This window comes from Bombyx mandarina, chromosome 13 (assembly GCF_030267445.1).
Source record: "Bombyx mandarina strain Sakado chromosome 13, ASM3026744v2".
NCBI classification, from domain to species: Eukaryota; Metazoa; Arthropoda; class Insecta; order Lepidoptera; family Bombycidae; genus Bombyx; species Bombyx mandarina.
In genome coordinates, this window is record NC_143220.1 from 15,430,829 (window position 1) to 15,502,917 (window position 72,089).

Genomic DNA, 72,089 nt, shown 5'->3' on the forward strand with positions numbered 1-72,089 from the left:
AGGGTGGGGCAGCCATTTTAGAGAGAGAGAGAGAGAAAGAGAGAGAAAAGAGAAAGAGATATACTTTATTGCAAACCAAAACACAATTAACATTAGAAAAAACAGTCAACAAGAAGGTACATTTTACTGTAAAACTAAAACTATACAACTCATATCTATATGGTGGCAGCATATACATACTTTGACTGGGAACCACTTAACATCAGATGAGCCAGGGTCAGGAGCTCGACCAACCATATAAAGCAAAAAAAATTGGTCATGGTACAAGTATAATGATATGCTGACCTCACTTGGTTTGGTACCACAGCAAACGCAGTCTCAATAACTCCTTACATTGTGGTTCAATCAAGACAAAACAATAATTTAATGTCACATGCGATCTTGACGGAGAAAAAAACATTAAAAACTTCCAAACTTGTGTTTTTGGAAATTAAAAAATAAATAAAAAAAAAAGCATAAATATAGTTACGATGGGTAAATAAATTAATGATGACGCAGCTCTGATAATACTTAATGGCGTGGCAAGCAATATGATAGCTGTTAAGGTTTTTTTAATGTAATTTTCTTTTAAAGTGTATAGCCGAACAACAATTTAGTCATTGAAGTCGCTTACTGATAGTAGGGCGACTTGTGAGCCCGCACTGGTAGGTACCACCACCCAGCCTGCCTCTACTGTGAAGCAGTATGAGATTCGGTTCAAAGAGTGGGGCATAGTGTGAAACTGAGAGTTACAACTCACTTCCCAAGGTGGGTGGCAGCATTTGGGTTGTTGGTGTCTATGAGCTCTAGGAACCACTTAACAGTACGTGGGCCGTGAACTCATATACCATCTAAGCAATAAAAAAGCAAAAAACAGTCGATTACACAGAAATATTACATATTTTAATTCCATCCACAATTTATCAAAATACCACCCCGTGTCATTTAGTCTTCATGAAAAAAAAAGGAAATAAAGTACAATTATGACAAAGTGGCAAGTGGTAAGAAACATTATCAGATGATTCTTCGAAATACCAGTTCGATTATATTTAGAAAAAATCAAATCACGCATCTAACGATTTAAAATATTAAACCCAACACTTTTGAAACCCAACAAATCCAACCACTACTATTTATGTCGTAAGCAAATAATTCCATTGAATTATTTGAAATAAAGGGGCTATTACGATGTCAAGAGGACGAATGGGTTGACAGGTTTTAGTGGACATGGCAAGGGGAAACTAGGGTGAATTGCTTCCATACGACGAAAAATAAAAACGATATAAATAAATAAAATACTTATTTGTTCTTTTAAGAACTTCTGACCGTAAAATGTAATGAAATAATTACCTAAGATTAGTTTATCGGAAAGCGAGAGAAAAAACCTATCTATGTTGCAAGTCAGCTTCGAATAAGTTTGTCTATCTTTTTTTTGCTTCTCCGAAGTCAAACTGCACAATTATTTTTAATAAAAATATATTTAAAGCTAACATAAATGACACATAACGCTAACAATATCATACGACTTCTCGTGCGGGAGATCACAGATTCGGTATTGATCTGATGCCATGTTTTACTGGCAATAGGGCGTATCTTCAATCTTCATGGATACCATCATCATGCCTATAGCTGCAGTGAAGCTGTGGCATTGACGTTGTGATGTCTATGAGTTCCATGAACCAGCTAACACTAAGTGAACCCTGAGCTATAGTTCGCACGGAAGCGCTAGTATATATTATATATGTAACCTCTTTAAGATTTATGACATAAATCTTAAAAGAGGTTATAATATGTTATACAGGTGACATAAATGGTATTTTGAATATTAGATTTATTATTATGTTTTTGTTACCTCAACCGGCATGTGTCTATGTAACCTAATCTTTAAACGTTGATATTCACATCAATTAGAGAAAAAAACATTAGAAATATTAAAACATTTTTGAATATTGAAATATAAAAAACATAAAAACTAGTGAAGCTATAGCCTTAAATGTTGTTTCTCTTTATAGAACAACTCAGTTTGTGCAATAGTTTTACTGGGCTAAACTTTATTTTAATGTGAATAATACATACACACATATATACGTATATATGTATATATTATGTATTATTACAGTACAACAATCTTGAGTAATTTTCTAAGTAAAATTTCCAAGTACATTGCGGTATGTTTTTGCCTAAGCTACTGCACGCAGGGACAGGTGTCGCGCCGTGTGCCACAACAAATAGCTATTTACCAGAGAGTGCGGTGTCGCTCCAGCCGCCGGAAGGTGTTCTCAATTTGTCGCTCCGAATGAGATTGTCGCCGCTTTCAGTATTAGGTAAGTGGCTTTTACATTTCACTTTACGGGAGCCGACTTTGATTTATCTTAGAATGACTCAAAAATATTATATCTGGTAGTTTTTTTTTATGGTCACTGTAGACAGATTTGACGTCTCACCTTACGGTGAGTGGTTACCGTCGCAATGCTTGCGTGCATTTATGTCACTGACTACTCTCCGCAAACGCCTTTAGAAGAAGGACATGTAGCGCATCACAGCGCTCGGGAAACACCGCGGAAAGGACTAGTAGAGCCGTAAACATTTGAAATTTTATGAAAATATATTTTGAACTTTAAAACACATTTTTTATTTTATTGTTTGTGATATCAATCGATCAATGTATGCTATTTTAAAATAAATGTTGTTGTTCGCAACTTGTATACATGCAAGCTTATCTTGAAAATGTCGTAAGCGAAATTCAGGCATTTGTCAAATATCTTGGGTTTTGTGATGGCTACCGCGACAATCCTATTCTTTAACAAATTTATGAAGAATTTCATTATTTAATCCCAATGTACAGATTAGCGGTAGAAAAAATAGTAAGACGTAGGTTAAAAATACGCAGCTTAAAGAATATTTAAGGGTAAGTGTGTATATATTGCCTTCAGCTGTATTATACAGTCGCAGTATTTAGGGCCTAAAACTATAATACGGGTGGCTTGACAACCCTATCAGGAATAACCAGTATAATATTTTATGCATAATCAGTTACACTTCATAATGAAGTGACCAGAATTTTCAGTACTCATATACATTCTTAGCATATAACTGTTCTTATAGAAATACGAATAAAATTGTATATCCTAATGCGCTTAAGTGAAATTAAAATAAAACCACTACTAAGTTTCACCGTTCCATAGATATACTAGCATAACATATTTTAGACGTGGCAGAGCGTATTATGAGCCAGTACGGTTAGTTAACACCACCCTGCACATTTCTATCGCGAAGTAGTAATCCACTCTGTTTTTTTTGGAGGTAATCGCCGGACTTCAGCCCTCCACTGGGGATGACTTGCGGGGCATGTCGTAGTCGTACTAAAAACGTCCTGTTGCTTGCAACCCACGTCCGAACCTGACATGAGACAGAACTCATGAGAAGACAAAGGGGGGAAAATGAAGCGCTTAGTGCGGACCACATCTCTCCCATCACCCTCCCCCTCGGGACGCCGGACCGGCGGTCGTCACCGCCACGACCACCAGCCCTCTCGGTCGGCACGATTTTAAGGGTCGTGGGGTCGTCGGGCCTCGGGCCTTTTTTTTTTTAAGTGTGCAAATATTGTTATAATATCGAAGAGTAAAAGGCTATTTAGTTTAAGTGACATTTTTGCAATATTACAAGAGAGCCATTAAAGTCATATTAAAGTTTATTGGAAAAAATATCATAACAAAAAAACTTATTCAGCTATTTGAATAGGGTAAAATTAATTGAGGTTCAATTAAAAACATAACACTGTTGATACTAATCTATATATATAAGAATGAATTCCTGTTCGTTAGTCTCGCTAAAACTCGAGAACGGCTGGACCGATTTGGCTAATTTTGTTCTTAAATTATTTGTGGAAGACCAGAGAAGGTTTAAAAGGTAGATAAATATGAAAATGCTCGAAATTAAATAAAATTAACAATTTTGTTTTTCCTTTGATGTGTCCCCCTTTCGGACGGATTCCTTTTGTTCATTTTAAGTTTATTTTATACAAAAGCTTAGGTATTTTATTTATCGATTGAGGCACTACAAAGTCTGCCGGGTCAGCTAGTACCAAATAAAACGGACCTTTAATTACAAACATAAATGTCACGTATTAAGCGAAATATCGCTAAAACCAAATAGCCTTTCACCCCTCGTTATGTAACTGTAACTTAAACTTGGTATCTCAAAAAACGTAAGCTCGATCAACCATAATAATATATGTAATATAACACGTATGTGTTTTTGTAAAGTGTGTTCAAATTTGTATTGTGTCAACATCGGTGTTAAATAAACGCTAAAATATATTGAAAATTCGTTTGTTTATTTCTATCATTAAATATTCACGTTATTCGTCTCACAGCACAAATATTCAAACTGTTTTCATTGCTTGATAAAAGAAATACATTATTGGATTTTTAGTAATGATTTTGTATGATATTGACAGTATTGAAGTCAACTGAAAGACAATATTCGATCTCAAGCTGGTTGACAAACAAGAACGAATCTTAGTTAGTATCATCTCTTTACTTCTACTTAAAAAATAAACTCCATTGCAAAAGTAGCCATCGATGAATAGAAGAAATCCGAAAACACCTGAATCGCTCTAACGACGCTTTCAAAGCTGATATATAGCATACAGGTTCCGAATAACAGTATTGACATCGTCTGTCTACCGAATAATGGTTCCGTGAATATTCTTCCCTTTATCGTTTCCTAAAACTAAAATTCGTGAACTCGACACGAATGTGAACCTCCTCGGGAACGTCGGTTATAAATATTAAATGCTATTCGTTGTATGTTGCGTTGTACCAAGCGCATTTCGTAATTAGGTTAAGGTTTTTAGGATAAGTAAACATAGGAAAAGTTTTCTCGGATATTCACGAAACGATCCCAAATGAATTTATTGTAATTCGAACACCACAAGATCTGTGTTTTCAATTGGTTAATAATATAAATGTATTTTTATAGCAGCATAGCGCTATTATTAAGATAGATACAACCTGCTGAGTTTCTGGCCGGATCTTCTCGGTGAATCGCAATTCCGTTCCGGTGGTAGATTTAGCAAAACACAGCTCTTGCTAAGACAAAAATGTTGGCAAATCTCTCAGACTTAGCCCGGTGAGCCAGTTATGGTGAAACGAGAATAGCACCTCAAGGCTATTGGCAACTAGGTAACGAAAAAAGAACATAAAACGCCCGTAGTCATATAAATGTCATATAACGCTCGACCATACATAAAAAAGTCATCTTTCAAGATCAAGGAATTAGTATCATATGCAATATAAAACCAAATCCACAAATAATTTCGCATAGTTACTGACGCTAGGATGGGTTGTGTGAGCCTCAAGGTGTACTCAATACCGGTCAGCCTATTTCTGCCGCAAAAAAAACAAGGTACCTCACTTTGTAGAGTAGATTTTAGCAATTATTTAAAAGTATTCAGTTCATCGAGACGTCTACCAGAGTATATTACTTAGACTTCTGGAGTTGAATCCTTAGTTCACTTGATATTATCTAGCTACCTGAGTCCATAGATATCACAATGAATGCCATCTTCCAACTCTCTAGAGTTTTATATAGCAGCTATCACACCCTTCATCTTAGAACGTATGACTGCTTTATGACAAGATGATTGTATGTAATGATGCGGGCTTATACTATGCCCCACTACTTTATCGTGTTGTTGTGCTTATTGAGTCTGGTAACCAAATGAATGAATTAACATTAAATAGGCTATCGTATTTCTATCTACGTAAATAAACAAAGCAAGTGATTGTATAAATTTGCTTTTTTTTTTACTGCTTATAATGCTGATCAAAAAATAATTCAATTCCTCATTTTTATCATTCAACATTTAACTTTTCAGCTATACAATGCCAAAAAATCTAGTGATGTAGATGATGGAAGGTTCCAGCTATTCGTTAGCAACTATAAAGATTCAGACATCAATGAAAATTATAGAAAAAAAATTTTAAATTTTGAGGCAAGCTCAATACCACCGCGTAACTATATTTCTATATACTATATTTACCATACCACTATATTTCTTCTATTTGGAGAAATGCTTACAAAAAGCAACCCACAACTTTAGAACCATTGAAGTATGGTTGGATTGAGCAGGACAACATATATGCCTTCAAAGGGTTCAAAGGTGACCAACTTCCATATTTGGTGAGTGACTTAATCACCAATGTTCCTGGTAAGTTGATAACAATTCTTTCTCGAACATGTTCAGATGAATTTACCTTCATTTTACGCCCGTCATGACTTACGCGAGTGTGGTGTTCGCTCACGCGGCCCGCACACACATAGACACCCTCCAATCGTCGGAGCTCCGTGGTTCGTGAGGAACGTTGACCTACACGACGACTTAGGCCTCGAATCTATCCAGAAATACATGAAGTCAGCGTCGGAACGGTACTTCGATAAGGCTATGCGTCATGATAATCGCCTTATCGTTGCCGCCGCTGACTACTCCCCGAATCCTGATCACGCAGGAGCCAGTCACCGTCGACGCCCTAGACACGTCCTGACAGATCCATCAGATCCAATAACCTTTGCATTAGACGCCTTCAGCTCTAACACTAGGAGCAGGCTTAGGGACCTCGGTAACCGTACTCGTCGAACTCGACAAAGAGTTCGTCGTGCAACCTAACCCATGAATCAGCTCGCTGAGTTTCTCGCCGGATCTTCTCAGCGGGTCGCGATTCCGATCCGGTAGTAGATTCATTCGCGAAGCAGCTGCTCTTGAGCTGTTAGGTCTCCTTCGGAGGCGCTCGGGTAACTTAGCAAATCCCACCCCTCCTGGCTGAGCCTTTGCTCGCCCACCTGTCCTGGTGAAACTGGAAAGGCCTCCGGGCCACCAGTAATCCTTCAATCATAAAAAAAAAAAACCTTCATTTTACAATGTATGTTTTATTTTGCAGTATTCGATTCAATGGATGATGAAGACGAGTCACCTAACGATAAAGATGACTCCGATGATGATGCATGATATATTTTTTTAACTGATTTAACACTTTTAAATTTTGTCTTGACGAAATAAAAATGAGGAATTGAATTATTTTTTGATCAGCATTATACCGTATTATTTATAATTATTCCATCAAAAATTCAGTTCTTTATTGTCTAACTAATGAAGTTTAGTATATAGAATATAAAAAAATATTAATTTCGGTAAATACATTGCTAAATTGCTAATTGTAAATCGCAAGTAAATTATATTCCTCTAAAACAGTGAACGGAAAACATAATATATATCTGGCCGGGTAGTAGCTAAGATTTTATTATATGTTGATGTGTGTACGCAATGTAGAGGTCTGCCGTGATCAATATAAGTTTTTAAGACTATAATAAACAACATATTATTATATCAATGGCAGATCTGGTCAATTACTTTCAAAATTTTATTTTTTTAGCGTTTTCAAAGTGGTCTGCCACAAAGTAAAATGCGCGATAATGGTCTGCCATTCTTATTTTCCGATAATAATAATCATATATTTTCAAAATTTCAAAACGGCAGACGTGGTCAAATGGATTTAAAATCCGTCAAAATCGGTACCTGTCCTATCTGAGCGCTCGGCGCGTCGACCACTTTGAGCTTAGTGAGTCCCCACCTCATGCATGGTAGGTATAGGGGTCTCAATGTACGAAAATTCAGGTCTGGTCAAATACATACAGGTAGAGCCCACGGGCTCTTGGGCTATTATACAAACAACTGTGAAGTGTACCAGAATAAGTTCGCACGTTACCGAATCACCGTGGGTTGTTGCGAAACCGTTTAACGGCCATCTGGTGTAGTGGTAAGTGACATGGTCACTACACAAGGGGGTCGCGGGTTCAAATCCCGCCAAGGGAAGATATTTGTATGATAAATATAAATGTCTTTTTCAGGGTTATGGATGTATATTAAATATATGTATGTGTATAATAAAAATCTTACATTTATATCCGTACCTGGTACCTGTAACACAAGTTCTTTACGAACTTATCACGGGACCAGTTATCGTGGCGTGATTGTTAGTATATATTTATTTATCTATACTAATATTATAAAGAGGAAAGATTTGTTTGTTTGTTTGTTTCGAATAGGCTCCGAAACTACTGGACCGATTTGAAAAATTATTTTTCCATTAGAAGCCGACATTGTCCCTGATGAACATAGGCTACTTTTTTTTTTTTTTTTTTATTTTTTTTTTTTGGATTCATGTGTGTTTTAATGTTTCCGAAGCGAAGCGAGGGCGGGTCGCTATCTATATCTATACTAATATTATAAAGAGGAAAGATTTGTTTGTTTGTTTGTTTCGAATAGGCTCCGAAACTACTGGACCGATTTGAAAAAATCTTTTTCCATTAGAAGCCGACATTGTCCCTGATGAACATAGGCTACTTTTTTTTTATTTTATTTTTTTGGTTTCATGTGTGTTTTAATGTTTCCGAAGCGAAGCGAGGGCGGGTCGCTAGTTTATTTATAAAAAAAAAACCTCAAGTTTTATTTTCTTTATACATCGAATAGAAATTAAAATTAATATTTTATTAATAAGGAACTTCGTTCCTATCTGTGTCCCACAACACCACACATCTTTTATTTCCTACCTAAGCTGAGAGCCCTGAGAGGCTATTTCAGCGTAACCTTAACTAGTAGGTGAGTTCGCGGGGCTCAAACCTGACGACGTTGCTAGCACGAACCCTGGCAAGAGCCGTGCTTCGCAGAATCTGCCACCAGATCGGAAACGCGACCCACTGAGAAGATCCGGCGAGAAACTCAGTGGGCTGTGTCTGAGGGTTAATTTACTCGTCGAGCCCTTCGTCGCAAGCAACGGGTTCGACGAGAACGATGACCGGTGCTAGAGGTACCTAAAAGCACCGTTAGTGGATCGGAAGGATCCGAAATGACGTGTATGGGGCGACGTCGACTGCTTTGCATTCTGTCCGCAGGATCGGGAATGTAGTTACCGGCGGCCACGATGAGAGGGTTCTCGTGCCGTGCCGCTTTATCGAAGTGGGGGGCGAACTCACAAGAGATCCTACCACCAGTAATTACGCAAATTGTAATTTTGCGGGTTTGATTTTTATTACACGATGTTATTCCTTCACCGTGGAAGTCAATCGTGAACATTTGTTGAGTACGTATTTTATTTAAAAAATTGATAACCGCCTGGGATTCGAACACCGGTGCATTGCTCAACACGAATACACCAGACATCTTATCCTTTAGGCCACGACGACTACATAAATAAACAAAGCAAGTGATTGTATAAATTTGCTTTTTGTTATTCTATTTTTTATCTCATTACATCCGTTAAGTTGGTCCCTTACCATTATTAATATTGACCAGAAAAAACCGGTTTTCGTTAAGTTTCGCCAATAGAGTATTTCCAAATGATTCACTCATATAAAAGCAAACGGCTAGAGCACTTCTTAAATTTGAAATGCTCATACAAGATATATAAAACGATGTATCGGTAAATATTCAATAATATAAGTATATAATATGTACCTGTTTGTGCTGATATTCGGTGGACTTTGTCATGAAGAAGCAGAATGTCTATATCCAATCTATTTTAAGTACTCGGAGTTGGTTGTTATCGTACTAAAATTTTGTTGTCATTTCGCCTTGTTAGTCTTGGTCGGCCTATGACCTTTACCGAGGTTATCGCGTTGTTTTGATGTACACGTTTTAAAGTAATGTGTATTCAAATTTAGGATTATTAAATTTTGTTGGTATATTAAATGAGATGTTCGAACTAAAATCACTACTATTTTTCATGTAAAATACATTAAACAAAATGGAATATAGGAAAATATCTTTATTAGGTATTGATGATTAAATTTGATAATTAATGCCATTAATATATGACGAGCCATTGACTCCATAACGACTTGTCTCTATCGATCATGTTTGATAATACAAAAGACAAAATGCTGTGTAAAACTATCCCTAAGCTACGTCACGTTTATTTAAAAAGCCTTGTAAGTTAACTGTTTCGTTAATCAACAAAGATTTAATTGTGTAATTGAGAGGCATAAAATTAACCGGGACTTTTAAAAATAAAATTAACTATAAATTTATAGTTAATTTTATTTTTAGTCGATCAATTTTATTTTAATTTTAGTTTTAGTTAAAATAAACAAAAAAGTATTTTCTTGCATTAAACTAAACAAATAAACGAACACATAAATTATTATTTATGCCTTTTATTTTTAAATAACGTAAAATCTAAATCGATTTTAGTGGTAACAGTGGTGTACTCAAGATGGCAAACTTCCTTTTCACTAGAATACCTTGGTATCGAAACGAGAACAACACAGTCAAAAGAATCCTCTAGATCTTTTGAACAGTTTGAACAATAAAGGACGAGTGACTCCACTAACAAAAACAATAATAAAATCTTCAAAAACAGTAATGCTTTAAGAAACGACTTTAATGATGATACGAATAACTATTTACACCCGGCTCCACCTGATTATAATCAACAAAATCAAGATTACTACGAACAGTTAAGACAACCACAACATTCATCTGAAAATGCATATCACCGACCTCATCCTCCACCGCCGCCCCCTCCGCCGCATCATCCCCGTAATCACTATGAAGACAATTAGACCCCCACCTCCACTGACAATTCACATTATTATGATTACAGTTACCATCATCCGCCACCACCTCCATCTCCTCAAGGATATTACGACAATCACAACCATTGTAAAGTGTTAGTCTTATTTAAAAACATGTTAGAAAGGAGTCCTCGGCGTTAGGCAGAAGGTTCCTTGTGCTCCTATCTTATCATCTGCATTCGACGGCAATACAAAAGAGATGATATGTTTTATTTTAAAAACATTACCCCTATAGGTAGTACGGCGAGTCGAAAACGAGCATGTACCACCATAATGCGTAGCTCTGTCGCCAAGAAGTCATGCGTTCCGGCTGAAAATATGGGACAACCATTATGAAATGCAATTCAGGCTTCGATATCATATCTCAGATTAGGTGGTGGAAATCATATTGTGATAACTAAAGTCTCCAATTAGCCCCTTAACACTAGGTGAAGAAAGAAATAAAACAATAAAATCGGTATAGTTTGCACGATTTTTTTTAGGTAATACGTATGTATGACATTTATTAGTGGGATAGACAGCTTAAACATAGACCACTTACTTAAATTATTGATATAGTTCATATCTTCAATGATCATCAATTAGCCTTTAAAACGCCACCTCATCGGCATGGGCCCCACCCAGGCTCCACACAACGACAGGTTCCAGTTTCGTTGTAAATTTTTATAACTCTCCGATATTCAAGCAAAAAATGTAATAAATCAAATAATTAGGAAACAGCTATAAACACAAAATCAATCAAGGACAGTCGAATAGTTTTTACGTGAAACTCACATCAATAAACAAAACAACAAATAGACGTTTAAATTCCGTATTCGTACCCAAAGGGACATTTCACCGCGTTCGCAAATTTTTTTGTATTTTTTTTCGATACAAATTACATGAACACTTTTATTCTATTCCATTTTATAAAAATATACATAAATACAAAAGAAAAATTGACAAATAGTGTACTTGGTCTTAAACTTACTAACTCTTAATTTATTACTTAATTGAATTTGTTTCCAAAATAAATAGACAAAACATTTATTGAAATACATTTAATTTTGTTTTAATCATTAAATTGAAATTTTACATAAGACAACACCGGAACGAAATAAAACGAAATTATAAGACAAAAAATTTAACTGCTTGGGTCTCAAAAGGTAGGTTTACATCTGCCATCAGCAGTTCTCTTAAAGCCTGTAGCACAGCCTCCTACAAAATTTTCTCTTCCTTCCTTTTCTGTTGTTGTTTTGCCTGCTGATGTTGGAGTAGGCACGATAGTGGGCTGGGTAACAAATTCCACTACGCCACGTTGCACTGAACCAGACGATACACTTTCAGTTGGATAAACTGGTCGATTCACGGCATTATTGTAGTTATATTGGTCGTTATCATCGTCTCGGAAAATCAATCTATCCGATAAATCGTCTTCAACTTGGCTAATTCCTCGTCGGAGATCATTGAAGAAACCATTTACTCCAGCATTGACCGGACCAGCGTCATTAAATATTAAAACGGCACAACACAAAATAAAAACCGAACACTTCATGGTTGAAATTTACAAGTTGCCGTTCACTTAACTCGTCAAAATATTTCCTTTTACTGATACTTTAGTGGTCTCGACACGTAGATAACTTCAAGACCTTTATAGTTTATCAGAAGTTTTAAATTGTGTTTCATTCCAAGAAATGATAAAGCGTCGATTACGTCAAGTTAGTTATGCTTAATGTTTTTGCATATTAATCGAAGAGGAAAACGGTACATTTGATAATGCGCGTTTTATGTTTTGATTGTAACCTGAAAAATAAATTATTTTAAAAATAAGCGAGACTAATCTTTACATTACACAATGTTCACATTAATAGTGGTTAGAATATTAACTCAATTAGTATTTTTTTTTTCTGTATGAAACAAAATCATTGTGCTTTTAAATGATTATTATAACTTTCGTATACAATATTTAATTGTTGTTGTACGAGAGACAAGGTTTAATGAAACATTTAGAAATGAAAGTATTTAAATTATTATCATACATACTTCTAGAATCGTTGTCTACAATTTCCTAATGCATCTCGTCTTTGTCCCAGGGGACACTCTAGCTCCGGAACCCTTATAACTTGTCCGGTTTGTACTTTTTCGGTAGTGGTCGAAGTTGCAAACCAAAGTTTTTCGCGGAAATTAAACACTACATTGCCTTGAGAACTAACACTCGCCAACGTTATAGTCAATAAAATCACAAATTTCGCGTCCATTTTAATGTAATGTGCTGAGCAGACTACGCCACGCCTGTGTTTATGCCTATGTTGCACATATCACCATGGTTGTCTGCAAACACCACTTTTATCCAAATAAGTGCCTTGTTCTTGGCATCCCGCTGTGTTCGGAGGTACTTCAATCATGCTAGTGTCATCCGAAGGACCGTCTTTATCCTTTTCAGTAGTGGTATTTGCTATTGTTTCGCTTTCGGTGCTATTATACAAAGAAGGTTGGGCGAAAGAGTTTTTAAAATCTCGAACGGGATTGCCGAATATTAGAAGAATATCCTGGATTGAAATAGGCGCTCCAGAAACACAAATAAATAAGCTTAAGACCACACTGAGCACAACTACGCGTCGGAACACAGATATCATTTTAATATTGAACAGACGTTCTCAAACTCAGAAACGATTTGTTTATCACTGACTGATTGGCGCACACTCATCGGAAATATCAAATATTTAACAGTTATATGTTTAAGAGTATAATATTTAAACGATACTGGCAACAGAACTATGGACCTTGATATCCCAAAAAATATAGATTAGAATTATTAGAATCGTATGACGCAGTGTTACATAAGCTTTGCGTGAACTTGTTAAATTGATCATTGCCGAATGACATTGTAAAATGGGTATTGAGAAGTATGCTTATTGAGTGATAGCACAGATGTTAATGGATTGAATAGTCCACATTCATGCAAGTATCGCCCGTCAAGTGGTCAATTGTATCAATTGCCTCATACTATTGCTATTCTTCAACAATAAAAAACCGGGTTTGGTACAAGCTAAATTTAGTACTAACATTTTGTGACTTAAAACAAGAACAAGGAAGAAAGAAAATTACACATTTTAACTTTTTTTACAATTGCAAAGTTTTTTACATTTAAATCAAGGACAAATGGTAGAATTGGAGTCTAACGTCAGAGAGTACATTTAGATTTTACAAAATCACTATCAATCCTGTAACAGAAATACTTACCAATACCTACTAATATTACTAACTTAGTGGTAAATGATTAGGAGTAACCGCATTTTGAAGTGTATATGGCAAAAAGATTAAGGCGATATTCCGAAGTTCAAGCCCCGTACCAATGGGTAGGCATACAAATCTAGGTATTCTCTATCCTTTAATTGTTACTATGTTTATCGATATTACAATCCATTATCCAATCCCTTCAGCTTTCATATGCCCCATACAATATGTAAACGCATGGCTAATTAAGAATAAGTAAAATACAAAAATGCTTAGGAAATTCCAACGGACTCTAAGATATTACGAAATACTTTACTGGTGGTAGGACCTCTACTGGTGATAGAACCTTTACTGGTGGTAGGACCTCTTGTGAGTCCGCACGGGTAGGTACTACCACCCCGCCTATTTCTGCCGTGAAGCAGTACTGCGTTTTGATTTGAAGGGTGAGGCTGCTATTGTAACTATACTAAGATCTTGGAACTTATATCTCAAGATGAGTGGCGCATTTACGTTGTAGATGTCTATGGGCTCCAGAAACCACTTAACACCAGGTGGGCTGTGAGCTCGTCCACCCATCTAAGCAATATAAAAAATATAAAAAAAGAAATCTTTATGAATGAAGGTTGTTGGATTGTCGGGTCGCTATCAGCTTCGCGCCTGATTTGGAATTGTGGCACATTTGAGCAAAGTCAAAGCATGATCTTTGCTAAGGCGCTTACAGGCTTTTGAGATAAACACAGCTTACAAAGCGAAATTATGAATAAATTGGTTCAGCATTATTACTTAGTTTGAAAATATTAAATTATGAAAATACAGAAAAACATGCCTAATGAATTCCTAAACAGCATGATAGGAGGATATGCTCCACCGATCGCACAAAATATGGTATAAGAACAACATTATGAAGATTATTTCAAAACATAGAGTTGTTTAATTCTGCACAAAAACATCTCAATTGGTCGTTATTATTCTGGGCTTTTTTAAAAAAAAATTTACTTCATTATATAACCAACAATGCAACACATAAAAATAATAAAATAAAGTTAAAAATAACGCTATTCAATTTCAATTTAAGCTTTTATTTCAATTATATAAAATAGACGCAAACTCATTTAAGCATAACAATACAATTTATTGCAATTTCAACGAGTAATACTTACTTAAATCAAAGTAAATCTTAAGCCTTCGATTTCATTAGGTATAAAAAATTTATGACAGTAATTTATTATACTTTATAAAAAGCAAGTGCAAATACACATTAGCGTTTTAATTTCAAACAAATTTTAATATGCTTTGATGTTGACCATAAAGAATGGCATAAATACAGATACATTATTTTGCGGGCGGCGTTGGAATTTTGTGATTAAATTTGCCATGAAAATATTTTAATTACATACATCCAACGGTAATTTAGGACTTTTCATAGTGCATAAAAATTACACATACCTTACATGTATCTATACATTAAAAGGGTGGAGTAGCTAGTGAATTGATAATTACTAAAACCTTCACCAAAAGTCCACCTTATAAGGAGTCGAAACTTTCCTTTAACATAAATGTGAAATTGATTGTTATTTTGCACATGCCTATCCAAATCTAGTTATTTGTTGAATTATTGATAGTATATTTATATTAAGTTTAAAATAAGGAACAGTACATAGTGTTGCTAAATTTTCTTTAGTTACACGGCTTGGTTTTATGTTTTTTCTCTTTCTTTTCCTGAAAATAATAAATTTCCAAATTATTGTACATTGCATACAACAGCTTTGTCTCGGGGTCTGTATTTTACTTTGTATTTTACTCTTTTTTGTAATATACAAATTTTGAGTAAGTCCATGAGTCACGACTCGATTTGAGGACAAAAAAACAACATAGAATCAATTAAAAAACTCTCTCCTCAGAAACTAAATATTTAAAACAAGAGCAAAGTTATTCGAACAGTCCGTCATTATTGCACATTAGAACCGCACTCGAAGTTCTCTCTAAGAAACTCAACGCAAAACGATCATTTTTCAAACAAATTGAAGTGTTATACTGCTAGATCCGTGTAGACCAATTTTTATTATAAGTAATAAAAATTGGTCTACACGGATCTAGCAGTATAACACTATAACACTCCACTCCAATTTAACAGTATAACACTCCAATTTTTGAGTAAATTTAAATATCCCATTCAAGGCCTTTTTTGCGAAGTAAGTAATGTAAGTGTTTCAACTTAATAATCAAGTTTCGCTGATCGAACTTCCGCGCGTTATGAAGAAAACTACAATCACTTTCAATTTATCAAATTGCAAAAAGGGAAGTAAAGGTATCATAGATATTTGTATCTCTTACAGAACCACAATCTGAGCCGCCGTCATTAGAATCATCATGGTGTGAGCTTTTCTGTAATAAAAAAAACTATTTGAAAAGCCAATTCCATAATTTTCAATTTCCGGAAATGAGAAAGAATTTGAACAAACACAATCGGTAATGAAAAAAATTACTAAAAAACATGTATAATCTGTAAGTTAATATAATCTGTATAATCTGTAAAGTATAATCTGTCAGTTTCTAAAACGATTGTTATGATTTTCAAAAAAGATGAGCAAACTGAGCAATATTGTTCTATTGCAGTGATGTCCAAAGGGACCACTTTTTATGTGCCTATATGTAGATACTACAATCACTTTCATTTTATCAAATTACTATCAAATTGCAAAAAGAGAAGTGAAGGTATCATAGATATTTGTATCACTTACAGAACCACCATCTGAGCAACCATCATTAGAATCATCATGGTGTGAGCTTTTCTGTAATAAAAAAAACTATTTGAAAAGCCAATTCCATAATTTTCAATTTCCGGAAATGAGAAAGAATTTGAACAAACACAATCGGTAATGAAAAAAATTACTAAAAAACATGTATAATCTGTAAGTTAATATAATCTGTATAATCTGTAAAGTATAATCTGTCAGTTTCTAAAACGATTGTTATGATTTTCAAAAAAGATGAGCAAACTGAGCAATATTGTTCTATTGCAGTGATGTCCAAAGGGACCACTTTTTATGTGCCTATATGTAGATACTACAATCACTTTCATTTTATCAAATTACTATCAAATTGCAAAAAGAGAAGTGAAGGTATCATAGATATTTGTATCACTTACAGAACCACCATCTGAGCAACCATCATTAGAATCATCATGGTGTGAGCTTTTCTGTAATAAAAAAAACTATTTGAAAAGCCAATTCCATAATTTTCAATTTCCGGAAATGAGAAAGAATTTGAACAAAAACAATGGAGTAATGAAAAAAATTACTAAAAAACATGTATAATCTGTAAGTTAATATAATCTGTAAAGTATAATCTGTCAGTTTCTAAAACTATTTTGGGAGGCTTAAGCGACGAAAGGCAGATCTTCCACCGAGCGGGTATATTGCTCGGTAGACCGACGGTCCGAATGTTGTTGTTCGGAACTTGTATATATGCACTTTTTCTTAAAAAAGCATGTATAATCTGTAAGTTAATATAATCTGTATAATCTGTAAAGTATAATCTGTAAGTTTCTAAAACTATTGTTATGATTTTCAAAAAAGATGAGCAAACTGAGCAATATTGTTGTGTTGCAGTGATGTCCAAAGGGACCACTTTTTATGTGCCTATATGTAGATACTACAATCACTTTCAATTTATCAAATTACTATCAAATTGCAAAAGAGAAGTAAAGGTATCATAGATATTTGTATCACTTACAGAACCACCATCTGAGCCGCCATCATTAGAATCATCATGGTGTGAGCTTTTCTGTAATAAAAAAAACTATTTGAAAAGCCAATTCCATAATTTTCAATTTCCGGAAATGAGAAGGAATTTGAACAAAAACAATGGATTAATGAAAAAAATTACTAGAAAAGCATGTATAATCTGTATAATCTGTAAGTTTCTAAAACTATTGTTATGATTTTCAAAAAAGATGAGCAAACTGAGCAATATTGTTTTGTTGCACTGATGTCCATAAGGGACCACTTTTTATGTGCCTATATGTAGATACTACAATCACTTTCAATTTATCAAATTACTATCAAATTGCAAAAGAGAAGTAAAGGTATCATAGATATTTGTATCACTTACAGAACCACCATCTGAGCCGCCATCATTAGAATCATCATGGTGTGAGCTTTTCTGTAATAAAAAAAAACTATTTGAAAAGCCAATTCCATAATTTTCAATTTCCGGAAATGAGAAAGAATTTGAACAAAAACAGTGGATTAATGAAAAAAATTACTAAAAAACATGTATAATCTGTAAGTTAATATAATCTGTATAATCTGTAAAGTATAATCTGTCAGTTTCTAAAACGATTGTTATGATTTTCAAAAAAGATGAGCAAACTGAGCAATATTGTTCCGTTGCAGTGATGTCCAAAGGGACCACTTTTTATGTGCCTATATGTAGATACTACAATCACTTTCATTTTATCAAATTACTATCAAATTGCAAAAAGAGAAGTAAAGGTATCATAGATATTTGTATCACTTACAGAACCACCATCTGAGCCACCATCATTAGAATCATCATGGTGTGAGCTTTTCTGTAATAAAAAAAACTATTTGAAAAGCCAATTCCATAATTTTCAATTTCCGGAAATGAGAAAGAATTTGAACAAAAACAATGGATTAATGAAAAAAATTACTAAAAAACATGTATAATCTGTAAGTTAATATAATCTGTATAATCTTTAAAGTATAATCTGTCAGTTTCTAAAACGATTGTTATGATTTTCAAAAAAGACGAGCAAACTGAGCAATATTGTTCTGTTGCAGTGATGTCCAAAGGGACCACTTTTTATGTGTCTATATGTAGATACTACAATCACTTTCAATTTATCAAATTCATATCAAATTGCAAAATGAGAACTAAAGGTATCATAGATATTTGTATCACTTACAGAACCACCATCTGAGCCGCCATCATTAGAATCATCATGGTGTGAGCTTTTCTGTAATAAAAAAAAACTATTTGAAAAGCCAATTCCATAATTTTCAATTTCCGGAAATGAGAAGGAATTTGAACAAAAACAATGGATTAATGAAAAAAATTACTAGAAAAGCATGTATAATCTGTGAAGTATAATCTGTAAGTTTCTAAAACTATTGTTATGATTTTCAAAAAAGATGAGCAAACTGAGCAATATTGTTTTGTTGCAGTGATGTCCATAAGGGACCACTTTTTATGTGCCTATATGTAGATACTACAATCACTTTCAATTTATCAAATTACTATCAAATTGCAAAAGAGAAGTAAAGGTATCATAGATATTTGTATCACTTACAGAACCACCATCTGAGCCGCCATCATTAGAATCATCATGGTGTGAGCTTTTCTGTAATAAAAAAACTATTTGAAAAGCCAATTCCATAATTTTCAATTTCCGGAAATGAGAAAGAATTTGAACAAAAACAATGGATTAATGAAAAAAATTACTAGAAAAGCATGTATAATCTGTATAATCTGTAAAGTATAATCTGTCAGTTTCTAAAACGATTGTTATGATTTTCAAAAAAGACGAGCAAACTGAGCAATATTGTTCTGTTGCAGTGATGTCCAAAGGGACCACTTTTTATGTGTCTATATGTAGATACTACAATCACTTTTAATTTATCAAATTCATATCAAATTGCAAAATGAGAAGTAAAGGTATCATAGATATTTGTATCACTTACAGAACCACCATCTGAGCCGCCATCATTAGAATCATCATGGTGTGAGCTTTTCTGTAATAAAAAAAAACTATTTGAAAAGCCAATTCCATAATTTTCAATTTCCGGAAATGAGAAGGAATTTGAACAAAAACAATGGATTAATGAAAAAAATTACTAGAAAAGCATGTATAATCTGTGAAGTATAATCTGTAAGTTTCTAAAACTATTGTTATGATTTTCAAAAAAGATGAGCAAACTGAGCAATATTGTTTTGTTGCAGTGATGTCCATAAGGGACCACTTTTTATGTGCCTATATGTAGATACTACAATCACTTTCAATTTATCAAATTACTATCAAATTGCAAAAGAGAAGTAAAGGTATCATAGATATTTGTATCACTTACAGAACCACCATCTGAGCCGCCATCATTAGAATCATCATGGTGTGAGCTTTTCTGTAATAAAAAAAAAACTATTTGAAAAGCCAATTCCATAATTTTCAATTTCCGGAAATGAGAAGGAATTTGAACAAAAACAATGGATTAATGAAAAAAATTACTAGAAAAGCATGTATAATCTGTATAATCTGTAAAGTATAATCTGTAAGTTTCTAAAACTATTGTTATGATTTTCAAAAAAGACGAGCAAACTGAGCAATATTGTTTTGTTGCAGTGATGTCCATAAGGGACCACTTTTTATGTGCCTATATGTAGATACTACAATCACTTTCAATTTATCAAATTACTATCAAATTGCAAAAGAGAAGTAAAGGTATCATAGATATTTGTATCACTTACAGAACCACCATCTGAGCCGCCATCATTAGAATCATCATGGTGTGAGCTTTTCTGTAATAAAAAAAACTATTTGAAAAGCCAATTCCATAATTTTCAATTTCCGGAAATGAGAAGGAATTTGAACAAAAACAATGGATTAATGAAAAAAATTACTAGAAAAGCATGTATAATCTGTATAATCTGTGAAGTATAATCTGTAAGTTTCTAAAACTATTGTTATGATTTTCAAAAAAGATGAGCAAACTGAGCAATATTGTTTTGTTGCACTGATGTCCATAAGGGACCACTTTTTATGTGCCTATATGTAGATACTACAATCACTTTCAATTTATCAAATTACTATCAAATTGCAAAAGAGAAGTAAAGGTATCATAGATATTTGTATCACTTACAGAACCACCATCTGAGCCGCCATCATTAGAATCATCATGGTGTGAGCTTTTCTGTAATAAAAAAAACTATTTGAAAAGCCAATTCCATAATTTTCAATTTCCGGAAATGAGAAGGAATTTGAACAAAAACAATGGATTAATGAAAAAAATTACTAGAAAAGCATGTATAATCTGTATAATCTGTAAGTTTCTAAAACTATTGTTATGATTTTCAAAAAAGATGAGCAAACTGAGCAATATTGTTTTGTTGCAGTGATGTCCATAAGGGACCACTTTTTATGTGCCTATATGTAGATACTACAATCACTTTCAATTTATCAAATTACTATCAAATTGCAAAAGAGAAGTAAAGGTATCATAGATATTTGTATCACTTACAGAACCACCATCTGAGCCGCCATCATTAGAGTCATCATGTTGTGAGCTTTTCTGTAATAAAATAAAACTATTTGAAAAGCCAATTCCATAATTTTTAATTTCCGGAAACGAGAAATAATTTGAACAAAAACAATGGATTAATAAAAAAAATACTAAAAAAGCATGTATAATCTGTAAGTTAATATAATCTGTATAATCTGTAAAGTATAATCTGTCAATTTCTAAAACTATTTTGGGAGGCTTAAGCGACGAAAAGAAGATCTTCCATCGAGCGGGTATATTGCTCGGTAGACCGACGGTCCGAATGTTGTTGTTCGGAACTTGTATATATGCGCTTTTTCTTAAAAAAGCATGTATAATCTGTAAGTTAATATAATCTGTATAATCTGTAAGTTTCTAAAACTATTGTTATGATTTTCAAAAAAGATGAGCAAACTGAGCAATATTGTTCTGTTGCAGTGATGTCCAAAGGGACCACTTTTTATGTGCCTATATGTAGATACTACAATCACTTTCAATTTATCAAATTACTATCAAATTGCAAAAGAGAAGTAAAGGTATCATAGATATTTGTATCACTTACAGAACCACCATCTGAGCCGCCATCATTAGAATCATCATGGTGTGAGCTTTTCTGTAATAAAGAAAACTATTTGAAAAGCCAATTCAATAATTTTCAATTTCCGGAAACGAGAAAGAATTTGAACAAAAACAATGGATTAATGAAAAAAATTACTAGAAAAGCATGTGCAATCTGTATAATCTGTAAAGTATAATCTGTAAGTTTCTCAAACTATTGTTATGATTTTCAAAATAGATGAGCAAACTGAGCAATATTGTTTTGTTGCAGTGATGTCCATAAGGGACCACTTTTTATGTGCCTATATGTAGATACTACAATCACTTTCAATTTATCAAATTACTATCAAATTGCAAAAGAGAAGTAAAGGTATCATAGATATTTGTATCACTTACAGAACCACCATCTGAGCCGCCATCATTAGAGTCATCATGTTGTGAGCTTTTCTGTAATAAAAAAAAACTATTTGAAAAGCCAATTCCATAATTTTCAATTTCCGGAAACAAGAAAGAATTTGAACAAAAACAATGGATTAATGAAAAAAATTACTAGAAAAGCATGTATAATCTGTATAATCTGCAAAGTATAATCTGTAAGTTTCTAAAACTATTGTTATGATTTTCAAAAAAGATGAGCAAAGTTAGCAATATTGTTCTGTTGCAGTGATGTCCTTATGGGACCACTTTTTATGTGCCTATATGTAGATACTACAATCACTTTCAATTTATCAAATTACTATCAAATTGCAAAAGAGAAGTAAAGGTATCATAGATATTTGTATCACTTACAGAACCACCATCTGAGCCGCCATCATTAGAATCATCATGGTGTGAGCTTTTCTGTAATAAAAAAACTATTTGAAAAGCCAATTCCATAATTTTCAATTACCGGAAATGAGAAAGAATTTGAACAAAAACTATGGATTAATGAAAAAAATTACTAAAAAACATGTATAATCTGTAAGTTAATATAATCTGTATAATCTTTAAAGTATAATCTGTCAGTTTCTAAAACGATTGTTATGATTTTCAAAAAAGACGAGCAAACTGAGCAATATTGTTCTGTTGCAGTGATGTCCAAAGGGACCACTTTTTATGTGTCTATATGTAGATACTACAATCACTTTTAATTTATCAAATTCATATCAAATTGCAAAATGAGAAGTAAAGGTATCATAGATATTTGTATCACTTACAGAACCACCATCTGAGCCGCCATCATTAGAGTCATCATGTTGTGAGCTTTTCTGTAATAAAGAAAACTATTTGAAAAGCCAATTCAATAATTTTCAATTTCCGGAAACGAGAAAGAATTTGAACAAAAACTATGGATTAATGAAAAAAATTACTAGAAAAGCATGTGCAATCTGTATAATCTGTAAGTTTCTAAAACTATTGTTATGATTTTCAAAAACGATGAGCAAACTGAGCAATATTGTTTTGTTGCAGTGATGTCCATAAGGGACCACTTTTTATGTGCCTATATGTAGATACTACAATCACTTTCAATTTATCAAATTACTATCAAATTGCAAAAGAGAAGTAAAGGTATCATAGATATTTGTATCACTTACAGAACCACCATCTGAGCCGCCATCATTCGAGTCATCATGTTGTGAGCTTTTCTGTAATAAAATAAAACTATTTGAAAAGCCAATTCCATAATTTTTAATTTCCGGAAACGAGAAATAATTTGAACAAAAACAATGGATTAATAAAAAAAATACTAAAAAAGCATGTATAATCTGTAAGTTAATATAATCTGTATAATCTGTAAAGTATAATCTGTCAGTTTCTAAAACTATTTTGGGAGGTTTAAGCGACGAAAAGAAGATCTTCCATCGAGCGGGTATATTGCTCGGTAGACCGACGGTCCGAATGTTGTTGTTCGGAACTTGTATATATGCGCTTTTTCTTAAAAAAGCATGTATAATCTGTAAGTTAATATAATCTGTATAATCTGTAAGTTTCTAAAACTATTGTTATGATTTTCAAAAAAGATGAGCAAACTGAGCAATATTGTTCTGTTGCAGTGATGTCCAAAGGGACCACTTTTTATGTGCCTATATGTAGATACTACAATCACTTTCAATTTATCAAATTCATATCAAATTGCAAAATGAGAAGTAAAGGTATCATAGATATTTGTATCACTTACAGAACCACCATCTGAGCCGCCATCATTAGAATCATCATGGTGTGAGCTTTTCTGTAATAAAAAAAACTATTTGAAAAGCCAATTCCATAATTTTCAATTACCGGAAATGAGAAAGAATTTGAACAAAAACTATGGATTAATGAAAAAAATTACTAAAAAACATGTATAATCTGTAAGTTAATATAATCTGTATAATCTGTAAAGTATAATCTGTCAGTTTCTAAAACGATTGTTATGATTTTCAAAAAAGATGAGCAAACTGAGCAATATTGTTCCGTTGCAGTGATGTCCAAAGGGACCACTTTTTATGTGTCTATATGTAGATACTACAAGCACTTTCAATTTATCAAATTACTATCAAATTGCAAAAAGAGAAGTAAAGGTATCATAGATATTTGTATCACTTACAGAACCACCATCTGAGCCGCCATCATTAGAGTCATCATGTTGTGAGCTTTTCTGTAATAAAGAAAACTATTTGAAAAGCCAATTCAATAATTTTCAATTTCCGGAAACGAGAAAGAATTTGAACAAAAACAATGGATTAATGAAAAAAATTACTAGAAAAGCATGTGCAATCTGTATAATCTGTAAAGTATAATCTGTAAGTTTCTCAAACTATTGTTATGATTTTCAAAATAGATGAGCAAACTGAGCAATATTGTTTTGTTGCAGTGATGTCCATAAGGGACCACTTTTTATGTGCCTATATGTAGATACTACAATCACTTTCAATTTATCAAATTACTATCAAATTGCAAAAGAGAAGTAAAGGTATCATAGATATTTGTATCACTTACAGAACCACCATCTGAGCCGCCATCATTAGAGTCATCATGTTGTGAGCTTTTCTGTAATAAAAAAAAACTATTTGAAAAGCCAATTCCATAATTTTCAATTTCCGGAAACAAGAAAGAATTTGAACAAAAACAATGGATTAATGAAAAAAATTACTAGAAAAGCATGTATAATCTGTATAATCTGCAAAGTATAATCTGTAAGTTTCTAAAACTATTGTTATGATTTTCAAAAAAGATGAGCAAAGTTAGCAATATTGTTCTGTTGCAGTGATGTCCTTATGGGACCACTTTTTATGTGCCTATATGTAGATACTACAATCACTTTCAATTTATCAAATTACTATCAAATTGCAAAAAGAGAAGTAAAGATATCATAGATATTTGTATCACTTACAGAACCACCATCTGAGCCGCCATGATTAGAGTCATCATGTTGTGAGCATTTCTGTAATAAAGAAAACTATTTGAAAAGCCAATTCCATAATTTTCAATTTCCGGAAACGAGAAAGAATTTGAACAAAAACAATGGATTAATGAAACAAATTACTAAAAAACCATGTATAATCTGTCAGTTAATATAGTCTGTATAATCTGTAAAGTATAATCTGTAAGTTTTTAAAACTATTGTTATGATTTTCAAAAAAGATGAGCAAACTGAGCAATATTGTTCTGCGATAAAATTCCTTTACTCTGCCCTGCATTTGTCTTGAACCTGGGTTCACAAACATTCTTATCTAGTACCTCACTAACTCAGCTCACCAATTACCCTAGAACTGCACACGTAAAACATTAATAATTATATAATGCAACTAGGCCTATATTAATGATTATTTTTTCTACATAATCATTTGGCACAAAATAGAACCAGTTAGAATTACATTAAAATATTTTTTGGTCATTTTTCGATAAATCTTGAAACCAATCTAAGTAGATGTGCTTATATTAATATGCCAATGTAATAATAATTAAATAATATTTCGATCGCAAATTACTTTTTTGGCTGTACCCATTTTATTTATCAGCGCGCTATAAAATTATTGCTAAAACATTTATTGGAATTTAATTGTAAGAAGTTGCATTGTAAGAAGATTTCTAGTTGCAGTGATGTCCATAAGCGACCACTTATATGCATAGGCATTATGGTCTACATATAGATGTAGACCATAATTCCACTCAGCCGTACACGTAACACTTCAACAGTCATTACCAATCCATTACAACACCAATCACCATGTGTTTCCGTAAGTTATAAACTCTGAGACATTGCAAAAACACCTGTGCCATGACCGCCAATGTAATTAATTATTGATTCAAGATATTACAAAAAAAATATGATTTTCAAAAACGCTTACCGGATCAGAATCGCATGGGACTTGGGATTTTATTCTGTAAAATAAAAGAGTCACATTATAAAAATGTTAATTTTTTTTTATTGCTTAAATGGGTGGACGAGCTCACAGCCCACCTGGTGTTAAGTGGTTACTGGAGCCCATGGACATTTACAACGTAAATGCGCCACCCACCTTGAGATATAAGTTCTAAGATCTTAGTATAGTTACAACGGCTGCCCCACCCTTCAAACCGAAACGCATTACTGCTTCACGGCAGAAATAGGCAGGCCGGTGGTACCTAGCCGCGCGGACTCACAAGAGGTCGGTACTGTTATAACGCATTTTTATATTATGCAATTTCAGTTCCTCGTATAACACGGGTATTCCCCCATATAACATGGGGACTCCACAAGTTACGAGGGCTGCACTAAAAGTATCGGGAATGGAATATTTCCACTATTCCTGTCATATTAAAATCTTTTTAATTGAAAACTCCTTGGTTTTAACAATCGAATACCATTTATTTATTTAAAAAAAGATTCTCGGTCTTGTCACGAGGTTTTGTCAAACTTGTTTAGTCGTTGGGAAAATGGAATTGACTCGAGAAAATTCAAGAGCGATGATTTATTATGATTTTCGAAGTGGTTTAACACAAAAACAGTGTGTTCACCGGATGATTTCTGCATTTGGTGATGAAGTCTCATCCAAAACCACAATTTATCGCTGGTTTACTGAGTTTCAACGTGGACGTGCCAAGCTCAGTGATGGTCCCCGTCAAGGTCGTCCAAAAACTGCAGTCACCCAAGAAAACGTTGATGCTGTGCGTAAGCTGATTGAGGAAGATCGACATGTGACATACCGCGAAATTCAGGCAACTTTAGAAATTGGCATGAGTCAAACACAAATAATCTTGCATGAACAATTAGGTGTAAAAAAGTTGTTTTCCCTATGGATACCGCATTCGTTCTGTGAAGAGCAAAAAGCGGCTCGCGTTACTTGGTGCGTCAGAACTCTCGAAAGAGTCCACGCAGGATCCTCAAATGCTGTATTCAACATTGTATCAGGTGAAGAATCCTGGTTATATGCGTACGAACCCGAAACAAGAAACCAGTCACGAGTTTGGGTGTTCGAAAATGAGTTAAACCCAACAAAAATTGTTCGTTCACGGAGTGTTGCAAAAAAATGGTGGCCACGTTTGTCTCCAAAACCGGCCATGTTACGACTATTCCTCTTGAGGGACAAAGAACGGTTAATGCAGAATGGTATGCTAGCATTTGTTTGCCACAGGTCGTTTCTGAACTCCGTAAAGAGAACTGCAACCGCCGCATCATCCTACATCACGACAATGCGAGTTCTCACACCGCGCACAGAACAAAAGAGTTTTTAGAGCAAGAAAACATAGAATTATTAGACCGCCGTACAGCCCCGACCTAAGCCCTAATGATTTCTATACTTTCTCTAAAATAAAGAATAAATTGCGTGGACAGAGATTTTCATCACCTGAAGAAGGTGTGGACGCCTACAAAACGGCCATTTAGGAGACCCCAACTTCCGAATGGAATGGTTGCTTCAATGATTGGTTCCATCGTATGGAAAAATGTGTCAAATTTCGCGGAGAATACTTCGAAAAGCAATAAATACATTTTTAAATAGTAATGTTGTGTCACTTCGTTAATTCCCGAAATTTTCAGTGCCGCCTATGTATATTTCTGTACTGTGAAATGTATAACAATTTGTACACTTCATAATCAATTTCGCGTGCCTTTGCACATTGTGTCAATTATGTTGTTTCTCAAAATTACATTAATTTATTAAATTTGTGTTCCTAGTTTTTTAATTGTAAAAACATTGGTTAGTTATATTGTTTTATATCTGTAATATATATCATATTTATACATAACGCGTTATTTGGGGTCATACAAGCGCGTTATGCGAGAATGTTTCTACAACGCGTTTCCTATGACACTGAACTAAACTACCGTGTTATAGGGTGGATTACAGTATTAGTGGTAGGATGCGTTAATAGTCCAGTTTCATGCATGTGAAATCGCCGCTAATCTGTAGTAAAAGCTGCTAGAATGTCTAGGTTGAAAATTAGGGTAAAATACTCACTGTTCTAAGCATGGGCTGCTTTCTATTACGACGACCACTGCAGCGAGTATAAAGCAGATCGCAAGAACTTTATTCATTTTGTTCCAAGTTTTTCTAGAAAAAAAATGCACCTACATCAATAGTTTATACATTTATTGCAATATCTTTAAACATTTGGTATTTTAATGTACACGTTACTGTCTCGTGTATTGGATCAATTATCGCAATTGTTCTTCGACAAATGCATTCGGTAAATGCAATCTACAAATGTACAGAAACCAAATAATTACATACAATGCTAACCTAATTTGGGACACTGATAGTTAAAAAACAAGTTGACGTACTAGAGCCGGCATATCAAAGAATCGAATAGATAAATATTATAAAGTAGTAAATATCAGTCAAGATAATATTAATTGGTCTCAAACGGAGACGTAAAATGTCAACACTGTAAAGAACAAAAACAGAAAAAGCGAAAATCTACATTTTCAGCAAAGGCTAGATTGTTTTGAGATAATTATGTCTCTTACGACTAAACAGTAATAAATACTAATATTGACACTTAGGTGGAGGTGTTAAAGGGCTAAAGAAGTACATACTAATAAAAAATAAAACATTCGGGCTCAATTTTATAGTACACTGGATCACTCAAACTACTCTTAGATTTTTTTATTTTTTATTTCCCTTGTATTCTCTGGTATTAAAGACTACATCCATTAAATAAACATGTCTGATGACCCAGCTATTGTTTGAAGGTAGCGATTATCCCCTATATTTTGTTTAAGACAAAGTATAAATGTCTGTGGTAAGTTCACAATCTATGTATCGCATACTTTATGATTGCGATGCATACAATTAAACTGGACACGTCACTTATTCGCTATCCGAATAAAAATACCTGTCTATAAGGTCCTATTCTCAACACTGTCACGAAGCTCATAAGACTGGTAGGTACTTAGAAATGAAGAGTACATACTAAGATTCGACGATTAAGACACTAAGGATTCTACGTCATGTACTTACTGACTCGCTTAAAGAATTAATACGGAAACTAAAAACTCCAATAAACAGTACAACTTTATATTCTCGATTAGGTGTATACAAGTATACCGATGGCGATGTTTATATTGTACTGTTTAGGTAATCACAATAATAGCATGCGGGCCGTAAGCATGTTTGCCCACAAATATACCACACATATTCAATATTAAATAGCACTGAAGAATGGAAAAAATACATTAGGAATAACTTACCAAGCTGCTTGACAAAGTTTTTTAAGTCTTGGGTTTTCAAGGCTTATTGTTATATAATGAACACACTGAAGCTCCGTTAACATATATATACTATTTTATAGCTATGCTAATTAAAATAATTTCACGCATGATCAAAAATAAACCTGATAACTGCCGTGAAAAATGAACATTAATTTCTTAATTATTATTAAATATTTATATCTGTAGAATTATATAATAAAATAAATACAGCTGTGACGAGTTAGGAAAATAAACAAATTATTTACGTGAAAGGGCACTTGTAGATTAAAAGAGTTTTATTTTGATGCTGATTGCTCAGTAACTTGAGTTTATGAGCGTCGGTAGCCTGTAGCTGAAGGTTAGCTGGTAATGTTCTACAATCAGATATTTTTTATTAATAATGAGATACACCTCTTGTGAGTCCGCACGGGTAGGTACTACCGCCCTGCCTATTTTTGCCGTGAAGCAGTAATGCATTTCGGTTTCAAGGGAGGGGCAGCCGTTGTAACTATATTACGAACTAGCTGTGCCCGCGACTCCGTCCGCGTGGAATAGCGACTTTGGGCAGCAGTTTTAAGACATATTTTTTGGTTTATAAGCACCGTCATTTGGGTGTTTAGAAAAATCTAATTTAAAGTAATGCTTCTCTATACACGACATACACGTATAGCCATCGGGGATCAAAGCATACAGGTTGCTAGGATTGCTAGCATGTGACAGAGCTACATAACCGTGTGACCGAGTTGTCTGTGTGAAAAGCAGTTAACACTTATATCTACACCCACAACTTTTAGCGTCTGACCTTGGGCTTTATTTATTATTATCACGAAGCATAGGCTCACTGGAAACGCGATCGGTAGTGAGTTGTGCTTCCCGTTCTTCTAGTGTCTCTCGAGACCGGGCAAGCTTTTGCTGTCCGAACCCTCTGAGAGCTCAGACGGATTTCCCTAGCAGTAAAGGTCTCAGACTCAAGCGATACTGCATGAGCCTCGCAATCGGCAGAGAGACGTGCTTCTCGTTCTTCACGTGTCTCTTGAGACCAGGTAATTGCTGTCCGAGCCCTCTGAAAGCTCAGACGGATTTCCCTATTAGTAAAGGTCTCAGATTCAAGCGATAGTGCATGCGCCTCCCAGTCGGGAGTGAGACGTGTTTCTCGTTCTTCAAGTGTCTCCTAAAACCGGGCATTTGCTGTCCAAACCCTCTGAGTAGCTCAGGCGGGATTCCCTATCAGTGAAAGTCTCAGACTCACGCGATAGCGTATAAGATTCACGATTGGACAAACTTGCGTCACGCTGTTCCCTGTTCACCCTAATTCGAGTGGTCTTTTTTTGAGAACAATGTGAACTCAATCGAGATTCTCGCTGAGCCGAAGTTTCTCTAACACGAAACCTCGCCTGACGTTCCTGAGATGTAGTGAGTATTGCCTCATGACCTGCATCAGATTCCTGTGATCGAACTAATTTCATCCTTTTAGAATTCCTGCTGCACTGGGAGAGGTTGATCTTTTTCGAGGCATTCTTACAATAAGTAGTACCTACTAACACAACGTTGTTTGATAAACACGTACTTATCATAAAACTAAATTACAAATACTTACAGATTATTACACAGTTTAACTTTATTACAGTTTATTAATTATTAATAACTATTATGTCGTGTCAACCTAATCTTTTAACTATAGAAAACAAACGTGCCTATGGGTTAATTTACTCATCGAGCCCTTCGTCGCTATTGATGTATTGATGATGATGATGATGATGATGATATTGATTGATGATTGATTGATGGTATTGATGATGTATTGATGATATAACTATTATAAGACCTTTCAACCTAATATTTTAACTATAGAAAAAAAGTGCCTATGGGTTACTTTACTCGTCGAGTCCTCGGCTCGGCAAGGAGGCAGCGGCGCGGCATCGGCGCGCTTTGTATACCCGCGCGGCTGTACAATCTACAAACGCCCAGCGACGTGATTTTTAAATTGGCATAACTTTTTTATTTATAAACCGATTGACATGAAACAAACACTAAATGTTAAGTAAAGCTTGCCACAATAAATTAGTGAAAACCACATTTAAATCGGCAGAGCTGTTTCTGAGATTAGCGTGCACAAACGCACAGACAAACAGACAAAAATTCTAAAAAATCATTTTTTTTGTTCTATTGCGTTCATAAAGCCACCCCGGGGGTATAAACTATAACAGTTTTCCTGAGATGTCTTCCATGTATAGACAGCGACCAGTTACGATTTTATTATATGTATTGATGAAGAAACTGTCAGGAATAACACAAGTAACCGTCAGAGTTAAAGATTCGATTATGGGCTGCGAGTGGCTATAGCGGTTTGAACCGACTGCAATAGAATGATTGTGGCGCCTATTGCTCGGTAGACTCACGGCCTACCCAGTATTAAATGATAACGGGGCACCATAATTGCTTTGTATTATACGATGTTATTCCTTCATCGTAAAAGTTGTTCTTGAACGTCGTGAGTAAAGTATGTAAATATGTACATATTATGTTGTATTCTTTAACAAACTTCAATGAAATGACCACCACGGTATTAACCGACACCCCATTATTTTTGTGCAGACAAATATTTTTTTATGTTACAAAATATACGTTTTTTTTATTTCTTAGGACGGACGAGCTCACGGCCCACCTGATTTACAATGTAAATTCCGCCACCTACCTTGAGATATGAGTTCTAAGGTCTCAGTTTTTACAGTACAACGGCTGCCCCACCCGATGCATTACAGCTTCACGGCAGAAATAGTTAAGGTGGTGGTACCTACCCATGCGGACTCACAAGAGGTCCTACCACCAGTAACTACGCAAATTATAATTTTGCGGATTTGGTTCTAATTTCACGATGTTATTTTTTCACTGTGGAAGTCAATCGTGAACATTGGTTACGTACGTATTTCATGAGAAAAATTGGTACTTGCCTGCGGGATTCGAAAACTGGTGCATCGCAAGATACGAATGCACCGGACGTCTTATCATTTAGGCCACGACGACTTTTGACAGAGCCAATATATTTTAAATTAAAAAGAATAATTAAATTATAATATTTTTATTTCATTTTCTAAGCAAGCAAGGTAGGTATTGATGTAAATTTATTAAAAGCTGAAATTTTAAATTGAAATATGAAATTTCAAATAGTTATTATTAATAAAACATGTGCTCTATTTTTGATGATAAATTGTAATATTATATATCCAAATTACTAACCACAATTTAGTACTGCAAATTTTTACTTTTTGTATTCAATGTAATGGATGCTACAACTATTCTAATACCTTTGTGTAAACTATAAAATTTACTTGAATTAAAACATTATTTTAAAAAGCACCGGAACAAATAACAAAACTCGCTTCTAACTAATTTTAGTTTTGGAATATAGGTCTACATCTCCCGTCAACTGTTCTTTTAAAGCCTGTAGCACATCCCCCCTTAAAATTATCTCTTCCGTCCTTTTCTGTTGTTGTTTTTCCTGCCGATGCTGGAGTTATCTGGGTAGCTAGTTTCACTCCGCCACGTTGCACTGAATCAGAAGAGACATTGTAATTATTTTGCTCGTCATCGTCGTCTCGGAATATCAATCTATCCGATACATCTTGACCCGTCGCTTGTGCACTCTTGCTCTTGAATTCACTTGCTCCAGCTGAATTCAATAATAAAACAACACAGCACACAATAAAAACATAACACTTCATGGTTGAAATTTACAAACTCCCACGTCCACTTAACTCCTCTCAATGTTTCCTTTTACTGATTCATTCGTAGTCTCAACACAAAAATAACTTCAAAACATTTAAAGTTTTTCAGAAGTATTAAATCATGTTCCATTCCAGGAAATAATCAAACGTCAACTACGTCAAGTTAGTTATGCTTGATGTACAATAATCGATGAGGAAAACAGTATATAAATATACATATAATAATACTCGTTTTGTGTTTTGATTGAAATTAAAAATATTATAGTTATTAAATAATATATATTAAATAATATTATAGTAATTAAAATATTATAGTTTCTAAATTAAAGCTGACATATTTTCTTTCGGTTTTTGCGAATCGCAGACATAATTGAAACTTATTTTACTCTTTAATCTCGCCTTGTTTACTGACATTTTATTATATTGCTACGCCGGTAAGAGTAACGCCATCTATCGCCGAATAGCTGAAACCAATATCAAAGGATCTAGTAATATCTAGAACGCTCGAGAAGTACAACGCCATCTATTGTCAGATAACGGAAAGTCGAAAATACTCGACTTGTGAGGAATGTTCTCGACAATTCTAGGGATAACGTATCGACTATAAAAGCGTTTTGGAGATGGCAAGCAGCCAGTTCGTAATCGGAACTACTCGAAGCGAAACAGCGACCGGATCACCTGAAGCTAAGCAGAGGAAGTGAATTGAGAATTTTAAAGTGTATGTAAAGTGTTTTATGTGTTATAAGTGCTAATACCGTTTTAAGTTGCACTTTGGTGGAACATTTATTTATCCCGAACCACAGCGCATAACAATATTATTTCTAATCATCCATTATTACCACGAAAACCTAAAGTATTCGAAACATCGAAAATAATAAGGTAAAATAAGCGTCATCACGGTCTAAACGAAGTCATGGTAGCCTAAAAGAAATGACGCTCGATGTACTCGCATCGATTAATACGAATAAGCCAATGTTCAAATCCCTCAGACAGACACGAATCGTTCTACGCGCGTAACTCATATTCACGAACGACTTCGATTCAGTGTAATAAAAAAACAAGTGAAAATTAAAATTATCGTAATTACGATACAATTGAAACACAGATCTCAAGTCTGAAGGTGGCTTCGTAACAAGGTGACACTCTACAAAACTTGCATACATACGTTCTGTCATAACCTATGCAAGTGTAGTGCTCGCTCACGCGGCCCGTACACACATTATCTCTCTCCAGATCATCCAATCCTGTTTCTGCAAGATAGACATCGGAGCCCCGTGGTATGTGAGGAATGTTCATGTTTACGATAACTTTAACCTAAAACCGATACGTAGGTATCTTAAAGAAGCGTCAGAACGCTACTTTGAAAAAGCGGCGCCACACGACAGCACTTTTAGCGTGGCTACTGTTAACTACTTATCCGACCCAAGCGACGGGGCAAAGTAAAGCCGCCGTCGCCCAAAACATGTCATATCGGACCCCCGGATTCACTCTCGGTGCTTTTACGCCCTTCAAGCACCGGTCACCGTCCTCGTCGAACTCCTCGAAATGATGAAAAGTTCGACGAGTGAACTAGCCCATACAGACAAGCCACTGAATTTCTCCCCGGATCTTCTCAGTAGATCGCAATTCCGATCCAGTACTGCTCTTACTAGGGCTAGTGTAAGCAATTCTCTCAGGTTGAGCCCGTGAGCTCACCTAGCCCCTTGGGCTACCAACGATTAGGTAGGGAAAAAAGTAGATGGCGATATTCATGTCTATGGGTTGCAGTAACCACTAAAATCCGTTTTCCTAATCTATGGTCATAAGTTAACGGAATCTACTTAAGTTATAAAATTAAATGCCAGATTGGATCCGACAAAATATGTAGTGTAAGTTTTACTGGTGGTGGGACCTCTTGAGAGTCCACACGGGTAGGTACCGTCACTGCTGCCGCGAAGCAGTAATGCGTTTCGGTATAAAGGGTGGGGTAGCCGTTGTAACTATACTGAGACCTTAGAACTTATATATCAAGGTGGGTGGCGCATTTACGTTGTAGATGTCTATGGGCTCCAGTAACCACTTCACACCAGGTGGGCTGTGAGCTCGTCTACCTATCTAAACTGTGGCGGGTAGCCATCATACAACGCAAGATATTTGACAGATGCCTGAATCTCACTTACGACATTTTCAAGATAAGCTCGCATATATACAAGTTCCGAACAACAACATTCAGACTGTCGGTCTACCGAGCAAATATCACCCGCTCGGTGGAACATCTTCCCTTTGTCGTATATCTCTACAAAACAATAAATAAATAAAAAACCCGAGATCTTACATAGAGACATAAGCCGCAAATACGATGCAACGTTACTACGGCTGTAGTTCAACGAACAGTTAACTAACTACTAAAAAATCTTTTTATTTCATTTTTTCAACGAAATTACAAGGCAAGCCGTCGGTACTCATGAACCATAAAAGCTGTTTATACTATATAGTTCAGCTCATCGTGGAGCCTCGTTAGCGGACCCGCAATACAAACTCGCTTCAGTGACTGCATCCAGATTTGTTTGGTCAGATACCCATTATTTACGTAAGATACAATGTTTTAATATGAGGCTAGTTGTTCGGGTAATAGAAAACATAGCGTGTCCTTTTGTCGGAAGTAGGACGTATTTTAAACACACACTGGACGGTGCCATCTATTGATTATTGATTATTGTAGTTTTAAAGAGCCGTTTTCTTAAAAATATTGAAACCAGAACCACGAATACGAAACGTCATATGATTAACTTGAATATATTTTTTTATTTTATTGCTTAGTTGGGTAGACGATCTCACAGCCCACCCGGTGCTAAGCGGTTACTGGAGCCCATGGACATCTACAACGTAAGTGCGCCACCCACCTTGAGATATAAGTTCTAAGGTCTCAGTATAGTTACAACGGCTGCCCCACCCTTCGAACCGAAACGCATTAGTGCTTCACGGCAGAAATAGGCAGGATGATGGCACCTACCCGTCCGGACTCACAAGAGTTCCTACCACCACTAATTACGCAAATTATAATTCGCGGGTTTCATTTTTATTACACGATGCTATTCCTTCACCGTGGAAGACAATCGTGAACGTTTGTTAAGTACGTATGTCATTAGAAAAAATGGTACCCGCCTGCGGGATTCGAACACCGTTGCATCGCTAGATACGAATGCACCGGACGTCTTATCCTTTAGGCCACGACGACTACAAACGACTTTAGGGACTTTGTCAGTCATGGGCTTATTTATCTATTCCGTGGTCATGGGATAGAGCATAGGATAGTCTGTATGTTCATCATGCTTAGAAAGAAGTATGTAGTCATTTATTAGAATATAAATTAATTGCAAAGGTATTTTTGGAGTCTGCGCAGAGGAACAAGTTGATACAACAACAATGTTTTAGATTAAACAAATAAAAAACAAAAGTGCATATAATATTTGAATATAGTAGATAAAAAAAAATTTTTTTTCGAAAATTTTTATTTTATCAAGGTTTCAATTCGTTCAAGTATACTTCAAATAAAACGCTATTCAATTTTAATTTAATTCTTTATTTCAAGCACATAAAATACACACAAACTCATTTAAGGATAACAATACAATTTATTGCGATTTCAACGAGTAATACCTACTTAAATCGAAGTGGAAAGAAAATATACTTTAAGCCTTCGATTTAATTAGGTATAAAATATTTATGACAGTAATTTATTATATTTTATAAAAAGCATGTGAAAATACACATTATCGTCTTAATTTCAAACAAATATGCTTGATGTTGACCATAAAGTATGGCATAAAAACAGATACATTATTTTTGCGAGCGGAGTTGAAATTTTGTGATTAAATTTGCCACGAAAATATTTTAAATAATAAATACATCCAACGGTAATTTAGGACTTTACATAGTGCATAAAAATTGCACATTTCTTACATGTGTACATTAAAAGGGTGGTGTAGCAGTCTAGCTAGTGAATTGATAGTAACTAAAACCTTCACCAAAAGTCCACTTTATAAGGAATCGAAACTTTCCTTTCACATAATTGTGAAATCGATTGTTACATGCACATGCTTAACCAAATCTAGTTATTTGTTGAATAATTTATAGTAAATTTATATTAAATTTAAAATAACGAACAGTGGTGTTGCTTAAATTTCTTTAGTTACACGGCTTGCTTTTATGTTTTTTCTCTTTCTTGTCCTGAAAACAAGAATTTTACAAGGATTTTACAATTTATTTTTTTTTATTTCCCTAGTAGGCAGACGAGCGTACGGCCCACCTGATGGTGAGTGGTTACCGTCGCTCATGGTGCCAGTTAAGTTTTATTTTACATTACCAAAACTTTACCGTTTTTTTTTTGAGATGAACAAATATGGAACTTTGAATAAGTCTGTGACTCGCGACTCAATTTGAGGACTAATAAAGGACATGGAATTTTCATTCATATCCATTCAAATAGTCTTTTCTAGAAAAGAAATGAAATATTTAAAAGCTGTATAAAGTTATTGGAACAGTCCATCATTATTGCTCATTAGAGCCGCAATCGAAGCTCGCTTCAAAAAATTCAACACAACGCCAACACTTTTCAAACAAATTGGAGTGTTCTACCGCTAGATCCGTGTAGGCCAGTTTTTATTACTTACCCAATCGTCGAGTCAATTTAAATATGCCATCCAGGCCTCTTTTTTTTTCAACTTAATAATTAAGTTATGCTGATCAGACTGAAGCGAATAATCGAGGAAATTATAAACACTTTATCAAATTGCAACAAGGGAAGTAAAGGTATCGTGGATATTTGTGTCACTTACAGAACCACAACCCGAGCCGCCATCATTAGAGTCATCATGGTGTGAGCTATTCTGTAATAAAGAAAACCATTTGAAAAGTCAGTTCCATTATTTTCGGAAGCATGCCCCTCAATCCATGTGTGTCTTATCATTACAGAAGCACTTAGTTTCGTATCAAAGTAGTACTGCAGCTTCTTTTCATTGAATGAGAAAGCTCTCCATAATGTGAATTGAAGTAATACATGGAGAATTTGAAAAAAAAAATTAGATACGAAAAATAAAATAAAAAGGAATAATTTCTAAGTTTTTATGATGTTCAAAATAGATGAGCAGACTGAGCAATATTGTTCTACGATAAAATTCCTTTACTCTGCCTTACCTTCTTCATCTTGAATCTGGGTACCTAACCCACTTTACCAATTACCTAACAATTGTATACGTAAAACATTAATGATTTCATTTTCCACCTAATCATTTGGCACAAAATTCAACATTTTAGTAAATTAGGTACTCTTAATATTATTTTTTTAGATATTTAAATGATTCAATTAACTCGATTATCGGTCCAATCCAATGTTAAGATAAGGTCCAACCCAATTAGATGTACGTATATTTTTATGACAATGTAATATTTCGATCATAAATTTTATTTCTCTTTTGACTGTACCCATTTTAATTATTAGCGCGCTATAAAATTTATTACCAAGGCATTTATTGCACTCATGATGACCATAAGGGGCCACTTTTTATATGCTTATAGATCATAATAGGTCACCTAGCCGTGCACTTCAAAATTACACCAATAACCATGTATTTCTATAGGGTGCAAACTCTGGGCGCTCAGGAAATGGAAACAGTGATACTCAGTTCAGAAACTTTTGACCTTTTATTTAAATACGTTGCTGATACCCCTTTGCCATGACCGTCGATATAATTAGTTATTGATTCAAGAGATTAATTAAAAATATTATTTTCGAAAACACTTACCTGATCACAATCGCATCCTGAGTCATAGGATTTTATTCTGTAAAATAAACGAGTCAAATTACAAACATGTTAAAATTATTTTTAATGAATACCGATGTTATATAAAAAGATTAATAGGTTCGTCGTTACATATACGCTTCCTCAATGGCTAAGTTAAATTATATGTATTTTTAGGTAGTTATTGAGAATAACCGGGTCTCATATTTAGTATTAGTTTTATTTAAATATGCTTAAAAATTAAAATTATATACTAATTACAAAAACTATATAATATCGGTAGAATACAATAATGGTACAGTTTTTTGCATGTCGAATCATCATTGATCTGTAGTGAAAACTGCTAGAATGTCTAGGTTTAAAATTATGGTGAAACACTTACTTTTTTAAGCACGGGTTACTTTCTATTACGACGACCACTGCAGCGAGTATAAGGCAGATCACAAGAACTTTATTCATTTTGCTCCAAGTTTTTCTAGAAAAAAAAAACGCACCTACATCAATAGTTTATAGATTTATTGCAATATCTTTAAACATTTGAGCCCACTGAGTTTCTCGGCGGATCTTCTCAGTGGGTCGCGTTTCCTATCCGGTGGCAGATTCTGCGAAGCACTGCTCTTGCTAGTGTCAGTGTTAGCAGCACTCCGGTTAGAGCCCCGTGAACTCACCTACATACGTTAGGGTGAAGCTGAAATAGCCTCTCAAGGCTATCAGCATAGGCAGGAAAAAAATAAACATTTGGTATTTGAATTTACACGTTCCTGTCACGTGTATTGGACCAATTATCGCAATTGTTCTTCGATAAGTACATTGACTGACAATGCTAACCTAATTTGGGACAAAAGTAGTAATGAAAGTTTGGCACACTTTGGCACAATTCTATAGTAGACTTGAGCATTCAAGTTACTCTTAGATTACATTAAGCTGAAGAAAAACCTTGTGAATAAAAAGATAGAGTTCAATCAAAAGATAGATACAATCAACAAGTGTATTGTAAAAGCTACGGACCTCATAGTATACTCTGGTATCGTAGACCACAACCATTAAATAAACATGTCTGATGTAACTTATTAATAATCATAACTGATGTAACTTGTACTTACAGCCGACTATTATTTGAAGGAAGCGAATATCCCAGGAATTTTTGTTAGAAAATGCCTTTATGGTAAGTTCACAATCTATGTAGCGCATACTTTGTGATTGCAATGCATACAATTATACTGGACATGTCACTTCTTGGCTATCCGAATAAAAGCTAGGATTTTGATAAGTGAAGCAGTAATGCGTTTCGGTTTGAAGGGCGGGGCAGCCGTTGTAACTATACTTGAGACCTTAGAACTTGTATCTCAAGGTGGGTGGCGGGTGGTATTTACGTTGTGGATGTCTATGGGCTCCAGTAACCACTTAACACCAGGTGGGCTGTGAGCTCGTCCACCCATCTAACCAACAAAAAAAAAACCAAATACCCTAAGCTATGCACCCAACGACTCTCTCGAAGAATTAACATGAAAGCTAAAACTTCAATAATGAGTACAATTTTATATCCTTAGCGCGAGTCGACATAGCGCCCTATTTCTACCACGATTAGGTATATACAAGTATACCTACATATGGCGACATTTATACTGTACTGTTTAAGTAATCATAATAATAAAATGCGGGCCGTAAACATGTCTGGCCACAAATATACCACACATATTCAATATTAAATAACACTTCAGAATAGTAGAAATAGATTATGAATAACTTACCAAGCTGCTTGACAAAGTTTTTTAAATTTTGGGTTTCTTAGACTAGGCAAGTAATGGACAGGGCTTATTATTATATAGTGAATACATTGAAGCTCCGTTAACTTATGTATATATACTATTTTATTACTATGGTAATTACAATAATTTCACGCATTATTAAATATAAACCAAATAACTGCCGTGAAAAATGTAATTAATTTATTAATTATAAATCAATAATTATATCTGTAGAATTAACAAAATAAACACAGCTGCGACGAACTCGTAAAAGTTAAATGAAAAATAAATGGTGACTTTGTAAATAAACAATTTATTTACGTAAAATAGGGGACACTTGAAGGAGTTTTTATTTTGATGCTGATTTCTCAATGAGTAATTATATACCTAGTCAGGTCATAAATTCTGTCACATGTTTAATGTAAAATAATTGAAACAAGTTTATTCATTATGTAACCATTCATATACCAAAATGAACTTAACAAAACATAGATTCTTATGACACTAAAGTTTATTCAAAATGACCTCCGTGATTTTGAATACAGGCCTTCAATCTGCGCGGCCAGTCGTCTATCGCAGCACGAACGAGGTCCATGTCAATATCGGCGGCTGCCTTAATCAAGGATGTCTTGAGTGACTCCAAATTGGGATGAGGCTTTGAGTACGCCTTTTCCTCCAAGTGTTGCCATATCTTGTAATCTAACGGATTCAAATCTGGACTGGAGGAGGGCCAGTCTTCGTGCCGGATGAAGTCGATTTCACGCGCCGCCAGCCAGTCTTGTGTGCTCTTCGCTCTATGAGCTGGCGCCGAATCTTGTTGGAATACCCAGTGCCTGTTATTGAACATGGTATGAGAAACAGGTTCCACAAGGTTCGTCAGGACTGTATTTTGATACACAACTGCATTCGTTTTTACACCTTTCTCACAAAAATGTACCTCTGTTAAGCCCCAATAAGAAACTCCCAACCATACCATGAGCGAGGATGGAAAATGACCTCGTTGGACACGCGGAATACGGTTGCTCACATCTTCACTACTGTGTGCGTACACCTTATCATTTTGTTTGTTGTAGCTCTCTTCTACGGTAAAAATTTTTTCATCCGAAAAAAGAATTTCCCGATATTTTTTTCCCGCGTACCGCTTCAACAAAGCGCGGCATCTCTTCAGTCTCAGGTCCATTAGACGAGCATTCAAACGATGTTCTGTTTTTCTTCGATATGCCCGAAGCCCTAAGTCTTCATTTAACACCCTTTTCACCGTGGTTCTGCTTAACCCCATCTGAAGGGCCAACAGTTTCTGCTTACGTTTGGGATTTCTTTGAATTCGCGCCTTCACAGCTTTTATCACTGCTGGAGTCCTAACAGACCGAGGGCGACCACTTCTTGACCTGTCATCTACACTAGAGTCTGCATTGTATCGTTTGATGGTACGATAAACGAATCTTTTGGTTATATTCAAATTTTTCAGTATGTTAAAAATTTGAATTGGCGCGTAACCGCAACGATGCAACGCAATAACTGCAACACGGTCTTTTTTAAGCGTCCACTCCATATTTAAAAATGAGTAAAATTCTAAAAGTATACATTTTTATTTTCATGAACAATTCGAAATTCGAATTCAATAAACTTTTTTGTGGCCAGCATTCTAAAAGAAAAGTTTTTACTGTGTGACAATACTTATGACCTGACTAGTTATATCAGCACGCATAATCACGGCCATAAATACTCTTATATTTATTTTTTCATTCTTAAAAATTTATAATTTGGCTAGAAATTTTACGACCTTATTTAATGATAATCTTATCAGTTATTGATACGGTTTTCTATTCCGACTCTGTGCCGAGATCTCTCGAACATCTATTTGCTTGTATTTGCTGCGAAGCAACCACGTGTTCCAATTCGAAAGTTTCCACAGTCATAGTGATAATGCAATTGCAATTGCTGACTAAAGACAGGTTTCGAAATTCACCAGTATGATGTTTTTGAATATCGCTAGCCTGCAGTTGACACTGAGCTACCAATGTTCATCAATTAGAAAAAAAGAACATTTTTTTAAAATGGATGCGTATATTTCATAGAATTTCCTGTTTTTTTTAAACAATTATTTTTGTAAACTACGTATTATCCATCCTCCCCATCCTGTCTTTTAAGCTATTATTGCTTCTCGGCAAAAATAGAAACCCCAATGGCACTAACCAATACAGATTTTAAATATGCTCTACCGTCACTCAGTTTTAAGTAATTCCTTGAATCATTAAACACATTTATAGAATCATTAATATACCTTCGTTTCAATACCATTAGTGCGACAACCTAGAAACCATTATCTGTTCTTTGGTACGATTACTTAAAGCGACCGACCAAAGTCCACGGGCCTATGCTTCGGAATCCAAAACCTCAATCGATACTATCTTATTTAGGATTACACGATAAACGTTCTGAACTCAGCGGGAAAACAAGCTCCTTACACAAATAGAAGGGATTTTAATATCCTTAAGTAGTGATGATACTGGCCTCCCGTATAAAGGAGTTGCAAAGTAATCCACTGGAGGAGCACAGCGATCTTGCAAATCTGCTTGAGTCATCGCATCCTTTTCAAATAAACAGGGTCCGAGAGGTCCAAGGGAAGAAACGTTTTATACTTAATTCGGTTACTAAGCTTTGTGAGATTTTATTTTGGATAGATTTATTTTTTATCGGAATAAAATATTTTTACAAAGTCTTGATGAGTGGATTGCGGTGATTAAATCAACAGACGACTTCATTGTGGAGTTTACCCGTTTCCACGTGGTTATCGTTCATGAGCACTTCTATAGAAAACGAGAGCTGTGTGCTACCTGCGTAATGGTGAAAATTTAAATTAAATTCGCTGGATTGCGTGTGTGAAAATATTCGGAACAAAAACTTTTATCCGGAAGACATTCCACAAATTTTCTACTATTTCCTTTCTCTGTTCAAACAAATTATCCTAGCATTAGTGGTTATTACATATTTTGTCACGGTTTGCTTTTACGGTACAAATTTGTTTTCATAATAACTGAAAAAATAACCGAAAATATCGTGTTTTTTTACAAACGACTATTTAGTTTCCTACCGTTGTGGAAATCGAATCGTCAAGCGATTTGCGTTGCGTACTCGGAAGTTAAATTATGAACCGGCTTAAAACTTCCCTATGAAGCGAAGTTCGGAAATAGCATTATAAATTCACCAGTTTACAATCACAACGCTAGTCGACGATGAAAAAAAAAAGCCTTGCCAACGAAACTCGTTCTAACTTTTCCTATTTTTCTGCGTTAATTTCACCTGAACCCATTACAGTTTGCAACGTTCCTTAGTGAACGTTTCTATTAGGCTTCTTAGATTGCATTTTAAATGACTTTCCGAAAGTTTTGGGCTTTAAACAATTTTTCGTAGCATTTTATTACTATTCATGAATGAATGAGTCATGCCAGTAACAATTTCCTATGTAATTAGTGAAATTTTACTGATTACAGATGTAATTTTTGTTGCTTGGGACCTTGTTACGAAAAGAAAATTTACCTACTTCGTTTGCAGATCACGGGCTAGAGACGATTTAGTAAAAACGCAGTTTGTTTGCGTACTGACTTTATGTGGGGACTGAATGTCATCCCTCTGTCAAGGATGATCTCTAAGTATTTGACCTTCGCGGTTCAAGGTATGGGCTTGCAAAAGACAGTTATCGGGGGAATTATGTTACCGCGCCCATTACGGGAGAGGATACTAGAAGGAGTGTCGAGAGGCAACCCCTTCTAAGGAGCACGGCTTTGTTTTTACTTTATAAGCTATGTAAATCTTCCTGCTCGAATAGTAGATAGCCGGCGACCAGATTATGTTACTTGAATCACAGAATAGTAACAGGGAAAGAGCAGAGCCTTGAAGAGCTCCGGCCGAGATTTGACGAATGTGAGAGCGGGACACATTGCTCGTAGAACGGATGGCCGTTCGGGCCAGAAAACTCTTGAATGGCGACCGCGTACTGGAAGACGTAGCGTGGGTAGGCCTCCACAAGATGGACCGACGATCTATGGAGGTTCGCGGGTACCCGCTGGATGCAGGCAGGGTGGCTCCGATCTTTGTGGCGAGGCTTGGGGGAGACCTATGTCCAGCAGTGGACGTCTGTGGGTTGATAAGAAAAAGAAGAGAGCGGGTTCCCTCTACTCGAGACGGGAACTAACGTTTCACAATAAAACCTCTTATGATGAGCAGCACGAGACTGTCTGGCACTCCAATGTTGTACGCTTTGTAAATGAAGCCACTGTGTCAGACTGCCAAACGCCTTTGCGAAAGAAAAGAAGAGGGCTCCCGTGGGAATATAAATACTGTGCTAACTATTATCTAATTTATACATAAATAATAAAAAGTATATTTTTTTACATACCTTCAGTTTTATTCGTTTTTAAATGCATTTGCACACAAGTACTATCATTATGTTCAAAAGCGACCACTTTATTCATAGAGTTATTAAAAAATGTAAAATTAGATTTTAGAATGAATGAAATCGTAGGCGGTGAAAAGCACAACTACATTTATGTCGAGTCGTAACTTTCGACGCTTACAGTAAATAAAACTACAAGCACCTTCTAGTTTATTTTTATTAACTAGAATACTAGTGGTCATCTATCTTCTATATGCGTATATAATATATATAAAAGTGAATGTATATGTATATTATGTACGGACTCCGAAATGGCTGGACAAAAGTCGATGAAATTGACCTAGCAAGTGATCCGGTGATGAATTAGTGTAGAATTTTTTTTTTTCAAGTAAACCTTGCAAAATTTCGGATTTTGATGCGGTTTTTTTTTATAGATAGAGTAATTGAAGAGGAAGGTTTATATGTATAATAACATCCATTTAATAGTGGAGAAATCAATAATAAATTACAGTTTCCGAAGCGAAGCGAGGGCGGGTCGCTAGTACCAAATAAAACGTAACTTTAATTACAAAGATAAATGTCTCGTATTAAGCGAAATGTCGCTTAAACCAAATAACCAAATCACCTCTCGATATTATTATAACGAATGGAAAAAGAAAAAGATTTCACAAACATTCCGAATTCCGTGAATCGAAGTCCTACACAATAATTTAGAGGAAACCTTATTACGAGTTCAGGTTAAAACGAACATAAAGCGTGAAAGTAGTACGTAACTCGAGCAATGAAATGTTAAGGATGAATAACTTAATTGGCCCCCAGAGCGTATCGGCGGGGCCCCTGTGGCACAGAGGAATGCATTTAAATTGGATTTTAAGAGTAGGAATCACCGGCGCGCTCTTCGCCTCTCGCTGCCTTGTTAGGGCCAATCTCAAAGTTTACGTAAACGAATAAACCTTTATGGTGAAACAGAATTCAGTTATTGATATCAGTATTCAGTGGAATAATTTATTTTATTCAACATTTAAATACGTACATTTTTATTTGGTTATGAAGAACTAGCTGTATCATCAAGGCAATTGAATCGATTCGTATTCTCTGGATTCTCTGCGGTCTTAACTCATAAAGAACAACAATTCGGGATAAATCTTTATCTCTGTCACTAGTTCGATAATGATGTGTTACTGAGAAGTGCACTCGCAGAAGTCGAATATCGCCCGCCGCGAATCGTTGTCGACAATAATTGCAGCCACTTCCCTCAGCAGCTATGCTATGATTTGTTCGACGAGGATATGACAACGGCCCAGTTATTTTTTTTTAATCCTACCTATTCGCTGGTAGCCTAAGGGGCTATTCCAGCTACGCGAGCTCACGGGCTCAATCTGAGAGAATTTGCTAACACTAGCCCTAGCAAGAGCAGTGCTTCGCACAATCTACCATCGATTCCGAACCGCGACCCACTGAGAAGATCCGGCGAGAAACTCAGTGGGTTGTGTCTATGGGTTAGTTAACCCGTAGAATTATTCGTCGTAAACGAAGCGTTCGACGAGGACGGTGACCGGTGCTTGAAGAGGCTAAAAATGCTTGCCCCGTCGCGTGAGTCGGCCTACCACATCCCTGCCTATTTCTGCCGTGAAGCAGTAATGCGTTTCGGTTTGAAGGGGGTGGAGCAGCCGTTGTACTTGAGACCTTAGAACTCATATCTCCAGGTGAGTGGCGGCATTTACGTTGTAGATGTCTATGGGCTCCAGTAACCACTTAAAACCAGGTGGGCTGTGCGCTCGTCCACCCATCTAAAAATAAAATAAATAAATAAAGGATAAATTTATACTCGCCTCAACTTCTATGACGAATTCGATGGTTCCATTTGAAATATTTGACTACAGTCATCATTCAAGTCGGAGGCAAACGTTAACGCAAGCGTTAGGGCAAACGTAAATTAACGTTATGAGGAAGCGAATGACCCTCTAATCGCTGTGTTTGCAATAATGACTCATTCTCCCTTGACCGTCCACACCTTATACGTACATTATCTCCTAATTAGTAATTATCTTTTGTTCCTACAGATTACTTATGCTCTGAGCCAATATTTTACAAAACATTACGATAATTTCGTTAATTACTTTTTAGAAGTTATATATTCTGATTATGTGGTGCCTAGAATCACCAAAAGCCTAAAGATGTGAACACTACACTCCAGTTTGATAAAAACTACTCGACCCTTCGAAACAAAGCGTATAAATGCTGCACGACAGGAGGCGGCAGGAAAAATAGAAATTAGGCAGGCTGGTGGTAGGACCTCTTGTGAGTCCGCACGGGTAGGTAACACCGCCTTATCTATTTCTGCCGTGAAGCAGTAATGCGTTTCGGTTTGAAGGATGGGGCAGCCATGTATCTCAAGGTGGATGGTGCATTTACGTTGCAGATCTCTGTGGGCTCCAGTAAACACTTAACCCCAGGTGGGCTGTGAGTTCTTCCACCCATCTAAGCAATAAAAAAATTTAAAAAAGTAATGAAGTGAAGATACTGCTATTAGACACATGTAGCACCAAAATGAGCAAAACGGGGTTTTGGTAGTCGTTGATGGTGGTGGTGTAAGGTCACCAGTGCCGGGCGGCACAATAACGAGTCCGTAATTGGATGGACAGTTTATTTCCAATCATAGACGGTATACCTAACAATATTTAGAAGGAGAAATTACGGAGTACAGAAGGCACAGATAAAACAGTAGCAAGTTCAAACACAATAATACAAAATAGATGAAAGCAATAAATCGTAACGAAGCAAAAGAGTACGCGTAAGTCGAGGAGTGACACAGTCTCAACGTAGCGTTGATCAAACCCGACTGGCCGCGAGCGGCGGCCGAGTCGTGGCGCAGGCGACGACCAGTACGTACGTAGTTATACATAGTCGGGGTCTTTGCCGCATACTAGCGGTTGCGCCCGACTATTCTTGTGTAAATAATATAATTTTGAATAGTGTTGTGAATGTATGATTGTTTAGCGTATGAGAGTGTGTTATAGAATACGTAATTAAATATGATATAATATTAAATATTGCGTAATAAATAATATGAACCAATATACATAAATATAGTAGAAACACCTACAACACTCCCCTCCAGAGACCTACTTAGGTCGATAATAATCGGGAAAACGTACTTTTCTCCCCGATCGAGTCGTCTGCTGGTGTGGAGGCCCTGGATCTGGTTTTGGATCCGAGTCGGAATCGGGAAGTTTTGGTATGTTGTGCCGGAGTACTGGAACATCGGACGACAGTATATAAGCTGGCTTAAGGCGGTCTATGCTTACTGTCATATCTTTGTTCAGGACGCGAACAACAAACGTTTTGGCGCCTCTCTTGAGTACTTCGTGTGGACCTGTGTAAGTTGGCTGTAATGCGTCACGTATCACTTCTTCCCTAAGGAATACGTGACTACAAGTTTTCAGGTCCTTGAATACGAAGGTTCTGTGCTTGGAGTGGTGCTGTGGTGGAACAGGACGTACCTTCTCGGCAAAAGACTTCATCCGTGCTGAGAACTCGGTTATGTCGGTGGTGTAGTAGGCAACATCGTGGCCGAAAAATTCGCCCGGTAGACGAAGCGGCTCACCGTAAACCAACTCAGCCGACGAAGACTGAATATCTTCTTTGAACGCACTCCTTACGCCGAGGAGTACAAGCGGCAGAGACTCGGTCCACTTGACGTCAGTGGTTATACATAGTCGGGGTCTTTGCCGCATACTAGCGGTTGCGCCCGACTATGCTTGTGTAAATAATATAATTTTGAGTAGTGTTGTGAATGTATGATTGTTTAGCGTATTTGTGTACTGTATGAGAGTGTGTTATAGAATACGTAATTAAATATGATATAATATTAAATATTGCGTAGGTGTACAATTTTTATTTAATTTTTAAATTTAAATTTCATTTACATTGTACACTGTACAATGTAAATTAATAAATAATATGAACTAATATACATAAATATAGTAGAAACACCTACAGGGGTAACCTGTAAAAAAAATTTTTATTGGCCATTGTACGCAGACGAGCATACTGCCACCTGCTAGTGAGTTACCGTTACCGTCGTCCATGGACGTCAGCACTACCAGGGGCAGAGCTAAGCCGCTGCCTACCGCCAACGTCACGACTGCGTCACCGTATTTTTTTTGTTGCCCCAATTGTGCGATCGAGTACATGGCCCATCAGGTGTTAAGTGACCATCGGAGCCCATAAACATCACAACTTGAACACCGCAACTCACCTTAGGCACATCGAACTCTTAATTTTATTCTATAACAGCTGCTCCACTCTTTAAAGCGCAACACGGCCGAAAGAGGGTAAAGGCATCTTCCCGTGAGAATTTTAATTTACGCATCTTTTTCTTTTACACATCTCGGTGAAAAACTTTCGTAAATACCCACGCATGCAATGTCTTCGTTATATCAGCGAGACAGATCATCGTCATATATGGAAAGGATCTGGTTTATTAAATCGCCTTTTAAAAAAAAAATTAATAAGGTAAATAAGGTATAAGTTCTCTATAATTCAGATGACATCAATCTCATCACGGAGCGGACAGCTGAGAAGCACCCCCTGGGGAAATTCAATGGTATCGTGCTGAATTTTCGCAAATGATCTCCGCTGTATTACTCACACCGAACTCGGTGAGCGAAGTCTGGAGTGCTTCGGTCAGTTATCGTCCGATTTCGTTATTAATTATTTATTTATTTGCTTATTAAGCTTCATGCCAAATTTATACATACATACATACATACATATATATAATAACAGCTTATAAACTATTCAAAAGAATATATTAATAAAATCACTTTCAATTAAATAATTCATCTTAATTGCCTTGAGTTATCAATAGTTTTTTTACAGTTTTTTATATTTATAAATATACTACCCCTCGTTAAAGATTGACGGCAATATACGCATTCATGAGTTATTTAATTCATTATATATATTGAAAAATTAAACTTTACATTAATTTAATCCAAAAAAATATTTATTAATATAATGTAATAAACCAAGCCAAGAAAATCGCAATAGTAATTCAATGTATATATTGTAGATTTAGCTTACAAGAGATTTTTTTAGATATTGTATTTCCTATTATGATTTCGAATAATAAAAAATGGCAATATTATAATTCATAAAATTTATCCACGAAAGAACATCAAGGTAAAAGAGATTTAATTCACGAACATGACACGACTTTTGATCTCAATTTATCATTGACCTTTTCACGAACCATATTCCGATTCGTGTAACATGAAGCCCCGTGAATTTTTGTTACTCATCCAATAACCTGACCGGGTCTGTCCACTTAACTTGAATAATGATGTGCGAGGGAAAAGGATCGGGGAGGTGAACCGGCAAAGCTCCAGAGGTCCGCACCATCTGCTCAATCATACAAATATTATAGAATGATCATTTAAAACTGTTCCTTTCTTTCTGGCATAGAAGAATTCAGCCCTTGACTCGGTTATCGGAGCACATAGTGAATGCTGTCTGTTAAAACCTTAAAACTACACTTTTATCCAAAAAAAATATTAAAGAAAAAACAGCGAGCGAACAATTTTGCTTAATCACTAACATCAAATCTGATTGATTTTTTTTGAATTTTTATCCATCCTCCTTTTGCAGTTATTACTAAAAACGAGTTGTTATGTCCATATTACTAGTTGAATGAATGTAACCAGATTTGAAGATTTTTACATTAAACACTACCGCCTGATGATGATGTTGATAATACACAATTTTTTTTATTAACAATCACGCCACGTTAACTCGTCCCGTGCTAAGTTCGTAAAGAACTTGTGTTACAGGTAAATCGTATCATCATCATCATCATCAACAGCCCACACTCGTTCACTGCTGGACATAGGCCTCTCCCAATCCACACCACTGAGCCCGGTCTACGGCTCTCCTCATCCACTTCTTGCCGGCCACCGTTCGGAGGTCATCGCACCACCTAGCCAGGGAGCGTCCCACATTACGTCTTCCGCTGTGCAGTCTCTTATTTATTAAATACTAGCTGACCCGGCATACTTCGTAGTGCCCCAATCGATAAATAAAAGACTGAAGCTTTTGTATAAAATAAACTTAAAACAAACAAAAGGAATCCGTCCGACGGAGGACAAATCAATGGAAAAACAAAATTGTTATTTTTATTTAATTCCGAGCATTATCATATTTATCTACCTTTTAAACCTTCTCTGGACTTCCACAAATAATTAAAGACCAAAATTAGCCAAATCGGTCCAGCCGTTCTCGAGTTTTAGCGAGACTAACGAACAGAAATTCATTTTTATATATATAGATTATGTATTATACACATAATATTTAATAAATAACATGAGTGAGTTCGTAGTCTATGTTGATTGGTTACCGAAGACTAATAACATTCCAACCAAACCAAACCAAACCAAAATAATCATTAGTCGAATAAATGTTAAAACCTTTCTTAATACCCGCTCTTAATTACACCTCTCATGTTGGTGGACGTAAAATTTGGATGAGGCCTAATAATAAAACGCGAGCAGAAGGCGTCGCCATTGTAGTTGCGGTGCGTAACCCCGTGGAAAGAAAACGGCTTTCTTTACGAGCTATTTCGCTGAGCCAATATTTCTCTGCGACAGTGCGCGCCATCATAAAATAAAACGAAAAATTCCACCGCACTGCCTCCAGCTGCAATGAAAATCATAAGAGACGGGCCTTTATGAGTTATCGACGAGCGATACATGACGACAGGTGATTAATATCATAAACATTCGGCTTACGAAGAAATAAAAGGGCTGACAAATTTGAAGAATAGGTTTTTGTTTTGCTTTCCCTCAAACTCCTTCGAGTGAGCTAATTTCGAGGGCCATTTATTTCCAAAAGGTAAAAGTGCAGTATGGACTGAATCATACCTAACTCCTTTTCTAAAACCGGAGCGATTGTAATTGTTATTCTATACAAAAAGGACTCTATAAGTATTTTGCTGGACACTTTCTGATTATTTAAAATTTTATAAACAAACAAATAATTTCAGTAATTTGAAAGGAGCTTTTAATTCTTCTAGTAGATGTTTTATTAAAATAATTACATAATGTAGCATATAGTATAAATATTTTTACTTTCTTTATCGTCTCAATAGGCAGACGAGCCAAGGGCTTAATTAGGAATATCATATTCATGAAACACCATGGAGAGAATTTCGTTAAAGAGCCGGCTGACACGTGATAAAAAAGGCCTCTGGTAATGTGAGCTGAGGTATATGTGAGCTGAGGTTCGATGGCGAGTTGTGCGATGGTAAAATATCCAATCATTCTACAAAGCACTGCTTATGGAACATGCGATACAATACATCAAAATCGTCCGTAAACCAAAAGTTTCCATCATTAAAGGAGACAAGGATACATAATTACGGAGAAGCCATAATTATTAACAACATCATCAGACATCGTAGGGGCGAATAGGGTGACACCTAAGAGAAATATTGAGTACACCAATTACGTTTGTTGTCTTAGAACAATTTAGAAATCTTCTCTTGACGTTAGCAAACGAAAACAAATGACAGTTCTTAGGGCGGAGGCACCGTTCTTCAAGAAGGCTGGTTGACAAGTGTAACGGCGTCTACGCGTCTCCATCGGCTAGGCTCTGTCGTAGCACGAACTTAGCCGAGTTCCGACGATACCATAATCGTGCTGCCATCTCTCGGGAATCGTGCGGCGCTTCGTTTAGCTACCAAAGTAATGACCGTCTCCGACACATATATTTTTAATATATACTAGCTGACCCGGCAGACTTCGTAGTGGCTCAATCGATAAATAAAAGACCTAAACTTTTGTATAAAATAAAATTAAAACAAACAAAAGGAATCCGAATTTTCATATTTTTCTATCTTTTAAACCTTCTCTGGACTTTCACAAATAATTCAAGACCAAAATTAGCCAAAACGGTCCAGCCGTTCTCGAGTTTTAGCGAGACTAACGAATAGCAATTCATTTTTATATATATAGATTTGAATTGAAATTTCCTCCCATTTGAAACCCAATCATATTTGCGTTTAAACGTTTATTGAGAATCAATTGCAATCCTTACTAAAAATCAAGAATTATTGAAGACGTAATGCCAGTATCTTAAAAATTCTCCCGAACTCGGAGAGACGAGCTCCACGATCGTCTTTTATTGACAAACGATCTACATACAGACGGAACTGTAAAGCCTCTTACGACTAGTTATTTGAATGGGCGTGCAAAGTGCACTTATTATGTTGTGTGCTCGAGTCTCGTACGACAACCGCTTGACAAAATACTCTACCGATTCTGTGGGAGCACCGCCCTCAATTGTTTCAGATGAAAAATGGCCCATTCGGATTGTTCGCGAACAAATGCGTGCCGTGCGGGTCATTACGCTTTGTTTTACGAATAAGTACGACAAAAAAATTCTATGGAAAGCTGATTTTTTCCGTCCTCTTGAGTTACCAACAAGCAATGTTTGAGATGCGGCTAATTGTTTCTCCTCAAAAAAAAATAGATTTCCACACCAAAATGACCAAGCCATTTTTCATTTTGTTTTGTGCAAAAACACAATGGTGCCACTTACAAAATTCATTCTGAGAGTTCTTTTCTCCGCTGTCGAGATGTAAGGTCGTGAAATTGAACGAGTAATATCTGAAGATGAAAATCGTCGATGGAAATCATAACAGAGATTTTACTGCTCGGTATCCGATTGAAGCGTGAATGCCAAAGATTGTTTCTGAGCTCGGCCAGGATTGAGGCGATAATAACAATGTCGTCACTTCCTCAATCTTAAATCGTTCAAATATTTGCTGTAAACAGTTTTACAAAGATCGGTATTTGCGTGAGAATTTTTTTTTTTGCTAAAGACTAAGATGGTTTACATTTTTAGTACCATTTTTCGTCAATAAAAGTTCGAAAAATCTTTTGAGAATATTATAATAATTCAACATATAACTAAAGTGATAATTACATAAATATATTTACAAGCCTGTTGAAAAGGCTCTACACCTATTGAAAATGGTCAACCGTTGTTTTTTTTTATGAAAACAAGTTCTTAATGTTACGACAAAAAAAAAACAAGTCTTTAATTTTCTTAATATCAGTAAAACATTTGCATATCTTGATAAAACTCAAATAACAAAACTGTATAATTTTGTTTACTTATTATGTTTACTTTCATTAATTTACATGCAAAATATCACTTTCAAAACAACGTATTTACATAAACTACAATGATAAATGCAGCAAACAATAATACATTTAGTTATATTCTAGTGATGAAATTAAAGCTAAAAATAAAAACAACATGAAAACAAACTCGGTTCCACTATTGGAAAAATAAGTAATGTAGAAATTATTTATATAATATAATGTTTGAACGCTAACCAAAAAACATAATGGATTTAGGCGAAAACTAAATAAAAAACTGTATAATATTTTGATATATTTTTTCTCTTTGAAAAGTAAAACAATCTAATAATCTGTAACAACAATGACACTTTATTTCTCAAAATCGATATTAGCATTCACTTTAAGATGTATATAGGCTCCAGTTACCAGTTTACTGCCATCTACGTAAGATAAAAAAATAGTAAGTAAGTTAATGGTAAGTTTAAGCTACCTTTTTCGGAGCTTTAAGAATCATTCTAATTATTATCTATATCTATATATATATATATAAAAATGAATTGCTGTTCGTTAGTCTCGCTAATTCTCGAGAGCGGCTGGACCGATTTGGCTAATTTTGATCTTGAATTATTTGTCGAAATCCAGAGAAGGTTTAAAAGGTAGATAAATATGAATATTCTCGGAATTAAATAAAGTTTAGGTCTTTTATTGATCGATTGAGGCACTACGAAGTCTGCCGGGTCAGCTAGTGTAATATAAAAAGTGATGTGAACAGAGGTACCATTCTAGGCTAGTTCCATTTATAAGTTAGTCCTTGCCTTCAAGTAAATTTGTATAAACAGATTAATATCTAAATTAGACAGCCAGAAGCTTCTTTCGTAACTCAATCACGTTCAACTCAAAATATTGACTACGTCATTCTAAAACAGACAACATCCATTCAAAGATTCAAACCGATCAAGTTTAATATATCGAGAGGCTGAATGGTCATTAATTAATTAATGTGAACCCTTCGCAATGCCTCCCCGAAGAGCCATTACTTAATTAGCATTAACCGTGCGCTGGTTATACTCTCCAGCCATCTCGAGATTGTATCATATTCAAAGCCTACAATTATTTAATCTTTGGTGACTTTCCAAAACTAAATGCTTAAATCAGATTAAAGATTGCATCAAAATACAAATTACTTTATCGATTTCAGCTTTGTAATTATTGTTTTACTGTGGTTTTCCAGGGTATTTCGGAGGCTGCATCGGAATTAGATGATGATATTTCTATCTGAAATAATATAAGACTGTAGTTGGTTTTTGAGACATTTTACATAAATATTAGCTGATAAAGCAAAAATTGATAATGTTGAATAAAAGTAAATTAAATAATTGCAAATTGTTTAATAGCTTTTGCTACATTCTCGGAAATCTGCGCCGACGAGATCGCCCACCCATTTCGGTGAAGGTCGCAAGGCTTCCAAATCGCCAACAATAACTATGTATATCCAAAAAAAAGTATTTGATATTTGTGGAAACAAAAATATCTTAACTTGGTTTCGATATTCGATACGATGAAAATAAAATTTAGTACTTTTATTTACAACACATGTTCTCGCTTGCCACTGATATTTTCGCTGGAAGAACAACAGGGCGGGCATTATTCAAAGCCAGACTTTACTAATGCATTTTATGGTCGTTCGTAATATTTACGAGGCGCAGGTGAACGCAAAAAAAAAACAAGGTAAGCACCCCATTGGGGTGTTATCACTATAAAGTATACACGCGATTATACTTAGAATATTCAGACTACATTTTATATATGATACCAAAGCCTTGTGTAGTTCTGGTATTTATAAAATGAAGCATATAGAAATCTCTTGGTAGATGCTTATTTTAAGCTTAATAAAGTTAAGGTATAGATTGCTTTTTAATTAGCTTAAATGGGAAAACGAGTACGAGACTTGCCTTATGCTTAGCGGTAACCGAAGTCGATTAATAGTAGCAGGGTATAATGACCCTACAATCCTAATCCTTACTGTAGGATTTTTTTGGAACGAAGTTCCTTATGGGATGATGCGAAGGGGTAACAACCGGAAAAAGCATCCGTAACGTAAGATTTTTATTAGTAATGCACACAGTGTACGACTTAAGTTTGTAATAACGTACAAAAAATAACATATTTTTATTATATATTTTTTATAAATAATTGTGAATAAAATAAAGTTGATGACTTTGTAAAGTATTTTTGTATTTTTTTATCAATAAATAAATCATAATAAAAAATGTATTCCCGAATAATTATTTTCTTTATACCTCGAATAGAACTTAAAATTAATATTTTTATAATAAGGAACTTCGTTCCTATCCGGTGTCCCGCGACACCTCACATCTTTTTTTTTAGATGGGTGGACGAGCTCACGGCCCGTTTTGGAAGTGGTTACCGAAGCCCATAGACATCCACAACGTAAATGCCGCCACCCATCTTGAGACATGAGTTCTAAGGTCTCCGTTTTTGTTGTACAACGGCTGCCCCTCCCTTCAAATCGAAACGCTTTACTGCTTCACGACAGAAATAGGCAGGGTGATGGAACCCTCCCACGCGGACTCACAAGACTTTTACGACCAGTAATTACGCAAATTATAATTTTGCGGATATTGAGTTTTATCACACGATGTTTTTCCTTCGCCGTGGAAGTCAATCATAAACCATTTGTTAAGTACGTATTTCATTAGAAAAACTGCGTGTGGGATCCGAATATCGTTCCATCGCTTTATACGAATTCACCGGGCATTCCTTTAAGCCATGACGACTTCAAGACGTGTTCGATTGCAGTCATGCGCTCCTATTTAAAGGTATAAAACATTTTATAATACAGCTGGAATTACGATCTTATGTTTCAGGATGTAAAAGGCATTCAACACCAAATGTGCCATGAAAAATAAGGTTGAAATTTCCATTTTTTATGGATAGAGAGGTTGCTGTGTCCACAGAGGTGGTCCATGCATAATTGTTTCACGACCAATTTCCTTAATATAATTGTAATATAGCCTGTATAAGTCATATTATATGATTTAGGATTAAAGAATTAGAAATTTCGTAACGAAATAGCTGCTCTAATTAAAATTATTTTTAGAGGTTTTTTCGCGTAGCGTAGATATAATGAAACTTCTACAGCTTAACGACACAATTGTATATGACCATGAAAACTGTGAAGTACTTGTAAAATCGAAAATAATATTATATTAACATGTATAAATAGTATTACAATGATATCACAAGAGGTTTAACAACAACCCCGAATAGGTTTCACCGTTGAGATTAGCAGCAAATTTTAATCAATAGCTCTTCTACTGTCCTTTATTTAGTATATTATTACTGAATAGATGATTTACCTACTTTGTACGAGTAAAAAGTAACCTTAAAATTAAAACCAATCGACTATAAAACTGAAGTTCGTTAAGAAAAAAAATGTTGAATCCTCTGCATTTTTAACGAAGATCCTCCGCAAGCCGATTTGCTTTATCACCAAACCCTAATTGCTTGTTATCTTTTTTCTGCAAAGATTTAAGAAGCCGTTCTATAATCCAAGTATTAAGAATTATACGTGGCAAGGGATTTGAAACGTGTTTTCCCTTATTTTCAGAGGGCAAGGCGTCGTGCTGCGTTCCTCGGGGATTCCATTCCGAAAAACCTCCATAAATATTTCTTAGAGTATTTGTATCTTCCTTGGAGTATCGTTAGCACAATGTTTCGTCTTTTTTGTTTCACGAAGAAACACCTGCTCTCTAGAATAGTAAAAAACTATAAGCACATTTGGGTTTTTATAGCAATGTACGCTATATTCTCTGAATACTAATAAACTAAATAAATTATTATACATATGTACTGAAAATGAAATATACGATACTATTTACATCAAATTAATAACTTCGATCTTCTTAAATTGCTTATTGTTTTCGTTCTTTCATTAAATTTAATATTTTTTGGGGACAATATTTACTCGTTTTTTTTTCTTCTTTTGCTCACAAATATTAACTAATATATTTTTGCCTATCCATATATTGTTTGCTCCTGGCAAATCCTGATGCAAAATGTATACAAGCGATTTGGGTAGGCGTGCTCACAAGTCTAATATTAACCAGTGTCCATTGACATCACAACATGAATGTAGCCAACCTTGAGGTTGAAGTCTCGACTGCATTCTTTCGTATCAACATGCTTCAATACCTTGCGACAAAGTTATATTACCTACCTCTGAGGGCGCTGGAGTCATGGTCCAAGCGGCTGGCCGATGCTTCGGCTGGTCGTAGGATACTCGAGGCGATTCGCCCGATCTTTGTGGATTGGGTGAATCGTGACAGAAGACGCCTCACTTTCCGGCTCACGCAGGTGCTCACTGGGCATGGTTGCTTCGGTGAGTTCCTACACCGGATCGGAGTCGACTCAACGACAGAGTGCCACCATTGTGGTTACGACTTGGACAAGGCGGAGCACACGCTCGTCGCCTGCCCCGCATGGGAGGAGTGGCACCGTGTCCTCGTCGCAAAAATAGGAAACGACTTGTCGTTCCCGAGTGCTGTGGCATCGACGTTTGGCGACGACGAGTCGTGGAAGGCGATGCTCGATTTCTGCGAGTGCACCATCTCGCAGAGGGAGACAACGGGGCGCGTAAGAGACGCACAAGCCAGCCACCGTTGAGCGGAGGTCAGGGAGGCGGATATCGCCTAAGTCCTGGCCCTCTAAGTGTTTCGAGTCCCCCTCATATATCGGTCTGGGGCCCGGCGAAGGGGGCCTCAGAAGACAACGTGCAAGCTGCTCTGCACGCATTTTACGCAAGAGCATTCGGGTGATATAAGGCCGGCTATCCTCGACCCACGCTGGTTGTGACCCAGTGGGGTATTCCGTAGGATAACTCTCACTCTAACCGGCGCCATGTAGGCGGGCTTCGGACAGCCTGCCGACCGAGAGGGCTGGTGGTCGTGGCGCCGACGACCGCCGGCCCGGCGTCCCGAGGCAGAGGGTGATAGGAGAGATGTGCTCCGCACTAAGCGCTTCTCTCTCCCCTTTTGCCTTTTCATGAGTTCTGTCTCTACGAGGCTCGGACGAGGGCTGTTTAGCGACAGGAGGTTATAGTCGGTTCGACTCCGGCAGACCCCGCCCGCCGTCCCCAGTGGAGGATGGCGATCGGGTTCCGGCGATTTCCTCCTGATCAAAAAAAAAAACCTCTGAGGGCATTACAGTACTAGCAAAAAAGCCAGTTGGCGATGGCAAAATGCTGCTATAATGTTCAGAAAATGCTACTTCCCACTCTCGGGTCCCTTCCAACGGGAAGAGATGAGGTGGTGCTATTCTAGGCGACCTACTGAGAAGAATGACATATTTAAGACGACGGTGAATGTTTGTTGCCCCGTTGTCTGGGTCGGGTAAGTAATTTGAGGCGGCAACGATAAGAGAGTTATCATGCCGCGCTACTATCTCGAAGAAGCATTCTGACGCTGCTTTCAGGAACATATTTATTATCTAGTGCTAAATCTTCGCGAATTTTTACATTCCTAACATACCATGGCGTTCTGATGGCGATCCTGTAAAAACGGGATGACTTAGATGATGTTTATGAGAGTTAGGGCCGCGTGGGCGAACACTACACTTGAATAAGTCATCACCGTATGCGTGTAAATTTGTAGAGTGCCACTTTATTATAAAGGGGATAAAGTCGACAAAATATGAACGCGGGTCATTCTTCTATCGAGGGTGATCTCTATACACTTGGGCTTCGCGGTATGGGCTGGTCAAAGAAAGTCGCGTAGATAGGGTCATTATGCTTAATACGGAAAAGAATGCTTCAAGTTGTGTCGGAAAAGCGATCGCTTCGATCGCGAAGAGTACGGCTGCGCTTTTCATGGGGCTGATCTTGATGCGCCACTTCCAAAACCACTGTCCTAACATAGTGGCTGCGGCCTGGAGTTTGTGGTGGATAAACGACATGATCCTACTGACGTAGGAAATAGCCATATCACCTGCGACCGGGGTATATCATTGATATACAACCTAAAGAGTTGTGGGGAGAGAGCGGAGCCATACGGGACTCCAGCCGAGATTTGACAAGAGAGGGAGAGCGGATTTCTTCGACTCGTTACTGAAATAAACGGTTCGACAAGAAATCTCGTAGGATGGGCATGACTCTATCTAGCACTTCCATGTTGTACAGCTTATTAATCAAACCATTGTGACAGTTTGTCTAACGGCTTAGCGATATCGAACGAATGCTACTATGATGTGGTCCGTAAGGCGGTGCACTTTCTGGACCCACGAGAGCTTGGCATGGAGTCCGAACTGTTCGTGGAGTTCGTGGAGTTCGATGAATAAGTCTTTCGAAACGGCAAAGTCCCAGAGGCTTATTCGAAGGAGACGCACGTAAAGTTTGCCCATAGCTGGGAGGAGGATTATTGGTCGGTAGCTTGTGGGTTCGTTTTGGGCTTTTGGGGTTACAAAGTTTCAAGTCAACCGCATAAACGACGAAGGCGCAAACAAACAAACAGACAAACTCAGACAAATTTCCTACATCAGATTGATTCAAAAAAGTTTACAAGTCATTACTAGACTGATTTCAAACATTTACTCTAACAAATAAATAGTAACTCATGAGAGGCTTAAAGAAAACAAATGCAATGTATGCCGCCACGAGCCAAAGCATTTTATATCAATTAAGGCACGTGTATGTCGAGGATCCTCCGCAATCACGATAGTTATCATTTATATTCATTTCCTGAGTCATGGTCCTAATATTTACTGCTATGAAGAGAAATAGTATCTATACTAATATTATAAAGCTGAAGAGTTTGTTTGTTTGAGCGCGCTAATCTCAGGAACTACCGGTCCGATATGAAAAATTCTTTCGGTGTTAGATAGCCCATTTATCGAGGAAGGCTATAGGCTATATAACATCACGCTAAGAAAAATACAAGCGGAGCACCAATAAGGAATGCTTCAAAATCGGGTTTTTTCCCTTTTGAGAGCTTCCGCTGCATGCGCTGCAGAAACGGTTAAAGTTCCGCTAAAATAATGTATGACAGAATTGTTCCCCTTTAAAAGATCTAAAAAAAAGTTCGCGACAGCATATGTCTATATGTTAAGGTTGGCTCACTATAACGTTTTTTATGCTAACCAAATTCGTTCTAAAATAAAGCATTATTTGTGAACTATTCCACGCGGACGAAGTCGCGGGCAAAAGCAAGTTTCGAATAAAACCAAACGTTTTGAATGGTTTGACGGTAAGGCGGCGGTAGTCAGTCCGGAATTTTACTAGAGTTAAAATCAAATAAATCATTTTTTTTTAATCTAATAAGGACTAAAATAGCTTAGTAGGAATGGCTGTTGCAAACCAACTATTCCTCAGGTGCAAAGCAGTTACGCTTTTCCTACTGTCTTGATAACTGCAACCGTTATGGTATTGATGAGCTCCAATACCCACTTAGTAGTCGGTATAACAATAATTCATTTAGATACGTATGTACAGTAATAAAAGAAAGCCAGTTTCGCCCTTAAAATGGAATAAAATAACTGCTTCGGCGGCAGAAATATTTACGATTGTGATACATTGCAGTGCCTCTACAATTAAATTATGAATTAGCCGAATTTTTTTCAATATTCTTGCAGTTAGAAAAAATAATCAGACAAATTCACAGAACCGAACTCTGAGCAAATATGTAAGCTTTCATATATTAACGAAGTTGTTGAAATAATATCATTACTTGTTTAAGTTTGTTTTAGCTACGATTCCCCAACTGAGAAGAAGTTTACTAGACTAAATATCGTTTTGCCTTAACTAATAACATTCCTATATGTAATACAATTATATATGTTGACCAATTTAAGTTATTGCCCGACCGATTCCTAACTACAAGAACTAAATTAGTACTTGTTCTATATGTGTATGTCGTTATGTTTTTTGTTTGTGCGTATAGTTGTTATAAGCGTAATATTCTGCTACAGCCGTCCACATATCCAGAGCGAGTCACCAGTTTCAATAACGAACCTTTTGGATGCAGTAATGCAAAAATAACAGCGATTGCTTTAATTGCAGCCCTAACCCGTTTTAATCATTAAGTTTTTTGAAGTGAAAACTTCTTTAGAATCGTTGTGATTTCAAACCGGATGCAACGGAAAAAATGACAGGTAAGAGACACAAATACAAAAATGTGTAGGATGAAGCCAGCAAAGAATGAGACAGAAATATACATACTATTTAATACAGCGCCATCTGTGAGATTTTTTAATACTAACGTGTGTATGAAAGCTCTTGTAGTGAATTTTAATTTAGGATTATACGTGAAATTAAAATATCAATTCACAGAGGGCGCTACCTTACAATTATTTACTAATGACAAAATTTTACATATACTTAAGACGTTTAGGATAATTGTATTTTAATTTGGAAGGTTTCACTTCTACCACGTGTGAATTGCACACATTTTGTTTTTTTTTTTTCCTAAATTGGTGGACACGCGCACAGCCCACCTGGTGTTAAGTGGTTACTGGAGCCCATAGACATCTATAACGTAAATGCGCCACCCACCTTGAGATATAAGTCCTAAGGTCTCAAGTATAGTTACAACGGCTACCCCACCCTTCAAACCGAAACGCATTACTGCTTCACGGTAGAAATAGGCAGGGTGGTGATACCTACCCGCGCAGACTCACAAGAGTTCCAGTAATTACACGATGTTATTCCTTCACCGTGGAAGTCAATTGTGAACATTTGTTGAGTACGTATTTCATTAGAAAACTTGGTACCCGTCAGGGATTCGAACACCGGTGCATCGCTCAACACGAATGCATCGGAAGTCTCCTCCTTTAGGCCACTACGACTGAAGTACTATAGGTACTATCTATTCCCTGTCATCTGCTAATAAAATATGCATACTGTAACTACGGTTGTCGTGACTAAACGTTGCGACAGTGCGAAGTTTTTGTGTAATACACAAACAATACCACACAATTTTTTTTTGAGATTTCAACTCAATGCTTACTTCAAAAACACTTTTAGTACTGTCGCTTCTCGTATCCTAATCGCATGTCGATACCTAATTACCGTTAATTGAAAATCCTATAATGCATTAATGAAAAAAAAAAACAGATACCCAATAACAATCAAAATCAGTCCAATACATGTTATTCAGGGCGTCATTACAGTTTATCGGTACTTCGGCGTGGTCCCGAAATAAATAGCCGCTATCAAAGAACGATTACACAAACTGTTCACGGGAACATAAAAAGACAAACATTACCTACGAAATCTCTGCTGTACAAGAAAAATAAATTGCCAATAAAATTTAACAGCACCAACAACAATAATGTTTGAATGGCGAACGACATTCTGACGATCAATACGTGTCTATCTGTCATTAAATTATTTGCTATAGAAACAATGAAAGAACTTCAGGGCATTTAATTCAGAAGTTTTTTTTTTTTGGACAGGAGGAAATCGCCGGTCTCTCGCTCACGCACTAATAGCGACCATCAAGATTTGTTTTATTTTTTACTAGCGGCCCGCACCGGCTCCGCTCGGGTCTTTAACAAAAATTTAAACGATATTTGAGGATATTTTATTTCTAAAAATAAAAGAACACTTATTGCGACATAACTATAATAGTTAGACATATGCTGTCACGACACCTTTTGTAAATAATAATGTTTTCTACAAAGACGTAGTACATTATTTTATTCTGTCATCAATAGTTCTCGTAGGGCAAGCGATTTAAATAATTTTTTTGGTAATTTTTTTACACCTTGGGTTACATTATTGGAGTTTTAGTAGGGATCCCAATTTTTTTTCAAAAGAATTCACAAGAAAAGAATCATTAGCTTTAAATGATGTTTTATAATGTATTATTTTATTTATATCAAAATACAGTTTAGCTTAGTAAAACCATAGAACAAATTGAGTTGCTCTTATGAAGAGAAACAACATTTAAAGCTATTGCTTCACCTCTATTTTTATATCTTTTTATATTTTAATATTTCAAAAAATGCTTTTATATGTCTAATGTTCTTTCTAATGTTCTTATGTTTCAATATTCGAAATTCTATTTATGTCATCTTTATATCATATTGACCTCTTTTACGATTAATCGTATAGAGGTTAAATATATTGTGATAAAAACCCGTAAATAATAATACAAAAGTAAATACTAGTGTAATCCTTTTAATTTTTATTTATTTTTCTAAAGCATCACATTGGTAAACAAGCTAAGCTAGTTAAGTGAACTAGAAGTGACGACACGAAATACTATAAGCAATATATTTCCTATAAAAATATTTTTTTTCTTTTCCACTTAAATAGAGATTGGTTTTGGCGACAGATCCTCTGCCTAATTTTAGGAATTGATAGACTTGACATTGGCAAAATATATTTTCTAAACCGATTTAGTTATAGTTAGTCAACACCTCAACCATATTCTGTACAATCCATAACTACTATGGACGAAAATTTGGTAACTTATATTATACTAGCAGCTCAAGAAGTCGCAGCCCCGTATAATCTCGACTTAGACTATTCTATAAGCTCGCAAACTCGAACAAAGTGAAATTAAGATCGTGTGACTCCAATCGATATAAACTGATAAAATACATATATATCTATGTATATAACTTTAAACAGATGTTTCCGTATTATTTTCGAAGATAATAAAATTATAAATGTTTTACTGTAAACATTACGAAGGAATTGGAATTCAAACCTAATTGACAATTTACGCTGCTCCAGTTTTATAGTCCTCGCAAGCACCTGGCCTTTGATTGCTTGCGTTTTATGTGCACTCAAACTCTTAACCGGATTAAAAATGTATAGGCATAAAAAATTGTGTATGTTTTACTCTTATTCAGTGATATTGATTGCTGTATAATTGCTTTTTATTGATACTGTACTACTCCTAGACTTAATAGGTTGTTGTTGTAAACTACACCGAAATAATCGTTTAAGCTATTGCCATTTTACTAAAATTTTTACTGTAAAATGAAACAGCGTTCTTCTAACCGCGATATGTCCACTGGATGTGAGCAGCGCTGAAACGATGAATGAAATCAACCTTGAGGGAACCCTATTGTTACGCCGGTAAGAGTAACGCCATCTATCGCCGAATAGACGAACGAATATCGAAGGATCTAGTAGCATCTAGAACGCTCGAGAAGTACAACGCCGTCTATTGTCAGATAGCGGAAACACACAATACTCGACTTGTGTGGAATATTCTCGATATTTCTAGGGATGTCGTATCGACTATAAAAGCGTTGCAGAGATGGCACGCTGTCAGTCAGTAATCTGAACTACTCGAAGCAAAACAGTGAACGGATCACCTGAAGTGAAGCGGAGGAGTGAATTGAGAATTTTAAAGTGTTTTTGAAATGTTTTAAGTGTTTTGAGTCCTAATGCAGTTTTAAGTTGTACTCCGGTAGATTTTTTATTTATCCCGAACTCCAGCGCGTAACACTATATTTACTTTCGCATGGCTTTGTCTGAGGAAGAAACGAGATCGAGCAAGTTCTCCACAGTGATGAGCCGCACCACCTTGTCCCTAGCATTACTGAAACATCAATGAGCATCGATAACCTCAAAATATTTACAAGCCGCACTAAAAAAACATTATGATACGGTTCACATCATCTAAAGAATTAAGAATTCTACCGTAAAAACGCTTTTTTGTATCTCTCAAAGAAATGTGATCCAACGTGATGTGATCAGCAGTAGTTTCTTAACCGAGTAAAACGTGAAAATTTCAAAATCATTTTAGATTTATCTTCAAAAGAAACTTCATTGTTGAATGATAGTATTATTGCCATTTTAGATTTAATCTTTTTAATGAATTAACTAGCTCTTACAGCGACTTATAGTTTGAATTACTCGTATAAGTCTACTCTGTGATCAGGGCACTTGTACAGTACTGACAGCAACAGTACTGAAATATCATGAGCTCATTAAAAAATTCATGGTCAATACCCGTTAAATAATTATAATGTAGAAGTAGATAAACGTAAAAAAAAGCTTAATACAATTAAAGTCAAATTGCCGTCACTATACTATATTGGTTGAAAAATGTATGGAAGTGTTTCTGTACATTCTCCCTTAACTTAGAGATGTTTATTCAAAACGATCCTAACACATTATATTAAGCCGAAAACGTGAATCCGAAGGTATTGAATAGCAGCCTCAGCAGTGAGATGTGATCTTCGCAGTCGCGGCACTCTGCCAAGATCCATTAGCTGATTAACTGTGATTACATTAATGTTACAATCGGTTTTTTCCTACCTAAAGATTGGCTTACTATTAACAGATTTACGTACGTTCCTGATAAAAGACGAAATAGATTTAAAACTAGAAAATTTGGTCGATAATATCAATTTATTAAATTATAAGCGAAATATAAGTGTAACACACACGACTCAAATTGTTATGCCCCCCAGCACGTATAACCTTTGTTATCTGCCATAAACCCGTAATGCGTTCCGGTTTGAATGGATGGGAAGCAGATGTAACATAGAACTGAAACTTAGAACTCATGCTCCAAGGTGGGTGGTAGCATTTACGATATTGATATCTATGGGCTCTGGTAGACACTTTACACCGAGTGGCCGTCAGCTTGTGCACTTTTCCAGACAATAAAAAAAGACGTGTGGCACTCGGGGACTGCCCCGGTAAAGCTATTGCAAAGCATTTTTTATCAACTTATGCAATTACAATTAGAAATTTAATAATTTAATATTAAAACAATAATAAAAATAAGACCACGTTTATAAACATTAACAAAAGGAAAACATTAACTGTGCCCTTCACACTGATAAGCTAGACCGCGTGAGAGAGAGATAGGCAGACTTTTCATGATGCTCATGCAGTGCGACGTCACGTCGCGCGCTTATTCACAAACACTACACCAGCGCAACGTGTGAATGTGTTGAACGCGAGCTACATAGTAAGCGTAGTGGGGATGTCAGGTTATTTTCATTACGGAATTTCATGATTCAGTCGCCGCGCTCAAGGCCCGCGATAGAAGCTATGCAATAGCTTAAAAACTATATGAATAAAATTAAAAATATCTACAATCTTACAATCGCACACATCAGTGAAGAAGATACAAGTGGTAGTTAGCGGTCTCCTATCTGTGCGATCAGCCAACTAATTCCGTGCTCTTCCATAGCTTTAATAGGACGACGGTCAGCAGAAACGACAAAGCTGGATGATGAGGGCAATAGCTGCCTTCAAATTCACCCGGACAAGAACTACGACTTTTTTTTATTGCCTTTGTAGGCAGACGAGCATACGGCCCACCTGATGGTGAGTGGTTACCGTCGCTCATGGACGTCAGTAATGCCAGGGGCAGAGCCAAGCCGCTGCCTACCGCTTAAAGCGACTGCTCTGAAACGAATGTGTTAATTCAGAAAACATTCACGCGAAACATTTACGCCACCGAGAAAACACCAATTGAATATATGGTTGAAATATATGGAACAAAACATAATGGTTTTAATTGCTATTTCACAATCTGTAATAGTTTTACAATTTCGGTTATATTCTTCATTTCAGTTTTTCGTAAATAACGCATTTCATTAATTCAAAATCGAATCAGCAAAATTCAATAACGAGAATGTGTTTTTCCTGTTAAATCTAAATCGCTGTTTTTAAATATAATATAGACTATATAACGACATGACAGTAATTAAATTTACAAAATAATAATTTTCGTTAAATAAAATGGTACTCTTAGGACTGAATATTAATGTAGCATGTAAAACAGGCAGAAACCCAAACCTAAAATTACATAGCAGGTACTCCTCTAACATTAATGTCAAAACGGCACTTTTACTAAACCCTTTATGCTCGAGCAACATTGGAACTGCATTGGTATTTCGTTGCACATTTCATCGCTTTTTGTGACTTTTAATACTGTTTTACCTAGCTTAAAATTGGATACCAATCAAACCTGTAAAATAATCCGAGTGCTTGTGTTCTAGTTTCGGACATCAGTCACGAAACGAATGACGAACTACGATGTCATGTCTCAAGCTAGATCGGTATTCATAATTCTTTTTAAGCTATTGCATAGCCTTTATCGCGGACCTTGAGCGCGGCGACCGAATCATGAAATTATGTAACGAAAAAAACCTAACACCCCTCACTCCGCCTACCATATAGCTCGTTCAACACATTCACACGTTGCGCTTGTGTAGTGTTTGTGAATAAGCGCGTGGCGTGACGTCACACTGCATGCACATCATGAAAAGTCTGCCCATCTCTCTCTCGCGCGGTTTAGCTTATGAGTGTGAAGGGGACAGTTAAGGTTTTGCTTTTATTAATGTCTAATATAGCGTGGTCTTGTTTTATTATTGACTAGCGACCCGCCCTCGCTTCGCTTCGGAAACATTAAAACACACATGAAACCAAAAAAATAAAATTAAAAAAAATGAAAAAAAAGTAGCCTATGTTCATCAGGAACAATGTCGGCTTCTAATGGAAAAATAAGTTTTCAAATCGGTCCAGTAGTTTCGGAGCCTATTCGAAACAAACAAACAAACAAATCTTTCCTCTTTATAATATTAAGTATAGATTTAATATTAAATTATCATTGTCTAATTATAATTGCATTAGTTGATAAAAAACGCTATGCAATAGCTTTACCGAGTTCCCGAGTGCCACACGTTTTTTTATGAGCTTCGGTAAATACGTAGCGCCATTTGTGATGAGGTGTTTCACTCATCAATATAATAAAAAATAAGAGAAGGCCCCTTTCAATCTCTGAAGGACAAATTTAAAGGGAATATTTATTGAGAATAAAAACAAAATCTTATCCCTACTATTTAAAATTCCAGTCAGTAATTAATTGCGAATCACGTAGAAAGATGCAAAATAACTATAACATATAAATGATCCCGTGAAAGCAAAACCATGTTGGCCTAGCCTCGAAGGGATTTTAAGTAACCGCTTCGCAGGGTCAAATGAAAGGTTTGACCAAACATACAAGGAACGTCTCAACTGGACAATGGATGTAAAATCAGATTGTTTGCACGTATAAAGATAAGTTTTTACGTGAGTAATTAATGGGATAAGCCTTTACGATATCCATGTTTCTTTTAAAATAATTGATGGCCGTATCGGTAAAACGGTCTATACTTCCAAAGTAAAAACGCACCTACCACGCTTCCTTCCACGAGCCTGCTGATGAACCCCGACTAGGTATTTAAGGTAATGGTATTCTAGCTGTAATTGCTTCGATAATTACTTAACACAAGGCGACAAAAAAGCTCTACGAAACATCTACTAAAAAAATAATAACATTTAGATTTGGTTCCAATTTATGTGAATTTTTGTTCCTGGAGTGATTTCTACCAGTTTGGCCATAAAATATAGGGAGAATGGAAACTTCAAAAAAAGCTTATTATTTTGGGTAAATAGATGCTCACCAGAGCATAATTTTGGACTTTGACCTCATGAAAATTGTCACAAAGTGGGTAATGGAATTCACATTATGCTGCTCATGGGCTATCCATTTAGCAACAGGTTGGTATTGAGATTGTTAGGTAATTAAAATGTTGTTTCATATACAAAATTAATTGCAAAACAACAAATATTTATATTCAGCTGAGCAAACAAATACTGTTTTTTGTTTACTTTACAGTAGAATTTTCCTCAATGTCATTTCCGACACAGTCCACTCTGTATACTTAGTAGAGATATTTACTTGGACTTTTGCAATAGTATACCTAGTCATGTCATAAATTCTATCACATGTTTAATGTAAAATAATTGAAACAAGTTTATTCATTATGTAACCATTCATATACCAAAATGAACTTAACAAAACATAGATTCTTATGACACTAAAGTTTATTCAAAATGATCTCCGTGATTTTGAATACAGGCCTTCAATCTGCGCGGCCAGTCGTCTATCGCAGCACGAACGAGGTCCATGTCAATATCGGCGGCTGCCTATAATCAAGGATGTCTTGAGTGACTCCAAATTGGGATGAGGCTTTGAGCACGACTTTTCCTCCAAGTGTTGCCATATCTTGTAATCTAATGGATTCAAATCTGGACTGGAGGAGGGCCAGTCTTCGTGCCGGATGAAGTCGATTTCACGCGCCGCCAGCCAGTCTTGTGTGCTCTTCGCTCTATGAGCTGGCGCCGAATCTTATTGGAATACCCAGTACCTGTTATTGAACATGATATGAGAAACAGGTTCCACAAGGTTCATCAGGACTGTATTTTGATACACAACTGCATTCGTTTTTAAGCCTTTTTCACAAAAATGTACCTCTGTTAAGCCCCAATAAGAAACTCCCAACCATACCATGAGCGAGGATGGAAAATGACCTCGTTGGACACGCGGAATACGGTTGCTCGCTTCTTCACTACTGTGTGCGTACACCTTATCATTTTGTTTGTTGTAGCTCTCTTCTACGGTAAAAATTTTTTCATCCGAAAAAATAATTTCCCGATATTTTTTTCCCGCGTACCGCTTCAACAAAGCGCGGCATCTCTTCAGTCTCAGGTCCATTAGACGAGCATTCAAACGATGTCCTGTTTTTCTTCGATATGCCCGAAGCCCTAAGTCTTCATTTAATACCCTTTTCACCGTGGTTCTGCTTAACCCCATCTGAAGGGCCAACAGTTTCTGCTTACGTTTGGGATTTCTTTGAATTCGCGCCTTCACAGCTTTAATCACTGCGGGAGTCCTAACAGACCGAGGGCGACTACTTCTTGACCTGTCATCTACACTAGAGTCTTCATTGTATCGTTTGATGGTACGATAAACGAATCTTTTGGTTATATTCAAAATTTTCAGCATGTTAAAAATTTGAATTGGCGCGTAACCGCAACGATGCAACGCAATAACTGCAACACGGTCTTCTTTAAGCGTCCACTCCATATTTAAAAATTAGTAAAAATTCTAAAAGTATACATTTTCATTTTCATGAACAATTCGAAATTCGAATTCAATAAACTTTTTTGTGGCCAGCATTCTAAAAGAAAAGTTTTTACTGTGTGACAATACTTATGACCTGACTAGGTATCACAGTTACGTGTTTATTAATTGTGAGTTTAACTGTTTCGTAGTACGAACAAGTACATTTGAATAGCCCGTAGGTTTGCCAGTTCGTGTGTTAGTTATTCAGCGCGTGACTCGCCGGCGGCTGGGCGGCCGCTGGCGCCCTCGTAAATCAAACTCGCCATTCGCTTATGCATTATACAATTTTATTTGTGCGAGGCTACTGAATAGATAATAAACTATGGCAGGTGGAACGTTTTGCGTGTCCGAATTCACTGAGAATTCGAAACGTACGCAAATATTCGTGCGCTGCGTTTCGCATGAAGCCAGATGTTTCGTTCTGTACATGTTTATGATATATTTAAAGCTGTAATTTAAATTTCTAAACAACACTATTTTAAAATTATTTCTCATATAAAACTTATGTTTTTTTTTATTGCCTTTGTAGGCAGACGAGCGTACGGCCCACCTGATGGTAAGTGGCTACCGTCGCCCATGGACTTCAGCAATGCCAGGAGCAGAGCCAAGCCGCTGCCTACTGCTTAATACTCTCCACAAACCTCGTTTGAAGAAGGACATGTCATAGCGCTCGGGAAACACCGTTGAGGGGAGCTCATTCCATAGCCGGATGGTACGTGGCAAAAAAGACCTCTGGAAACGCACTGTGGATGACCGCAGTGGCTCCAGGTAGTATGGATGAACTCTACTCCGGAGGCGGGCGGTGCGATGGTAAAAACGAGACGTTGGTATCATTTCGAACAATTCCTCAGGGCACTCCCCGTGGAACATGCGGTACAAAATACAAAGGGAACCGAACTCCCTCCGCAGACCCAGAGGCTCCAAGCGATCCGTTTATATAACGTTTCATTACTGTGCATTTAAATCAATATGCGCAAAACACATTCAATTACAATTCCATATTTATATACCACCGTATTTTTGCATACATTTAGAAAAAATATTTAAATAGCAAATAAA

At 36.0% G+C, this 72,089-nt stretch overlaps 5 protein-coding genes and 2 long non-coding RNA genes across 27 annotated transcripts; 2 read left to right on the forward strand and 5 right to left on the reverse strand.

Moving 5' to 3' along the window:
• Positions 1-6,036: 6,036 nt before the first annotated feature.
• LOC149501677 (uncharacterized) lies at positions 6,037-6,988 on the forward strand (the record flags this gene model as incomplete). Its single annotated transcript, XM_089732552.1, has 2 exons — positions 6,037-6,193; positions 6,921-6,988. Coding segments are annotated over 2 exons (225 nt in total), but the record flags the coding sequence as incomplete, so codon positions are not given.
• Positions 6,989-11,636: 4,648 nt separating this feature from the next.
• Pp (paralytic peptide) lies at positions 11,637-14,377 on the reverse strand. The gene is made up of 2 exons (XM_089732382.1): positions 12,634-14,377; positions 11,637-12,393 (listed from the first exon to the last, which is right to left on the reverse strand). The coding sequence occupies exon 2, from the start codon at positions 12,143-12,145 to the stop codon at positions 11,750-11,752; it is 396 nt and encodes a 131-aa protein (XP_089588508.1). The 5' UTR covers positions 12,146-12,393; positions 12,634-14,377; the 3' UTR covers positions 11,637-11,749.
• Positions 14,378-14,885: 508 nt separating this feature from the next.
• On the reverse strand, positions 14,886-29,463 carry LOC114252445 (uncharacterized). Of its 20 annotated transcripts, none has more exons than XM_089732365.1 (16): positions 29,293-29,463; positions 28,061-28,153; positions 25,970-26,003; positions 25,012-25,062; positions 24,618-24,668; positions 24,226-24,276; positions 23,818-23,868; positions 23,234-23,284; positions 22,856-22,906; positions 22,449-22,499; positions 22,056-22,106; positions 21,664-21,714; positions 21,081-21,131; positions 19,917-19,967; positions 19,533-19,583; positions 14,886-15,546 (listed from the first exon to the last, which is right to left on the reverse strand). In XM_089732365.1, exons 2-16 carry the CDS (start codon positions 28,135-28,137, stop codon positions 15,505-15,507), a joined length of 765 nt encoding a protein of 254 aa, XP_089588491.1. In that variant the 5' UTR covers positions 28,138-28,153; positions 29,293-29,463; the 3' UTR covers positions 14,886-15,504. The 20 variants fall into 20 exon arrangements, 15 of the variants coding, with proteins under 15 accessions (XP_089588491.1, XP_089588497.1, XP_089588495.1 ...); XR_016324085.1 differs by lacking the exon at positions 14,886-15,546 and adding an exon at positions 20,311-20,753; XM_089732371.1 differs by lacking the exon at positions 23,234-23,284.
• LOC149501678 (uncharacterized) lies at positions 15,170-37,132 on the forward strand. The gene is made up of 2 exons (XR_016324091.1): positions 15,170-15,311; positions 36,989-37,132. It is a non-coding gene; the product is annotated as an uncharacterized LOC149501678 (long non-coding RNA).
• On the reverse strand, positions 16,829-19,398 carry LOC149501679 (uncharacterized). Of its 2 annotated transcripts, XM_089732383.1 has the most exons (6): positions 19,142-19,398; positions 18,758-18,808; positions 18,350-18,400; positions 17,941-17,991; positions 17,563-17,613; positions 16,829-17,026 (listed from the first exon to the last, which is right to left on the reverse strand). In XM_089732383.1, exons 1-6 carry the CDS (start codon positions 19,226-19,228, stop codon positions 16,925-16,927), a joined length of 393 nt encoding a protein of 130 aa, XP_089588509.1. In that variant the 5' UTR covers positions 19,229-19,398; the 3' UTR covers positions 16,829-16,924. The 2 variants fall into 2 exon arrangements, with proteins under 2 accessions (XP_089588509.1, XP_089588510.1); XM_089732384.1 differs by lacking the exon at positions 18,350-18,400 and having other exon boundaries at positions 19,142-19,344.
• Positions 36,564-39,829, reverse strand: LOC149501680 (uncharacterized). The gene is made up of 5 exons (XR_016324090.1): positions 39,806-39,829; positions 39,180-39,272; positions 38,801-38,837; positions 37,835-37,885; positions 36,564-37,226 (listed from the first exon to the last, which is right to left on the reverse strand). It is a non-coding gene; the product is annotated as an uncharacterized LOC149501680 (long non-coding RNA).
• Positions 39,830-48,066: 8,237 nt separating this feature from the next.
• LOC149501681 (uncharacterized) lies at positions 48,067-48,678 on the reverse strand. Its single transcript, XM_089732553.1, has one exon. It carries the CDS (start codon positions 48,676-48,678, stop codon positions 48,067-48,069), a length of 612 nt encoding a protein of 203 aa, XP_089588679.1.
• Between the last annotated feature and the right edge of the window lie 23,411 nt (positions 48,679-72,089).

What these genes read in the sequence shown, in the direction of transcription:
- Pp (XM_089732382.1), bottom strand. Translation starts at nt 12,145, where the DNA reads ATGAAGTGTTCGGTTTTTATTTTGTGTTGTGCCGTTTTAATATTTAAT.
- LOC149501679 (XM_089732383.1), bottom strand. Translation starts at nt 19,228, where the DNA reads ATGGAATTGGCTTTTCAAATAGTTTTTTTATTACAGAAAAGCTCACAC. An exon ending in GCGGCTCAGATGGTGGTTCT is followed by an intron (nt 18,809 to 19,141) that starts GTAAGTGATACA and finishes TTTTTATTACAG; the next exon opens with AAAAGCTCACACCATGATGA. An exon ending in GCGGCTCAGATGGTGGTTCT is followed by an intron (nt 18,401 to 18,757) that starts GTAAGTGATACA and finishes TTTTTATTACAG; the next exon opens with AAAAGCTCACACCATGATGA.
- LOC114252445 (XM_089732365.1), bottom strand. Translation starts at nt 28,137, where the DNA reads ATGAATAAAGTTCTTGCGATCTGCTTTATACTCGCTGCAGTGGTCGTC. An exon ending in GCGGCTCAGATGGTGGTTCT is followed by an intron (nt 21,132 to 21,663) that starts GTAAGTGATACA and finishes ATTTTATTACAG; the next exon opens with AAAAGCTCACAACATGATGA. An exon ending in GCGGCTCAGATGGTGGTTCT is followed by an intron (nt 19,968 to 21,080) that starts GTAAGTGATACA and finishes TTTTTATTACAG; the next exon opens with AAAAGCTCACACCATGATGA.
- LOC149501681 (XM_089732553.1), bottom strand. Translation starts at nt 48,678, where the DNA reads ATGCGGCAAAGACCCCGACTATGTATAACCACTGACGTCAAGTGGACC.